This window comes from Lepidochelys kempii, chromosome 1 (genome assembly GCF_965140265.1).
Source record: "Lepidochelys kempii isolate rLepKem1 chromosome 1, rLepKem1.hap2, whole genome shotgun sequence".
NCBI classification, from domain to species: Eukaryota; Metazoa; Chordata; order Testudines; family Cheloniidae; genus Lepidochelys; species Lepidochelys kempii.
In genome coordinates, this window is record NC_133256.1 from 183,569,888 (window position 1) to 183,641,976 (window position 72,089).

At 40.6% G+C, this 72,089-nt stretch overlaps 2 protein-coding genes and 1 long non-coding RNA gene across 4 annotated transcripts; 1 reads left to right on the plus strand and 2 right to left on the minus strand.

Moving 5' to 3' along the window:
* Positions 1-12,308: 12,308 nt before the first annotated feature.
* LOC140905412 (uncharacterized) lies at positions 12,309-18,165 on the minus strand. Its single transcript, XR_012156847.1, has 3 exons — positions 17,762-18,165; positions 15,325-15,455; positions 12,309-12,932 (listed from the first exon to the last, which is right to left on the minus strand). It is a non-coding gene; the product is annotated as an uncharacterized lncRNA (long non-coding RNA).
* A 544-nt stretch (positions 18,166-18,709) lies between these two features.
* On the plus strand, positions 18,710-51,388 carry CHMP2B (charged multivesicular body protein 2B). Of its 2 annotated transcripts, none has more exons than XM_073304167.1 (6): positions 18,710-18,893; positions 24,078-24,169; positions 28,128-28,322; positions 30,849-30,951; positions 32,487-32,593; positions 51,189-51,388. In XM_073304167.1, the coding sequence occupies exons 1-6, from the start codon at positions 18,860-18,862 to the stop codon at positions 51,381-51,383; spliced, it is 726 nt and encodes a 241-aa protein (XP_073160268.1). In that variant the 5' UTR covers positions 18,710-18,859; the 3' UTR covers positions 51,384-51,388. The 2 variants fall into 2 exon arrangements, with proteins under 2 accessions (XP_073160268.1, XP_073160277.1); XM_073304176.1 differs by lacking the exon at positions 51,189-51,388 and adding an exon at positions 32,753-34,551 and having other exon boundaries at positions 18,715-18,893.
* On the minus strand, positions 37,914-52,955 carry POU1F1 (POU class 1 homeobox 1). Its single transcript, XM_073304189.1, has 6 exons — positions 52,772-52,955; positions 50,959-51,072; positions 49,519-49,764; positions 46,380-46,544; positions 41,837-41,897; positions 37,914-38,259 (listed from the first exon to the last, which is right to left on the minus strand). The coding sequence occupies exons 1-6, from the start codon at positions 52,953-52,955 to the stop codon at positions 38,046-38,048; spliced, it is 984 nt and encodes a 327-aa protein (XP_073160290.1). The 3' UTR covers positions 37,914-38,045.
* Positions 52,956-72,089: the final 19,134 nt, after the last annotated feature.

Genomic DNA, 72,089 nt, shown 5'->3' on the forward strand with positions numbered 1-72,089 from the left:
TTGTTTTGTTGGTTTGTTTACTGAAATACTGATATAACCCCTAGTGCAGAAATAGTTATACTGGTATAAAGGTGCCCTTCACTGGAATAGCTTATTCCTCTTGCTGTGCAGGAAAAAGCTATACTGGTATAAATACATTTATACCAATATAACTGTGCCAACACTTTAGAGGTTTTACCACTTTCACTATACTGGTGTAGCTAAAATGATAAACCAAGTATGTGTAGACAAGACCTACATGATTAGGATTATCTATCCCATTGACTTTCAATTGGACGGGTGCTCCTAAATCACTTTGATACTTTTAATAATCCCATCCTTTGCATACCTTCACTAAAACTATTCAATAGCTCTCAACTTGTGGCCAATGTAAAGTCAATGACTCACGGATCTACCCTAGACCCTGATTCTATAATGAGCTCTGCATAGGTCCCCAGTCCCTTCAGAATCTATGGAACCTCATGGTGGAGATCAAGGCCCTACTGGGCACAGAAGGGAATTTTCTGAGAACCAGGCAGAATGGAATTGGGTTGTTGAGAGCAGAGATGATCCAGGGGAAGACTTCTCTTTTACTGAATGGGCTGAAGAATAAAAGAACTGGAGAGGCACTGGACTAGCTCAAAGACACGACAATATTTTAATTTTTTTCATGTGACAACAACATCCCTTATTTCATCCCTAAATTTAAAAAATCAGCCCCATTGTGAAAAGAAACAAGGACAAAAAACATAATAAGAAAAAAAATCTGCAGGCCATATCATCACCAAAACTAATCTATCATGCATTACTGTGATTTCTTAGAGCAAAGAAATTACTCCTTTCTGCATATGAATTGAAATCAAAAGGGATGTCCTACTGAAGGACTAACTCTCCTTAATGCCCTTATTCTCCTTTCATTATGCTATCTATGTCCCATGACAGCAACATTAATTTTACATGGCTGAGTTATGCTACCTACTGTTTCTTGTACAACACTCTCAGTGCCTGAGGCAGGGTTTCCCACTTTGGCTCTTGGGGACAGAAAGACATGCATAAATCCAATGCTGTATACGGAGCAATTAAGCTACAGGTTGTTTAGCTGTAAGCAGTTAACCAGATGTGCCTAATAAATTATTTGATTCTAAGTGGCTCCTATAGGTTTGACTTTTGTTGTAAGCATGCATAAAACTAACCTTCAAGGATTTCTTTTTATGTTTGCATCATTGCTTTGCAATGCATTCCTACAATTCAGTGCTATAACTCTGCTATAACTATACTTAGCATCTATATAGTGTTTTCAATGTTCAAAGCATTGTACAGTTAACTAATTCTCTCAACAGTCCTGTGAGGTAGGTGGGAAAGGATTATTATCCCCATTATACGGGGATGGGAAGGGAACAAAGTGGAAGTGACTTACCCAAGGCTAAAATATCCATTCAGGCTCAGAGTACAACTAAGCATCTCCTGATTCCTAACCCTGTGCTCATTCCACTGGACCACACTACCTTCTTTACCTACATTACACTACCTGCAATAAAAGACAAACAGGAACTTGCTCTGAAAAACATACAGTGAAAGTTCTTTCCCATGATTTCACTTCCATATCAACCTGGGTTGGGTGACTACTGCAAAACAGCCTTCACAAACATCCATTCCAATTCTGAACACCTGGCCTCTTTAATTACATTTATACATTAATATTTGTGCAAACAAGTTTTTCATCACACAAATGTTGGTGAATGAGTGCTCTTCACACAAATACCCATATTCTCAAGTGACCAAGGGTATTCATATGCAAACAAATTTATTTGCCATTTATTGTACTTTTGCTTACAAAAATTCAGTCCTCCAATCAGGAAGAAAGAACAACATCACACGTCCTAAGTGACCATTCACATATCATGCTTCATGAATATCCAGGTGAACACTTCATGAAAAACTCAGAGGCGCAATTCATAAACTGCTCATCAAATGATTATGAATAACAAATAGATGAATGAAAATCAGTTATCTGTGGGCAATTCATGAACAAAAAAGTGCTAAATTCTTTGGATAAATTATTCACAGTGAATGAGTCAACCAGCTCTCTTTCGACAGTTCATTATAGTAATGGAAGCTATTTATAAGTGAGTCAAAAACAGTACACTTGGCTGTGGCCCGTTGTTTCTGTACAAGAGAAAAATCAGAGAATCATCTTGCTTTTTTATCCCCCTTGTCACAGCATTTCATGAACATTAGTGACAAATATCACCACAAGAACTAGCTGTAATCGATACAGCAGTGAGAATGAATTTCAAACCCACCAGTGGTTTCAAAATTTAACTAACATTGCAAATTACACTTGCACTGATTAAGCTATTAATATCAAGAAAACTATTGTGTTAAATGTTCTAAGTCAGCAGAAATATGAATTAAACCCTTAGTTTCAGAATTCTAACATCATCATGCAAAATATGCAGCTATATGGGGCAGTTACTGCCAGCCAACCAATAGTAACTCCCAGGTAGTTGTCTGATCGGAAATTTGCCTAGCCCTACAGGGAAGCATACTGCAGAGAGCTGCTGCTCCCTGGTTCTACTCCCAGTTATACTTCCTGTAATTAGAACTGAGTAAATTTTTTTGGCTGAATAGTTCAAGTCAACCAAATTATTCACACATTTGCCAAATAGTTTCTGTCCAAAAAAAAAAAAATGTGTGTGTGTGTGGGGGGGGCATTCACAAGGGGACTCAGGTACCACTCACAAAATCAGAGGAGGGGGTGGAGCTCCCCCTTAGACCCTATAGCTGGAACACTCACCCGGGATAACCCAGATTTAAGTCCCTACTCTGCCTGATGAGAGCAGTAGCTTGGCGTTGGTCTCCCACACTGTAAGTGAGTGCCCTAATCATTTGGGTATTCTGGAGTGGGGCTCTCTCATTCTCTCCTATTGATGCTGTTCCACTTTATATAAATTAAATATTCACTAGAGCAGGGACTGGAACCCAGGTGTCCCCCCAATCACCAGGCTATAGAGTCATCCTCACTCTCTCTCTGGCTAATATACTGTTTTCCCTCTTCTTTGCATGTTTAGATCCCATTACAATCTGCGGAACTCTTTGCCAGAGAGACTAACAAATTTATAAGAGCATAAGCTTTCGTGAGCTATAGCTCACAAAAGCTTATGCTCTAATAAATTTGTTAGTTTCTAAGGTGCCACAAGTACTCCTTTTCTTTTTACGGATACAGACTAACATGGCTGTACTCTGAAACCTGTCTTTGCCAGAGGACGTTGTGAAGGCCAAGACTATAACAGGGTTCAAAAAAGAACTAGATAAATTCATGGAGGATAGGTCCATCAATGGCTGTTAGCCAGGATGGGGAGGGATGGTGTCCCTAGCTTCTATCTGGCAGACGCTGGGAATGAGCAACAGGGAATGGATCACTTGATAATTACCTGTTCTGTTCATTCCCTCTGGGGCACTTGGCATTGGCCACTGTCGGAAGACAGGATATTGGGCTTGATGGACCTTTGGTCTGGCCCAGTATGGCCGTTCTTATGTTCTTAATTGCCTACACACCACACTACATTGCAGAAGGTAGATGCGGCCTCCTCTGTCTTCTATCTCAGAGTCCCTGAACCAGCAGAGTAGCTAAGCACATGACTACCTTAAAGCATATGAGTATTCCTATTGAAGGTAATAAGATAAGGCATGTGCTTAAGCACCTTGCTGAAATGGAACCCCAAAACTGGTTTCACTTCATGCTAATCCTCAATAATGTAGTGTTAGTATGGCCAAGTTCAACAGCTCCACTACTTGAATTCTTTGACAGAATTAACAGCCCCATATGAATCAAGGACAAAATTGGCATGACTGCATAAGCAAAAAACTGTGAAAGGTAAAGTCACACCAGTGACTTGATCCAAGCTAAAAATAAAGAGCAGCCATTGTTACAATCTATGTAGGATCAAACTTGATGAAGAATCAAGGGTACTGATCTGGTAGTCCAAAGACTGGAATGCATTTCAGTTCAAATCCTGAGCCCAAAAAACTGGACCAGGCACTGGGCAGATTCACAGGCAAAGAATGAAAGGACAAGGAATCTTCTGCTGAAATAGCCCTTATGTCCTCCCCTCCACACCTCGCAGGTACAGATATGCTAGATCAGGGGCAAAATCTCTTTAGATTATTTGCATAGTGTCATACATATACAGTGACTGTGTATGGGCAAGACTAGGTCGTGGGGGAAGCTAAATAGTCTTGAGCCAGTCCACAGTCTCTGAAACGGCAGTGATCAGCTTGAGAAAACCTCTAGGGAGCCCAACACAAAATGAACAGGGGTTTCTTGAAAGCAAATGATATTGTGTCAGGAGGCATTCTTTTCAAGAACAGAATGCTTTGCAGCTGATGGGCCCTCAAAATTCAACCTTGAGGGAAAAGCCAAGATTAAAGTTTGCTTTTATCTAGGTTCATAGTCCCTGAGATCTAATAGATTTGGTACACTGGTTGCAACTTTAGTTTCCCTTGAAGGGTAATCACAGGGTACATGACAGGAAAACAGCTGCATTGTACCCCATAGTGTAAAATGTACCACTCAGCGCCATGTACTACTCTTCTTCTGTGCCTGCACCCCCTATACTAAAGACAGTGAGCATTCTGCTGCAGATTAAGGGCATTGTATTATTAAATATCTTAATCATCCAAAATACTCTGGTCCATATTGTCCCCTGTTGCTGTAGGGGAATGTCATATGCACATTCATATGTCTGCACAGGCAGCTACACCAAGAGGAGATTGGCTCCTAGGGAACACAGGAAGTGATACTGACATCTTCCCTCTGAGTGCCACTAGAAGAAAACAACTTTAAATCAAGCTTGGCTTTACAGAAGCTGTGCCAGAAGAGGATGCCCAGGAGAGGCACTGAATCAGGGCGTCTCTCAGCTGGCATGGCAGCGTGAAGATGGTCCCTTTAGCTGCCCAGCCCACAAAGTAGATGCGGCTGGGTCAATATATAGGCCCACCAACAGAGCTGTGGTTGCCATCAGCTTGTGCTACAGTGCTCTGCTTCTGGCAGACTTCCCACAGCCACTGGACCAAAGCATGGGTTCCTGTGGCATAAATGAATCCAAATTGCTGCATTAAATTAAAATATTTAAATTATTTTTGTTGAGGTGCGATATAATGAAGGATCAGGCACACTGGACTTAGTGTGAACTAGAGAACATACTTTGAATATATTTGAATTTATCTAGTCTTCATTGTTGATATTTCCTTTGAAATTCTTAATATTTCTATTTCATTAATAGAAAAATGTGGGGAACCTGTTCACCATAACATCTAACCCCAAAAGCACTAACAAAGGACACGGCAGACCAGCAGCCTATTACTGCAGTGGTAATCAGTTCAAATATTGTTAACATTGCTAGGGTTGCCAGGCGTCTGGTTTTCAACTGGAATGCCTGGTTAAAAAGGGAACCTGGTGGCTCCAGTCAGCACTACTGACCAGGCCATTAAAAGTCCAGTCGGCACGCAGGGCTAAGGCAGGTTCCCTGCCTGCCCTGGCTCTGCGCAGCTTCCAGAAGCAGTGGCATGTCCCCGCTCTGGCTCCTAGGCGTAGGGGCATCCAGGGGGCTCTATGTGCTTACCCCACACCAAGCTCCAGCTCCGCAGCTCCCATTGGCTGGGAACTGCAGCCAATAGGAGCTGTTGAGACGGCGCCTACAAACTGGGCAGCACACAGAGCTGCCTGGACACGCCCCCGTGTAGGAGCCGGAGGGGGGACATGCTGCTGCTTCCAGGAGTTGCCTAAAGTAAGCATCACCCGAAGCCTGCACCCCAGATCCCCTCCCATCTCCCAACCCCCTGCCCCAGCCCTGATCCACCTCCCACCCTCCGAACCGCTCAGTCCCAGCCTGGAGCACCCTCTTACACCCCAAACCCCTCATCCTCAGCCCCACCCCAGAGCCTGCACCCCCAGCCAGAGCCCTGAACCCCCGCACCCCAACCCCCTGCCCCAACCCTGATCCACTTCCCGCCCTCTGAACCTCTCATTTCTGGCCCCAACCCTGAACCTGCACCCCAAGCCCAGAGCCCGTACCCCCTCACACACCAACCAACCCCCTGCCTCAGCCCGGAGCCCCCTCCCATACTCTGAACCCCTTAGCTCCACCCCCCCAGCCCAGAGCCCCCTCCTGCACACCAAACCCCTCATCCCTGGCCCCACCCCAGAGCCTGCACCCCAAGCCGGAGCCCTCACCTCCTCCCGCATCCCAACCCACTGCCTCAGCCCAGAGCCCTTCCCCTACTCCGAACCCCTTGGCTCCACCCCAGCCCAGAGCCCCCTCCTGCACACCAAACCCCTCATCCTCAGCCCTACCCCAGAGCCTGCACCCCCAGCCAGAGTCCTCACCCCCTCCCACATCCCAACCCACTCCTCAGCTTGGAGCCCCCTCCCATGCCCTGAACTCCTCATTTCTGGCCCCACCCCAGAGCCTTCACCCCCTCCCGCATGCCAATCCCCTGAGCCAGCCCGGTGAAAATGAGCGAGTGATTGGGGGCAGGGAGAGCGAGCAACAGAGGGAGGGGGGGGGATGGAGTGAGCGGGGGTGGGGCCTCCGAGGAGGGGCAAGGCAAGGGTGTTCGGTTTGGGCAAGCAGAAAGTTAGCAACCCTAATTGCATTTTTAGTGAAATGTCTATTGAATTTTATGTATCATCATATAAAAATGTGACCTCTTTTTAAAAAAAGTCTTGTTAAAAAAGGATTGACCATTAAAAGGCCAAGTTAAAGAAGAGTCCTGCATGTGAGAGTTCTGAACTGGATAAAAGAAACTAAAATAGTCCTAGTTGTACCTTGTTTAACTATTTAAATGTCTCCGTTGAGATTTTCAAAGTGAACTAGAGGGTTTACCCACAAAACTCCAATTGAAATTAATGGGAGTTAAGTGGTTAAATCTCCTTGTTGGCTTTGTAACTCTCAGCTTTCATTTTTATGTGGTTGAACTGTTCTTTTTTTGAACGTGATACATGTATTTTACATATGAAATGTTTCTGATAGAAATACAGTGCAGACAACGTGAAACAGTTAAGAAGGAAATAGATAGCGAGCGGCAACTATGCACATTCAGAAGTAATCTGCAATAAATCTGGTGCCTTATTAAGCAGTGAAGATAGTGTTGATCCATGTTAATTTTTTTCAATACTGGTTTAAAACAAAGAACAAAGGGAAGACGGCTTAAAAGGAAACCAAAGGAGATTAAAAATTACTTGCAGCGTTAGTGCTGAAAGTAATAAAACAGGCACATGGGCCTACTACAGTGCACTCTTGCAAAGCATAAAGAACAGAATCAGCTGCAAACTGTTTGATGCTGCCCTCATGGACACAAGGTGATAAAAAGGGAATAAGCCATTTTTATAATACTTTAGGGCCCAACCCAGCATAAAATATATCGGGTTTTCTGGCGGGGCATGTTGTGAGACCTGATTTTTAGTGATTTCTGTGGCTTTATGGGCACTTCTGCAGTACAAAAGCTGAACATATTTTTTGTTGGATTAGGCCTTTAGATAGCTATTTTTACTCTCAAAGGGTATGAAAACTGACAAGTATACAGATTACTTGAGAAATCATTAATCATTAAGACAAAGACCAAGTTAAAAAATTGTTTCAACTTTTCCAAAATCAAGAAACAAAGCTCTTAAAAATCTTATTGTTGTAAGGTCCATATACCAGCTTCAACTAAACTATATCTGAGTGGGTATCAGAATCTTCAGGTTAAAATACAAATTGCGTAGGCAAAATTAATGGTTAACCAATTACTCTGTTTGGGTGTGTGTGTTTAAAATGCAGTTATATAAGAATTCCATTTCAACGTAGTATGAATGAATGTCCATGGTTATCAGTAAAAAAAAAAATAGATTTTTAAATTAGTAGTATCATAATAGCAACTGTGTTTTTTGTGTGTTTGTTTAAGAAAAACGGGTTTTGTAAGTTTTGACTAATTCAGGTAAAAAGAATTAAGTACTAATAAAATTATTTTTACCTAAACTAATCAAAATTTACAAAAACCACTCCCCTATCAAATAGTCATACAAACAAAAAATGACAGTGGCTATGACAATACTAATAAAATCTAACTGTATTAATTATTCCCCCTTCAGCTTTCTGTAGGGGTTCCCCGGAGCTCTATCCTTGGTCCTCTTCTCTTCTCCCTCTACAATTTTGTCTCTGCGTAATCTCATTCACAAACATTCATTAACTCATTCAGCTACCTTTCTTCTCCTTTTGCCAAATTAAAATCTTGTTCTATCTCTCAGATATCTTCTTGTACATGTCAAACCATCAGCTTAAACTTAACATGGCCGAAACAGAATTTGTAATCTTCCCCCCACCCCCAATCCCTCCCTACTCCCTCCTTTCTCAACCACTGTAGACATCACCACCTTCCTTCCTGTCACTCAGGCCTGTAAACTAGCTGTCATTTTTGACTAAGCCCTCTCTCTTGAGCCTCACATCCAGACTGTGTCTAAATCTTACCAATTCTTTCTGTGTAACATCTCTAGACGATGACTTTTCCTCTCTATCTACACTGCTAAAGCTCCCATCCAGGCCGTCATCATATCACATCCAGATTGTTCCCACTGGCTTTCCAAAATCTCTTCTTGTTCATATCCATTCAGAATGTTGCTGCAAAGATCATTTTTCTAGCTCATTACCTTGACCATGTCACCCTTCTCTTTGCAACACTCCACTGGCTCTCCTTTCTCTACAGCATCAAATATAAGCTAGATGGCTCTACCTTAACAGCCCTTCATGGCCTAGCCCCACTCTATCATCTCTCATTCACTCTCATATTGACTCCCACCACCCATCAGCCAATGATGCCAGCCTCCACCACACACTGGTGGAGAAAAGCACGTTTGTGGTTTCTCCCATGCCACCCTTTATGCTTGGGAGGACTCCCCATATACATCCACAAAACTACCTTTTCCTCCTTCAAATCTCTTCTTAAAACTCTTCTGTGCTATGATGCCTAGAAAACATTTGACTATAGTTAGGCAGCAGGTGTGCTGAGACTCCTGCCTACCACTTCCAATGGATCCTCATTGTTTCCTTGTACTCCGCTATGATCCACCTATTATCTCTTGTGTTATACTTAGATAGCAAGCTCCCTGGGGCAAAGAGTATCTTTTTGTTCTGTTTGTACAGTGCTTAGCCCAATGGGGTCCCAGTCCATGAATGGGGCTTCTAGGTACTACCACAACACCAAGAAATATTAACAATAAATAACTAAATAAATAAATAGTATGTTTAACTGTGAATTTCTTGGTTTTATAATGCTTCATCTAGGGATAGTTACAACATCATTATAATGTATTTTACTCAAAATGACTGATATGTGCTCTCATCTGCAACTCTATGTTAATATAGTTATGTGATAAAGCTTAGTCCCTCCCCTCCCCCAGCAGCTTGAAATGTACTATCCTTCCCCTGAAGTATACATGCTGGGGGGACAAGATGTCCGTGATTTATTTCCATCTTCTCTGAGATCCATCCAGCAAGAAAACCAGGGCAAGACACGATTGCTCATAGACAGCTAAACTTGACAGATCCTATTGGGCTCTGCAGTGTTCTACAACCCCTGCCCACTGGCTGGCTATGCCACTCCCATATACACCCAGAATAACCAACACTGTCAAATTAATTTTGGGAGATTTGTGGTGGGATAGGGGCACATGACACTCACCTCCCTGATGCATCTCTGCTGGATGTCCACAGCAACCACGGTCCTGGCCGGGAGCAGCAAGGAGATGCTCAGCGCCACTTGGAAGCCTATCAACATCCCCCTCCCTCACCCAGCCGCAGCAGAGCAGGAGGGAGACAGAAAGAATGGCCAGTGCATAGGCACATCTGGTGCTAGGGGCAGGTGTGTGTGCTAACAAATTCAACAAACAGGACATGTAGCACATCCACTCCTCCATCCCAGCCAAAGAATAGACACCAAAGAAAGGGATTGGAGTTGCTGGGCAGAGCAGGAAAGGAAGCATTGCTATGGTGGGAGATAACATTATTAAATCAGGAGTCTGGAATTTTTGCTTGAAAATGGGAGTCTCCCTGACATACCAGGAGACTTGGTCAGTCTCTTCAAGCCCCCCATTAGTCCTGCCCCTCACATGCTGGTGTATGATGTCACATGCTGAGAGGGGGTGCCCTTGGAATACTTGCATGTGTTAGAACCACTGTGTTGGATCACACTGAAATCCCATGCGGGGGACAGCTGTTGGAAGCAGCGGGCATGTGCTCCCATTGTGGGCAGGATCATTGATGCTCAGCCTAAGCATCACAGAGGAGAAACCTGAAGGCTGGTGGTGGGAGCTGCTGCCATACCTCACAGTGGTTGTAACTCAGGTTTGCTGCTACTCCCCTCCTTCCCTGTGTCCTGTGCTTGCACTCCCACCAGAGCCCAGGCCCCAGGGAGCTTTATTTCCCATGTGTTGGGCTATGCCAGGTGGGGGTCTCACAGGTGCAGTAGAGGGGGACGGTCCCTGACTCTGGCCCTTCCAATGGCCCTTCTCTGAGAGGTAGTAGGACCTAGTCTGAGGAATATAACTAGGGTGACCAGATGTCCCAATTTGATAGGGACAGTCCCGATATTCAGGGCTTTGTCTTATATAGGCCCCTATTATCCCCCACCCTCTGTCCCTATTTTTCACATTTGCTATCTGGTCTCCCTAAATATAACATGAGCCTGGCCTGGCCTGGCCTCTGGGATGGCCCTTTCTCGCCTGTGGTGATGAAGGGACCAGAGTTGGTCACTTAGGAAAAGGATTCAAGTTCCAGTCACACACATCTCTCCCTTTCTTTCCACCATTCAGGCTCCACCAGAGTCAGTGCACATTCTCAAAGTCCTGGGTCCTCTCTCCTATTTCCAGCCCTTGCTCCAGGAAGGGCAGCTGTAGGAGTGATCAGTTAACCCTCCCCAAGGATTGGAGGAGCTCAGGGTCAATGCAGATACCCCATTTCACCCCATCCCCCTTAATATAGCTTTTGTCTTGGAATACATACACATTATACATAGGTTTGGAAGGATAAGATTTTTATTGGTAAATGTCAGCAAATGTCGATTTCACTGTATGCAAACAAACTGACAAAAAATATTTCCATCAAAAATAATTGAAATTTACAGATAGTCAAAATAAGAAAAATGCTGCTTGATAACTTAGATTTTGGTTTAAGAATATTTACTTTATATATTTTGACATTTCATGGTGACAAATTGTGTTTTAACAGTTACAAAGCTTTAACTTTTTGAATCTCAATATCTACTACCATTAAATAATTATTGTCTGACCCCCCCGTAATTTCTCATAACTGAAAATGTAAAGAAAAAAATGCTGAAAAATAAACAATACTATCCATTAAAAAAATAAAAATTAAATTCTGCCAGGCCTAACTATATATTCAATATACGTTTCACACACACAGATACACACAGAAAGAGGGAGAGAGAGTATAAACAATAAGAATTATATGAAACAAAGTTCTCTTTGGACTGTAAAGTTTGAGGTTGAAAGCAGATTATTTGCAAGCAATTTACAGAGGCAATATTCAATCAAAACAACTACTATCAACCATAAAATACAGCATCAGCTATCTACCAGGGGTAATAACTCTTACATATTATTGCTGGGAATTCCTTCAATGCCCAAACCATTTTTAGTTTGCAAGGCTGCTTAATTTGTTTGACATGGTTGGGAAGAATCTGCAGCTCAACCAAAAATATGTAGTTTTACCCCCATTATCTCTGCACATAAAGAGTCGTGGAGCTTCAGGCTAGAATTAACACAAGATAGGCTATTATGATTGTAAGAGCATTTAGCAGCAGTCCCTGTTGACTTTGCAGTTTATAATAATAAATATCCCCCACATAATCTCACTCTCTTTTTTTAAACTTGATGCCTTAAGGAGTTCTTGAAGCTTTGTGATAAAATATAACAGCATTTGCCTATTTAGGTGATACCCTTGATTTACATTTCTCCTTGGGCAAAGTCATTTAAAGACATAGTGTTTGCAAGTAAATGCCTTTAAAAATATAACCCTTGATTTTATAAATGCCCTACAGAAATATGATTTCCTACTGAACCTGGTTGCTGAAGGTAAACTAAATCTCCTTGTTCAGAACAATGGAGTGCTTTAAAAAGGATTTTTCTTCTTTTTACTCTTTTAGAATGGAAGATACTTGTAATCAAATTGAAGGTTACAGAAAGTGCACTTTACAACCTGAGAGTTTCTCTTTCTTATTAATATTAAAAGAGGCGAGTATTAAAATAAACTACTACACAGTGGACTGGGCTGTTAAACTGTTTATAAAGTACTGCACTGTCCACATACCATAAACAATGAGAAAATATTATTTTTTCACGAAGGAAAGCTGTTGGCAGACTTTTGAAACCAAGATCTCATTCCTGCAGAGACTTATACACATGAGTAACTCTATGCAATTGAATAGTCCAATGAGTTCAACAGACCTACTCAAATGCATAAAGATTTGCAGAAGTGAGGCCCAAATGAACAGGGGAGTCATACATTAAAAAAACTAGAAATCACAGAGCATTGTTGACAGACCACATTAACTGAAGTACCTGTATTAAACCATCAAGTTATTTTTCATCTTTGTCTTAAAGACCACTTTTGTACTCACTCGGAATTTCAAGTGAATTTAGTGGGTCTCACACCAGTTTCTAGTGGACACATGTCCACATTACAGAAAACACCATCACAATTGGCTGCGTATAAAGAGAAGACTTCAGTCTCCACAGATGTCAAATCAGTAACTATCACAAGTATTGCATTCACTGAAAACAATTTTTAAAAAATTAAATATGCTTCTTTACCCAAATTTTTATTCCCCTCCATTCTGCACATCTTGCTTTGTTATTGTAAGGCTGCTAATGAATGTTGGACTCATGTCTGTGATTCCTTTTTAGAAAGAAAAAAAGGAGCAATTAAGCATTTATCCCAAATACCGACAGTACGCACATACACACACACATTTAATAAATTCCATTGACTTGCTAATAGATGTCAATAAAACAATCAAATTTCAAGCTCAACAACCTTACCGTGTCTCTTTAAATTACTATAACAATAATTTAAAATACTATTTTTCAGATAAACCAAAATTAGTTTGAAATTCTATGTAATTTCCAAATAAATGAACTCCAGATTATTGGCCCAAATCCCATCTCATGCTGGTTTTACTTTACTCCTGTGTGACATCAGTGGGAGTAAGAAAAGAATCAGGTCCTGTGATCCTAAGTATTTATCTTTCCAATTTAAGTTTACTTTTTAAGAATGGGTTAATGTCTGAGTATTTGGTGCCCCTAACATTTGACTAAATATTTTCTTTCTTTGGTAGCTTTAGTTCCTATGAGCTTTCATCAGCTCTTAGATACTGTAAATTTCTTTTCTGGGAAGCTGTCCAATCTGTAAGATGAGAAGGTGATGAACTGTTCACAACACTATTTGAGTTCTTAGAAGACAGATGGGAGCCAGTTTACTTAATTTTAAGCAAAGTAGGGGAAGCTTTGAAACAATACCAAGCAAGCAGTCAGTATTATGTTAGTGACAAGACTTTGGTATTTTTCCGTTAAATAAATTCAGTGATCTATCTTTAAGGTGAGGTCTCCTAACAGTTCCCCTTCTTTCAAATGTAAATGTTACACTAATTAGTATTAAATTAATTAAATAAAGCTATTAGATGTTGTATCCACGTGCTGCTCTACAGGCCCTGAGCCTGCAAATGACATCACGGCCTTCTTGTGGGGCCCCATTTCACCAAGTTCAAGGTCAACAGGCACTGAATTTGAATGAAGTTAATATGGATTGCATAAGGCCAGGGCAAGAGAAACTTCAGAACCCTGGCTGTTGGTGGCCTCAGCATTGCTTAACTGTGACAGCCCCACACACTATTTCTTGCCTCCTTTACACCCCTTTCCCCTCCACCATCTCCCCTTCACTCCTTTTATCTCTCCTCTTCTGCTCTTGTTAACCCTCTCTTCCCATCCTCCCTAATTTCTCATCCTTTTCTCTCTCTCACAAATCTTCAACTCTCCCTGAGCCTCCCCTGATTTCTCTTCCAACGTGGTGCTGACCCCGCCGTCTTCATCCTGGCACTCAAACATACCTACATTCTCCTCCCCAACTCCTTCCAATCCCCCAAACTTTAGCCCCTCTACATTTATTCCCAGCTCCTCCCCACTTTGGAACACCCACTCCATCTTAAAGTAAATAAATAAATTAAACAATGGTTAAACCTCATCCAGACAGTCACATGGTCCCCAGTTCAGCAAAGCACCTAAGCATGTGCTTAACTTTTTAGCACACGCCTAAGTACATTATTGAGCAAAAGCAGTTAAAAATAAGCACATAAAAATAAGCACATACTTAAGTGTTTTGCTGAACTGGGACCTGACCACATATCACTGTAACACTCTGTCTTCCCTTTCCTTTCTCTCTCCCTCTCCCAACCTGCCACTGTTTGTTATCACCAGTTATGGAGCCCTAAACATCATTAGACTACAATCCCGCAAACGTGCAAGTGCTTAACTGTATTACCACTTGCAGTTAGACTACTCATGGTAGCAAAGTAAGCACATACATAAGTATTTGCAGGCTTAGTGACTTGGGCTGTAAGCTATTTGGGACATGGACCACGTCTTTTTATTTCTTCACTTGACTCTTCAGGCACTGTATAAATAATACATAATAATATATTTATTTCACTCTCTAACCTTTTCTTTCATTCAGCTGCCCCTGATTTTCTGCTTGCTCTTTCTCTATCTCTTCCTTCTCTAGTTTTCTTATGTCTGTGGGCTCAACGGCCAGCAAAGTCTCTGCCTTTCACAGCCACCACCCTCTTTTTATAACAGGCTGATTCACAAGTGTTCCGTCTCAAATTAGCATGTGGATATTGCATCATCTTCCCAAACCAGTTTGTGTGACTTATTTTTACCTTGCACCCAACAATTAAGAATAATAAGCAATCTCTGCTTTCTCTTTTCCTGAAACTCAGATATAGAGCCATCGGGTGAGTTACTGCTCTCTGAGTGGCTTTAAAGGTGACCTTCAATGGGCAAGGAGAGGGTGAAAGTATCCTTTTTTGTCTTTATGATTTATAAAGAAATCTTTAACATGTTTTGGGTTTGGTTTTTTTTTTTTTCCCCTCCTCCTGCTTGTTTTTACATTACAAATTCAGGTCTTGTTTATGGTATAACAAGAAAATAAAAGGTGAGCTACTGAGTGCGGAAATAAATTTTAGTCAGATAGTTTAAAACTTTAGTTTTTATTAATAACTATTTAACTCAAATACCTCACAAAGATGGAAGAAATGTTCTCTTTGTGTGAGAGTCAACACAATTACACCTTCATGTGAGGGCTGAGAAAGCTTCTGATCCAGTTTTGGGGTCTTCAAATAAGTCCTTTAGCATGGATACAATATTCCTAAAAGAAAAAGAAAAACAAACATAAAAACCAAGAATTTAGCATATAATTGTGTGATTTCTTACTATAAAGCATTGAACGAGCAGTTACCCCTTAATGTTAACCACATACTTAAGTGCTTTGTTGAACTGGGGCCTAGATTTACAAAATGGAGGTGGTGTTTTAAACCGATTATTTGTGTTCCTTATATCTAGATTCCATACATGTCAACAAAGCTTGTGACAACATACTACCACATAGGCTTGTGGCATGAATAAATCAGTGGTTACCCATAGATACTTTAAACATTGCAGCCACCTCAAGAATCCTAAAGCCTCTTTCTTCACCTTAGCACAGCAGGACAATAGAACCATTGTGCCGAAGAAATATTTTTTGCCTGCCTTTTTCCTTTAGCTAATTTGTTTAGTTTAAAAATACCCAGTGATAAAGATACACAGCTGCAGAGAACCCAACTGTGTAGACAGATGAATGTCAATAATAAAAAAGGAGAGAAAGTAACTGGTTTGCTGTTGATGTATTGGAGAAATTTAAACACTGAATCCAAACAGGAAATGTGGATTTGAATCCAAGTTATGAGCCCCCCTAATCCTTGAGTGTTCAAAACCTAGGTATTGGTTTTACTCATTATAGTGATGTGAAAATTTGAAATCAAATTCTGTTTTTTCTTTCAGGCCCAATATACTGGTTAGTTATTTTTGTTGTCTCTCATAACCAGCATGCAAATACAAATAAAAACTTAGTGAAAAACTCCTGTATCTCTGCTTCCACTCTAAGTATTGGAAGGATATTAGCAGGGATTGAGCAAGAAAACTGAAATGTGGACGTACACTGGATGATTCATTTTACCCCTCATCGTGTATCCCTAATTGTCCAAGGAGATTATGACATTACACACAATCGAAACCCTAGCCTACTGGAAACTGTTAAAGATACCTTGTAGTGTACTGATAAAAGGCCTGGACATGTGAAGAACAATGAAAACTTGTCAGTTGTAATAAAAAAATTATTTCCAGGAAATTAAACATATTTCATAAAGTAAATAGCATGTCTGCCTTCATCCATGTATATTGTTAGGATGTGATTAAAATGTGAAGTTGCAATAGAAAAATTATTTCCATGCAAGGTTATGCAGGTCTGTTTGATTATGCTATTAGAAAACAGAAAATTAGAAAATGAATTATAAATCTCTTTCAATGCAAGTTTGGATCTAGTGATGGAATTCACTGCAGCATTATGACAATATGTTTCTTGTTTCGAAGGCTATGAAGAAACTACTATTTTTTTTAAAAAAATCAGGAATGAAGGTATATTCATGCTATTATTCAGATCAGTAGCTTAGCAGCCTGTACAGTAGCTCCAAGATCCTTTACTTTTATGTCACATGCTGAGATGCTTGTCCATGATGGACACTAATCCTACATCATGCGCTAGGTTATTAAGAATTATGGATGTGAATTGTCACTGAAAGACAAGAACATTGTTACTAAGTACTCCATACTCATTTATTTTATATCTTGCAGTATGTATGATCCTCAAATAGGAGTTCATCAGAGAAAATTAGTAAATATCTTAAGTGTGGCAATGTCTAGGAACAAGGTAACTAAAATTACCTTGTGTTTGTAAAGATTTCAGACTTTTAAGTTTGTTTGTTTCTTCCATTTATTTAATATTCATATGATGTTACATCTTATTATCTGAGAGTATGATCTATATGCCAACATTGTAGGTAAGGAGTTTATAAATCATACACCTGAAAGCTTTATACATGACAATATCTCAAATTTGCAACTCTTTTTTGAATTGTACACAGCTAAACCCATTGAAAAGGTATACAGATAGAAATCTATAACATGTAAAATGTGAAAATCCACAAAGTCCAAGATTTGTGTTTTCATTATTCAAATACGTCCCAAGACAACCAGGACCATTTCTCAGAGAGAGAGAGAGAGAGAGAGAGAGAGAGAGAAATAATGGAATGTGTTAAAAGAAAATGTAACTCTAAGGTTTAAATGAAGAAGTCAATAAGAAGTGTGATGGTGCCTCAAGACTTCATTTTGCAGCACAATGTCATTACAGTCGAGAAGCACTCTCCCCTTTTTAGTACTGTGAGAGATTTAGACATGGGACCTTTTTCCCAACCCTGAAATGATTTAGGGACCCATGAAGGTCCAGAAAGCTGTTTTTGTGGGTCACAGGATGACTCCATTCAAAAGTTGAGATGATGCTAGAAAATATCGGGATGGGTGGCAACCCTGTGTTAAGGAGAGAGTAGTGCTTGATAATTTTAGTGATAGTTCTAAAATTACCCAGGGGCAAGTCTCCGCCTCTTCAATTCTCCATCCTTCCTTTACTGCACCAGAGTGCTCCAACTGCTTCACCCACCTCTTGCCAGTGGGGCTCCCACATCTTCCATCTTCTTCCTATTTAACAAAGTAAATCAGATTGCTGCCTCTCCCAGGCATAAGTGTCAGCCACCAAGGAGTTTCTACATGAGAGTCCTCCCAACACCCCACATATGTGACTGAAAAAGTTGCACCTCCCTAGCCTCCCTTGATACAGAGGCCATCCTCTGGTTACAGACCCAGCTCGAATGTCTGAGTTCGAGACACACCTCCTTTGTTTGAGCAGGGGACCACTGTTATGGGAACGGCAGGCTGCATTTTTCTCTGGGGTCTGGCTGATCAGACAGAACCTGGTTTGTGTCACTGACTCCTCCTGCGCCCTTGTGCCCATCCTGCCTGGCGCTAGTGCACCCCCCTCCCTAACATTTACACTGGGCTGCTCATCACCCGGGGCTGCTCAGCTGGGATCAGTGCTTCACCCCCCTCTAGTGATCCAGCAGCACCTGCCCTTTCCCAACGTGCCTGGCTGCTGTTTGGCCCCCTAGACCCCTCTGCTCTGCCCCAGCGGGTTTGCAGGCTCTCCTGTCGGCAAGAAGCTTTATTCAGTGTGTGTGTGTGTGTGGGGAGAGTATAAACCGAGGGGTGAAGCCTGGTGGGGGGGGGGTTTGGGGGAGGGCAGGAGGGAAAAGGAGTTAGGAAGGAGAGGGGAGAGGGGGGAGGGCAGGGAGTTGGGGCGAGCTGCGGGGGCAGGGGAAGGGAGGCGAGGGGGAGCGAGGGCGCTGGGGGAGGGGATCGGGAGGAGGGCGCTGGGCGGGCCGAGGAACCAACGGGCGCTGCTGCGGGCGGGCGCGCGGGGGCTCGGGGGCGGGGCGGGGCGCTCCCCCCCCAGGCCTGGAGGCGGAGCCGGAGCCGGCGGGGCGGGTCTCTGCGCCGGGGCCGCGCCCCCCTGCCGGCGGTCACGGGAGAAGCAGGAAGGACGCGCGGCGCCGGGTGCGGCGCGGGGGCTCTGGCGGCTCCGAGTCCGGCTCTCGCTGCCCGCGGCCTGCGCTCGCCGCCGCCGCCATGGCCTCGCTCTTCAAGAAGAAGACGGTGGATGGTGAGCGGGGGCGGGGCGGGTCGGTCTGAGGGGCGCCGGGGTCAGTGTCCGGCTCTCGGGCCCTGTGTCCAGGGTCGGTCCGTCTGGCCGCCTCTCGTTTCCCTCCGGGTCAGGAGGGGGGCCTTGTTGCTGCGGGCCGGAGCTCGCCCCGGGGGCCGCTTCCAGCGGAGCCTCCCTCCGCCCGCGGGCTCCCTGTGTCTGCTCCCGGGGTGGGCGGGTCCCCTGCGCACACCCGTCCCGGGCCGGGGTCACAGGGACTCGGTCCCGGGGGTGTGTGTCGGAGCAGAACGGGGCCGGGCTGGTCGGAAAACAAGGAGGTGCACCTCGAGTGACTCATCTAAAGCCGTGTGTGTGTGTGTGTGTGTGGGAGAGAGTGAGTGTGAGACACACACACACACACACGTACCCTCCCCACGTACTGAAAGCGTCAGGGACCGCTGATAAGTCAGTTACACGGGGAAGGAAGTCTGTAATAAAAGTGGAACTTTTTTTTGCTCGCTGCAGTGTTGGGGGTATGTTTGCATGGTCCCTAAGAACATGGGGTGACTCTTAAAGATGGTGCCTCGAGATAATAGTTAAGTCGAACCTAAAGAGAACCCTGTTTGGGGGAGGAGGGTTGGGGTTTTGTGTGTTGTCTTTTTTAACCAAATATATATTTAGTTGTTCGAAGTGATACAAAAATACTTCTAACTTAAACAATCAGGAGAGCCATGGAAACAAGTTGCTCTGTTCTCTGAGAACACTTTTCTGTTTGTTTGGTGAAGAGAAGAGCAAATAAACATTGCTACAGATTCAGTGGTGTCTAGCTGTGAGCTCTTGGTGTTCTGTAGTTATCAGATCACCATTTACTGTCTGTTGTTTGGTTTCAGAGTAACAGCCGTGTTAGTCTGTATTCGCAAAAAGAACAGGAGTACTTGTGGCACCTTAGAGACTAACCAATTTATTTGAGCATGAGCTTTCGTGAGCTACAGCCACAAGTACTCCTTTTCTTTTTGTCTATTGCTGTAGTTCTTTTAAAGTAGCTGAGAATCTCCTGCGGTAGAAGAAATATAAAAAAAATGAATCTGCTGACTTTTCCCCCGGCTTCTAACTTGTTTAAAATGCTAGTGCCTTTATTATATTTGGGTTCAGTTTCTACCTTGCAAGTTTTCTAACAAAAGGGAATATTTCCTGTAGAGTAAAACATCAATGCTAGTTTCATACATAAATATATTTGCATTACTATTTCTTCTCAGTGTTCTTAAACTCAACTATATATAGTGTAGTTAAATTTTAAATCTCCCCTCCCACCCCACCCCAGCAAAGTCTTCTTTTTAAAGTCTTTTTGACAGAGCTCATGCTTGATGCTTGTCTCTTGAATTGCTTCCATTGTTTCTCTGCTGGGCCAAAATACATTGTTTTTATTTGTCAGGCTTTATTTTCATATATTGGCTGTCTACTCCAGTGTCCATTGTAAAGTGTTTCTTGAAAATGTTACTTGTGGGGTCTTGGGAGCAGTAACATGACTAAAATGGCCCCTTTCAATATCACTTTTCTTTTCCCATAATTACTCCTTAGGCTTAAAACAATTATTGAGCATGAGCTTTTTGTGCAGCGTGTGTTCCTCTCAAGATTCCATTAAAATATTTTGTTGGAACCTATTACTGCTGAAATAATTTCAGACTTAGATGGCTTGCAGTGTCTTCGCACATCTGGGAAGGAAGAATCTGAATTGCTACTCTTCTTTTTCCAGACAGATTGATGTATGCTTTAAAATGAAGACTATGGCTGCCGTTTCTGCTTATTATTCATGCTTTAGTCATCTGACAGTAATTGAGCCTGTCTAGATTGCATTTCACTTGTTACCCAAGTAAATGAGGAAAATAGAAGCATACAAGTATTAGGCTGCTTTTGTGGAATACAAAACCATGATGTAGTCTTAATTATGGGAACATTATTTCCTTTTCAGACTGTTTTAAACAGACTTTTTTAATAGATGGAGGTTGCCCTGTCTTTACAATATAAACCTGAAAAGGGTTCCTGATTTCTCATCACAGCACAACTTTCAATAACTTATTCATCTTTTATTTTGTTACATTTAAAGGTTTGAGTTTGAAACAACAAATTTTATATTTATTATGGGGTTAAATCAGATTAACAGTCTTGTAAAGGGGCATCATTTTTTAATCTGTTTTCAAATCCAAACTTGTTTGCATGTCTTACAGTGCTAAAATCAGTTAAGCATATAAATCTAATTCTTATAAAATAGACTAGAAGAAGCCTTCTAACCACACCAAAAATCAACTGCCATTGGTAGTTACCTCATTCTAGTAATACACTGTAGTATGTTAGGTATGCAAATTTAACTCGTGTGACTCTCGGTTCATATTCAAGCACTTTTTTTTCTCTGTTAGGAAACCCAATAGCATTAAACTCCAGCACCTGCTGACTTTTTTACTCTTTAGAATTCTGCAAAATTAGAGCAATATGGGAGGCTGCTTTGAGTATGCAGCCTATACCTAGGAGAGCTATTTGTCCCTCCAACAGTGGAAAAGGAGTTCTGCTTTAGGAATAAATCCCTCTGTAGATTTTAATATTCACTGTAAGACCTATGCAGTCTAACAAATGAAGACAAATCTTTAATGGAAGCTGAAATGACGGGTTCTATATCATACATTGCTTTTAATATTTACACTTTATCAAGTAAATTCCATAAGGCTTCTACATAAACAATAGTATGAAGAAAGTGGTCTCTTGCACCAAGTGAAAGCAATTTGCATTATCCTGTAAGGAAGATAGTTAAGGTACTGTCTCTGCCCTCAGATGTCATTTTCTGTTCTTTGTAGGGGCAGTATACAAAAGTCATCAATAGAGCATTGTTCATATTTGTTTCCTAAATGTCTCATATTAAGTGTGATGTTTTGTTATAATGCTAACCTTTGATTTCTGTATGCCCATGCTAAAATTTCATGATCTGGGCTTAGGGAGCTTGTATATGACGATGAAGTAGTTCCATGACGAATCACATTTTGATAATCTGTTGGCAGATGGAATCATAAGACCCAAACTAGTGAGGTACTCATTGTGGAGTACCTGCAGCACCTCACAGGATTGGGCTTTTAATGATGAGTGGGTAAGATTGACTGAAGTATGTTGTTTGTCTAACTTTGAATGTGTAAAAATAGGCTTTTATTTTGTTGTGTGTGGCACTTTACTACTGAAAGTGCCCATCCTACTGGAAGGTGCTCAGGTACTATGGCAAGAGGATGGTATAAAAATCTGTATAGATATTTAATACTACCGTGGCACACCTATTGTTGATTAGGGGTAAAACATTCTAGTTTTTGTGGTAGTTGATATGACAAAAGGGGCTTTTGTGGATGGATGTTAGTTTCTGATATTCTAAGGAGATTGTTGACAGAGTATTGAAAAAGTAGTTTTTGTAGTTCAGTGCTAAATTTCTATACTTGCAGATATGAGGGGTGTTTACTAAGTTTAACCTTTATCCCAAATTCCTTGTTTTTGTTAAAAGTAACTATATGCTTGTAAAGATTCTTAAATTACTGATATGTACTCAAAATCAACTTCAACTTAAAGGTAGTCTAGTTTAAATACATTAAGAAAAAAAATCCTAGCAAGACAAGGGAAATGGGGCACTTCTCCATTTTCCCTTTGTATTACATTTAGATACGCAGAAGGGGATCTTAACAGGCACTCAGCATTAGGGCTCACCTGAGTCAGTTGACCAGATCCTAGAAGGCCTGTATGTCTCCCAAGTATAAGTGTCAGGTAGTCAGAGAAACCCTAAGGGGTGCTTAGTGGGCTTTCTCAAACCTCAGCCCCCATTGGTGCCACAGTTGCAGACATACTCACCTGTTAAATTCCTTTAATTTTTCTTTTCAAGTAATGTTTAGAATTAAAGCTGCTGGCTTGACAGTTTTGGGAATGGAATTCCTTTCTCCTCAAAACAGGTACAGAATGTGTAATAGCAGTGCAAGCTGCTGCATTCCATCACTGTATATCAATCTTCCTATGCCCAGATCACCTACTAAGGGGTGAGACTAGTAAGAGGTAATTCAGTGATCAGTCATTCCTTGTCCATCCCCAGCTTCTCTAAGGCTGCTTATGTGTATAATGTCCAAAACTAGGCATTGGATTGCAAGACCACTAACTTTTCCCCAAATGGACCACTGAACAGCTGGGAGCAAAGCTATATTTTTTGGGTGTGTTCTTAAACACTGTTCCTTTTCTGTCTGTCCTAATGGCTGGGGAAAATGTTAGCTAAATTTTAAGTTAAGCTTTGGTTAAGTTATAGGCACATCTTTTAAGTACTGCTATATATTTTTTTAGGTCGGATTACTACCTTATGGAATTGCTGCTCTCAAAGAGGGTGTCAGGAATGGATAAAAGACTTGACCAGTTTTCAGGCAATTCTGTGTCCCATCCCTTGTGTCTTGACTTTTAGTTGAATAAGTGCAGCTATGGGGAAGGGCAGGATTTTGGAGTGGTCTCTATGCACCTCAGTGAGGAAGGAGGTAAACAGAGCCAAGGGATTCACATCTATGGAAGCTGCTGCCATTTCTCCCTACTCTATAGAGAAGGTGCAATGGGAACCAATGCTATTGCTCTATTGAAGCAGCTCTGGAACAGTCCCATGGTTATTCGGGAGAAGGGAGGATTCCTTCCCCCAACCCTATCATCACAGACCTCACGGACCTCTCCACTGAATATTTTGGCTACGGTGGCTGAGATAAGGAGGACTTGGCTCATATTGCTGTGAAATAGGAGTTAGAGATATGCTTTTCTGCATGGGGAAGTTGTTCTTGACACTTCCTGCATGATTAAAAGAGACATGTTTATGGAATATAGAAGTCTCTTGTGCCAAATGCTTCTCTCAGTTACACTGGTACAAACTCCATTGAAGCCGCTTAGGTTTCATTGGTATAAAAGGAGAACTTGGCCTATAGTGTTGAAATTTAAGATAGTATTTCAGACATGTAAATTTATATTCTAACATCATTGCATATATTTGATATTTATAGTCCTAGTAAGAGATGCATGTGTTACTCTTATGATAAAAAATCAAATTAATGAAGGGAAGTTTTCTATCATCCAATAAATTGCAGATTTTCATTACATGTTTCAATACTGTTAAGCATTCAGTCTGAAGAATTATTTTACCAACTATAAATATTTCCTTTCCAGATGTAATAAAGGAACAGAATCGAGAGTTAAGAGGTACACAGAGGACTATAACCAGAGATCGAGCAGCCCTCGAGAAACAGGAAAAACAGCTGGTAAGTAGAACAGAGAATTTTAGTTTACCTTTTTAAAACACACAAGTAAGTGTTTGTTTGAAATTTTAAATAAATGGCAAGAGAATGTCTCACACCTAAATGATAGTCTTCAAAATCTTGCTGACTTTCCCCACTATCTACATTAGTTACCTTATAGTGGGGTGGGTTTTTTTACAGTGCTGGGAGACCTCTCTCCCAGTGCTGGTGCTGCGACTACATAGCCATGTTAAAGCGCTGCCACAGCAGTGCTTTAATGTTGCTAGTGAAGACATACCCTTAGTCTTCCTGAATCTCTAATAAGTGCAGAGTCAGAAGCTGTGCTGTTTTTCATTATATAACCTGATTCTTTTTTGTCCAACAGCATGGGTAAATTTGGGCCAATGTTTCGTAACCTGTTTTAAAATATTAAAATATTGGCAGCAAGGGAATATACTGTTGACTCAGTAGCCCAGCATTAGTGCTTTGCATTCCAACATGAGTTGTTGGGACTTCTATCCCAGACATGACCCTTCCATTATAGATAGCAAGGGCCATGAGCTTTGGAGGCAATGCTCTAAGTTCTTGGGTTAGAAAGCAGTGAGAAGCATTAGTATATGTCATTGATGCTTATTTAAATGAACATCAGTGGTGAGGGTTTCAGAGGGAATATTAGGGCTTATCTTCAGTAACAGTTCATCTCAAAACACAACATGACTTAACAGCAACTGTAGACAAAGACAAGTCTAACATTGTCACCTGGATGTAGTTATTCCTATGGTCTTCATAGAATTTCCCTACAACCAGCTGACTTTATTAAACATAACTGTGATAACTCCCTCATTGAACGCTTGATCGTTAGAACATGTCCTTTAGTTTTATGTCACCTCATACCTATACTGGTGGAGGTATACGTCAAATTACATGCCTTGATAGATGACACACAAACTGTGTGGAAAAATTCTGTGACAGTTCACTCCCCGGTTTAGTGGTTAATAAGACATTGCCTCATATGGTGGCAGGTCTTGTGGATATCAGTTTTGGCATGAGAAAAATTAGAGAGCCTGAAAGATGACTATTCTTGGAAATTTTATCCTTTTGCTAGGGCTTTAAGATATGTCTGATAGATTGTGTAAGTGGTTAAGCTACCATTATTTCTTTTAGTGCCTTGATTTCTGTAAAGAAATTCACCTTGAAGCTTTGAATGCACTCTTGTCAGTAACTTGCTCCAGAAATATATTGTGTATTTTTTTCTCTTGTGAAGGAAGAGGTGAAGAGAACAAGTCTTTGAAAGACTCAGTCTTCTGTTGTTACCCTTGCTGCTCAGACTCTAAGAAATCTGAATTTTCAAAGCCTGGTACGCTTGTCATTTGAAAAGAGCAGGAAATTGTCAATGAATCAGAACATTGTCCTGTAACAATGGTCTTTTGCTGCTACTTATATAGAGAGGCAAAACAAATATTTTTTAAAATAGATGTTGCTCTGTGATAGCATTGTTACAGTTATTTACTGTTTTTATATTTGTCTTTACTTGGCTAGCGTGGACAGTTTTGATGTCTGATCAGTAATGTATCCTGCTTACTATACTGTTGACTTGCTGAATTTTGAGTAGGAGAAAGATGTGACTGTCTTAAAATTTCTTCATAAATACCAGGACTATGGATTAATCTTGTCTTTTACTTTCACAATTAGTGTTAATTATGAATACATCAGCCATATAGCAACTTGATTCCCTGGCACAGATTCAGTTTGTAATTGATAGTTTAGTAATACTTGGCATTTACAGTTTATAATGTTTCATCTTGAAAGTGTGCTTTTCATACTATAATGAGATCTGCGGGCTACAAGAACTACTGTATTTAACTGGGAAAACTGGTGCTTGCTAACATTTGCTATTATAACATTTGGAAATCTGTGTCCAAAATATGCATTCCCAAGTCACTCTCATCTTAACCACATAATATTGGAGTTATATTTAAAAAGCACGATAGTTTCAGTGATATTTTGAGCACCCTGTAAAGTGCCCACATATCCTACATGTAGGCTACCAAAACAGGATTGCCATTCCATTTCATACCCACAATACTTTTCTATTGATCTCATGTACTTCACTTACACACCTGTATTTTCTCTGGTAAAATTGCATCTCTTACCAAATCTCTCATGAAGTTTAATTTCCTCAAAAATGAGGGATTTTTACGAAGCAGTTTCTGCCAAGCTAATGTACCAGTCTCAAAATATTATGTTCCTACGATAGTTCTGTATTTATAGTTTTCTTACACATGAGGGTATCTCTTATGGTCACAGGATGTTGTCTCTACCATAGTGGTAAAACCAAAGCAATTAGTCAGTTAACATTTGCTTTTGGAGCATCTCCTGCAATTTTGTGTATCTTGCTGTTGGTTCCTCAGTGTCTACATGCTGTAGTCTGGTGGCCACTATTTACTATCACAGAGCAACTGGCTATGCTTCATAGCAGCCTTTTAAACATCTGTTGCATTCAGGGGAGGGTAAAGCACCTCTCTTTTCCCACCAACAGCTGCAGTGCTGTTATTACACACAGTTTTACTTATTGCCTATTCCCGGAGAAAATGTTGTCACAATTGGACATATGAATTGTATATGTTCAGTCAGTAACATTATGGCAAATTAAAGAGAGAAGCCCTATTTTTTTTCTCTTCAATAAAATGCTTGGTATGAGGATTTTATGATAGTGATCAATTTTATCATTATGTTCTGTGAAGAGCTGTTAAGTCAGAGGTGCAAAACTTTCCTTGCCTCCATTAAATTAATTAGTCTTGTATTCCCTCCCCATATTGGTTATAGAGTTATCTGGGCATAGGTTTTGCCTAGACTAGGATTTAGGGTGTGATATTAGCTTGTGGCAGTGTAGACAAGGCACACTGCATTTATTATGCACTAAGATAATTGAGTTAAATCCTGAGGGGTGAGGGAAAGCTTGGACTTCAACTGTTTCACAGGTTACTTCATGTAATCTGCCTTCGAAGAAAATAAAACTCCATAATCTTTGAGGAGAGGTGCTGAAGGGTAAAATTTTTCTCAAAGTTACCTGTCCAGGTATGCTCTGTTGCTTAAGTGGCCACTAGGTTGCAGCGGGTGAATGCAAGAGGAGGGTCTAAGAGTATGTCTCCAGTGCAGTTAAACACCTGTAGCTGACCTATGTCAGCTGGCTCAGGCTCAGACTACAGGGCTGTAGATGTTGGGGCTCAGGCTGAAGCCTGGACTCTGAGATCCTCTCCCCTTGTGGGGTCCCAGAGCTCTGGCTCCAGCCTGAACATCCACACCGCAGTTAAACAGCTCCATAGTCCAAGTCAACTAACATGGGCCAGCCTCATGTGTTTCGATGGAGTGGAGACATACCTTTAGACTCTCCCACCTCACAGCATCCCAGAGCCCAGGCTACAGCCCAAGCCTGCAAGTCTACACAACAATGAAACCGCCCTACAGCTCCACGAGCTCAAGTTTGCTTCATGGGGCAGCCGTGGGTTCCTCTTTGCTGTGTAGATATAGCCTGAAAGACCTATAGAAGGAGGAGGTGAGTTAGCAGTGGTGTTGATCACCATTAGTTCTTAATGTGTATATTTATCAGCCTGTAAACTAAAGGATCTCTCATAAAAATACACTTTAACTCTCTATGACTCCATGTCAGAATGCACAAGTAATATCTACCTCTATGTAAAAAACGGTATGTCAGAGAAGTGCACATTCCCACAGTATAACACACGTTATTCTTTTAGTAATAGAGTATTGTCATCTATTAATTTTTTTTCTTGCTATAGACTTCTGCTAGAAAGGGAAATATTCTTGTATCATTTGTCAATTCCTTCATTCTCAAAGAAGAGGTTTGTGAACATGTGGTTAATTTATCCAATCTAGCATTTATTAAAAAATGTTTAGTTGTATAACTTTATAGAATTCTTGTTCACTTAATGTGAATCTAAAAACTACTTTCTAAAACTAGGAACTGGAAATAAAGAAAATGGCAAAGACTGGTAACAAAGAAGCCTGCAAGGTTCTAGCAAAACAGCTGGTGCAGCTGCGAAAACAGAAAACTCGAACCTATGCTGTTAGTTCCAAAGTTACCTCCATGTCAACTCAAACGAAAGTGATGAATTCCCAGATGAAGATGGCAGGAGCTATGTCAACCACAGCAAAAGTAAGCAGTTAAATCAATATAAATATCTAAATGTAATTCATGCTTGCAAAAGTCTTGACGAGTTCAATGTTATCTTGTAAAAATTAGCTGGAGATAAATGTATTGTGTAATACTACATTTAGCAGTGATGATGCTTACAGGACGAGTACTAATTTGTGTTTTGAAAAACACTAAATTAGCCATTCATATCTTGCTGGTCAGTATCTGCTATTTAAACTAACAGGCTCTCACACAGTTGACTTATAATATCTTTGTCAGGTTTCAGAGTAGCAGCCGTGTTAGTCTGTATCTGCATATGCATCCGATGAAGTGAGCTGTAGCTCACGAAAGCTTATGCTCAAATACATTTGTTAGTCTCTAAGGTGCCACAAGTACTCCTTTTTCTTTTTACGAATATCTTTGTCGTAGGCCAGAAAGCTGTTCAGTGTTAGTGTCTGGTTAATGATTAAAATGGATTCTGTAAGTCTTGATACAGAGGATAATTACAGTAGGCTAACAAACAGCTTTTCATTATGCAACGTCTTGCCTGTAAATTTTGTCTGTCATGTAACTGCTTCTAGTGGATAAAGCCAAAGTAGGGAAGACTGATTCTAGAAATCAAGGCAGTATGTCACCTAGCTTTATAACTTGTGTGAAAATGAGGCATCACTTTCTGGCTGACACTTCTAAAGGGCTCAGTGAGCTAGAATTCTGCTTCACCCTCATCCTCCACACACCAGGGAAATTGTGTTAAATTGTTTTGCTTCTTGTCTCATAAAACTAATGCACTGTAATTTGATTTGATGCAGGAAGTAGCTGCTAGGAAGACTTTGCTCTTAAAGGGCCACTATGAACAAAGTGTTTTTAAAAAATAAAGTAAAAAAAAAAACAACCCAGTTCAACCCTCCAAAGCTGTGGCTGTGCAGTAGGTCTTTTTTCCTCCAAGAGATGGTACAGCTGACTCCATGATCAAGTTAAACAAGACAGTTTATGCTAGCATGCACCTCTTCTCTTTCCTGTGACCTCCTTGCCCATCATTCTTACAACAGCTTCACATAAGTGAGGAAGTTAATCTTGCTTTTTAGAACTATCGCATCCCTCCCTAGCTGAGCGTTCTTCTCTCTGGGCTCTTTATCCCTGGAATATTTTGGATTAAACTTCTTAAAGCAAACATAGTGGTATAATCGCAGTGGTGGAACAAAATCAGCAGAAATGTCAATAGATACAGATCTTAACGGATTTGGAAAAAAAATGAAGCAGGTTTGTCAGTGGGCTATGCAACGTTATGGGGATTGAAGGAGAATTAAGTTATTTTGACCACCTAATGGTCAACTTTTTCAGTTAATGCAGTAAAAAATACAGAACTAAAAACACTGACTTAATTTTGGAGCCATAGTGTTCTCTAACCCATACCAGGATCTACAGTCATACAACATTCAATTAAAATCAGATGCAACTCACTGTCTAGCTGCCTCAACAAATGAGATGAGTAAGCAGTTTTTCAGTATCTTGTCCATAAATGTATCTGTAAATAGGACACTTAGTGTTACTATCTGTCTATAAAATTAAAGCACACACTACTATGATTGGAGAATATTCCCCCCCCCCCCCCCGAAAAAATGTATTTATGTCCACTGACAACCCTTGAATTGGAAAAGGAGAACAAAAAGCTTTTTCTCAATTTAAACAAAATTAGAAATGAAAGCAGACATTTCCCTTAGGCTTCAGTTTTAAGTTTCTAATATATCACTGATATCAATTATTAATGTATCCTTTTAAACTAGTTTTCCATATGTTCCTAAAGTGTATGTAGCACTTTCTACAAAGAGGCTACTTCCTTTATTTTTTGCACATATCACAATTTAGTGTTTGACATGGAAGCTGCTTTGAGGAGGCAAAATACCATAGCTTTATATTAATGAATCAAAAAGGAAGTAATACTGGGTGAATGTGTTTTTTACACACCTGTGGTAATCAGTGCCATGAAGTTTGGTAAAATATTATGTTTAAGGTTTAGTAGTATGTGGCAGAGGTTCTCTAAGTGATACCAAGTGTTCAACCTGTACTATTAACTTTTGAACACCCTGGCATTTGCCATTATCAGAAACGTCATACTTGCTACTGCTTTATCCTAGATGGAGAAACGTCATAATGACTTCATGCCCGCTTCCTACTGCTGGTTGATGAGAATGTTCTTAACTTGCTTTAAACATTGCCATTTCCATCTGTCTGATAACAATTAGTTGCCTAATTATGGAACTTTTCTCCTCCTGCAAGCCAGAAAAGTGACAAATTAAGAAAAAAGTCTAGCTTGTTGTTGTTCTGCACTAGTCAGAGTAGTAGATTTTATTAATTACTAGACAAGGGACCAACTGAGGATTCCATATGCACCCAGAGCTCCCACTAAAGTGGGAGTCTACATATGCAAAGCATGCAGAACCTGGCCCCAGGTTTGTTAGACTAGAAATCACTTAACTTTGCCTAACATATTCAGTATACTACACAAATTTGTGCAATTTTATGATTAATATTCTCTAATATTGTTAGACAATGCAGTCTGTTAACAAGAAAATGGACCCTCAAAAGACATTACAAACTATGCAGAACTTCCAGAAGGAAAACATGAAGATGGAAATGACTGAGGAAATGAGTAAGTTATGTGTTCTAGTAAATAACTTCAGCAAGCATTGACACTATCAGTCCATTAAAACAGGTAGGCACACCTTAATGCCACTTCTGAGTATTACTAATAATACATGAGATTACTATCAATAAGCAATGATTAAAGGGAAAATATTTCACGTTCGGCATGGTTACTTCGGGTATTTGACAGTACTGCATGTATAGTTGTATGAAAGACCTGTAAAAATGAGAGGCACTGAGTGGGAGAGTTGTTGAACAGGTGTAATTACCACTACTATTTGAATTGACTAAATCAAGGGAATATCCTGTTAACCTAACAATTAGAAATTCAGACCCTGGGGAATAAGACATGGCATTCTGTTTTTCACGGATAGTAGAAACTTCACATGAGCAAGTGGCATGGAGAGTTGCTGCTCTTGTGCAAGGAAAGAGAAGCAGTAGCACAAGCTCTTCTGCTTTTTGAGAAGGGGTGAAAGACTAAAGTGCAACAGTAATATGTAGTTAAGTATATTTGCTCTTGTTTACAAAGAAGCATATGTACTGGGTATGGGAATTCTAGAAATGAAGAAGGCTTTAGTGTTGGCGTACAGATAAGCAACTCTATCATCTAGTCTGGAGTTATGTCTGAGCTTTTGGATTAAATTTAAAGTTTTGGGCTTGCCTGTAGATGTTTGTGTACCCTGATCTGTAAATGAGAATAGTTGAAGGCCTCTCACTTGCAGCAGTCAGGGTTATGTAGAACTTGTAAAATGTTTTGAGGGGCAGGAGTCCTTAGAACTATCCTTCCAGCAACTGACTTGTACATATAAAACAATAATGGACAGAATAGTGGTACAGAGCAGCCAAACACAGCCTGGAATCCTATCTGTCCACTGGGTACGAGGAGCCACCCTCTTCTCTGTTTTACCACAATGGCTTATTAGCTTGTTGGTAATTTGTAAGCGTCAGTGATGCCACACTGGTCTTGCTACTGGCTACTGTTAACACAGCATTCTTCTCATCCTAAAATCTGCCACTGCATTGCCTCTGCTGGGGGAAACTAGCAGAATTTTAAAAATTATACTATGGTGCTAGGCATCAATGCACCAACCCCTTAGTTGGATTTCTGCAATTGGGGGGCAGGGAGAGAAATGAGGTCTTTAAGGGGGATGTGGAGGGTTTTTTTAATTGGTTTGCTTTTTAAATGTAACAAAGAATTCTGAAACTAAATCCTTTCTGAAAAATAGTGAAATCAAACCTCTGTGTGAAGTGCTGGCATGTGACTGCATAGTGCAATTGTTAGCACTACTTCAGGGGCAAGATTTTAAAGTGCAGAGGTAGGCAGAGGACTCCTGGGTTGCCAGCATGTGGTGCTAAGTGATGCAGTGCTGTTCTGCAAATGCACACAGTGTACGTTCCTTTCTTTTGCCATCTCACGTAGTGACGCTACTGCTGCATGCTAGGATTGTAGAAGAACAGTGGGTTTTAGTTAGTCTCCCATTTATTCTGTGAACAGTAATCTTTCTGTACTAATGTAGCTCTGGTTTTTATTTTCCTTCCTAGTTAATGATACCCTGGATGATATCTTTGAGGGCTCTGATGAAGAAGAGGAAAGCCAGGATATTGTGAACCAAGTGCTTGATGAAATTGGAATTGAAATCTCAGGAAAGGTATGGAGAAATGTTCTTTAGGGTGGGTCAAATACCTTCCTCTATTTTTTTTTTTAAATGTCATCCTAACAGCTTTCATTTTGTAGTTCTGTGCTAGAAGTCAAATTGTCACAGTGTGTATTGGTTTTACTCAGCGAAGTTTGTGTGTTCCTTTAATAGATGGCCAAAGCACCATCTGCTGCCAGAGGCTTACCATCTGCATCAGCATCAAAAACTACCACCATTTCAGATGAAGAGATTGAACGGCAGCTTAAAGCTTTGGGAGTAGATTAGCCTGATGACAATACACAGCCTGCCTTTTAACAATTATTCAACTACAGACAGATGTAAAATGTACACTTTTTCAACACAACTGATGTACTTTGGTTTTAAGGAGAACTGAAGTCTTCAGAAACAAGATGATTCACACCAAAAAAGGCTTATTTCTTGCCGAGAACCATTATTAGTGGCACTGAATTCCTGAAATTGTTTGAAAAACTACTTTATCAGATGACATGAATAGATAACTTGCATGTGGGATTTTTTGAACACCGGCTTGAGATCTAAGGTAAACAGGTACATCCATTTACACCAAGTCTGAAGTTGGGCTGTGTTGCATTCAAGATTTATCCCCACAGTTTAGTTGTTTGAGCAGCACTGGCTTTTTTTAATTTACAAAATGTCAGCTGGCAAGCAGACTTGGAAAAATAACAATTATAATATAAGATCTTCATTTGTTTAGCTTTTTTTGAAATTGTCATCCTGTGATTGTTGACAGCATTTCTCTGGATAATATTTGGAGTGTTTATAAAAGCACTACACATGGAAAGTTCTTAGAATATTTTATGATCTTGTCTTTACGCTTGCTTTCAGTTTGAAAAGGGATAACCTTTTTCTTTTGGTGAGTGAGAACCTTGATACTCTAGTAAGCGTAGGCAATTATAGCTTTGTTTTTCAGGTGTCTTTAGTAAATTTGACTTGATTCATTCTTAGACAATTGTACTACTTACTGAAGGGTATGGGTGCAATCCAGCTCTTATTAACTTCAGTGGAAGAGGCTTGAACTAAATATTTTTAGTGAATATTTTGCATGAAAGGCACTGACTAAACTGTATTGTACTGTAACATAGCTAACTTCAACAGAATTGTTGTGCCTTTGTGTATATAAAACCTTGCTATATGCGCCTGATTTTTCAAAATTGTATTAATTGTTGAAGGGTAGAGTAACTACTGTTAACGCTGTTATTGCCAGGTACAAAATATTCTGAGAAGTGCTATCTACACTTGATAGCAGTCCATGCTGAAGTTCGTATCTAAAGGACTTCAGCACTTGTAAAAGGAATCCTGCCTGAAATCTCACTGTATATATTTTACAGTACTTATCCCGTAACAGTACTTACCCCTAAAAGATACTGCATTGTTTACTAAGGTACATGTGATTGCTTCCTGGCAGGTGAAATCTAAATCTTATCAGAATGACTTGGCTGCCTTATACCTATGATTACTCCTTTTAGGTTAAAAAAAAGAAAATGCTGGGTATTACACGTTGTATAGTAGAAGGTTAAGGTTAGACACAAGTGATTTGGATAACAGTATAATAGGAACAGGCTCTGATTCTAAGGTTTTCCACGGTCTTTGATCTGTATCATCATCGGGTCCATAGATTAGCACTGACTTTAAGCCATTAATCAAAGAGCGCTTAGTCTCTAAGTGGGAAAGCAAGCCCTGAGTGGAATTGCTATTGTCACATCTGCCAGTGCAGGACTGAGCAGGGAAATAAAGGTTATAATCATCGGTTTGTGAGCCCAGGTCTAGGAGTAGAAATACAGAATGCTGTTTTCACTAGAAAACATGGGGCCAAACCATGCATCTGCAATGTGCAAGTGTACATACTACACACACACACCCCTGACATTTAGGGTGAATTTTCTTTGACCATTTATTTTGTAAAAATCTAATAAAAGCTTTTATTCCCCCAATGGCTGTCCTGATGGTGGGGTCTTACATGTAAGTTATCTAGTAATGGATGTTATAATCTTTTGTGATGTCACTTAGGAGGGATATTAGTTGTGAATTCCATCAGTTTTGGAAAAAATTAATTGTTGCTGTTGCTAGTGGGGTTGGGGAGGTTTCTGTACGCACTGAACCTTAGCACTGGCTTGTTGGGCTAAAAACAAAAAAAGTAGCTGAAAACTGCTGACCCTGCTCTAGTCCTGCTCCCCTCTTCACTGTTTCACCTTCCCCCTCCCCCTCCCACAACCCAGCCCTGCCCGATTTATTTTCACTGCAATCAGAGCAAAGAGTATGGCTGTAAATATTAAACTGTGCACTTAATTACAATGGAAATGTCAGTGAAAATAGGCCTTTGGCAAAGCAAAAACCAGTATTTCTTGCTTTGGGCTTGATATTGCTATGTGCCCCATATGTCATCAATCATTCGTCTACAATGCTCCTTCACTGTTTAAAACAATCTCTCAAATTATTGAATTAATTCAAAGCTCAGTTGCTTTTATCATTAGTCAGACAAAGTGGGTGAGGTAATATCTTTTATTGGTAGTGGCACCCTACTGCAGCTTAGTGGAGAACTTCTGTCCCACCACAAAGTTTAATATAAACTGTTAAAAGGCATCACCTTAGCCTTACAAAGGGAAATATTAGGAGCCAGAAATACTTATGACCTGCAAAAGGGGGGGCTGGTGAGAGATGCAGCCTGAAGAAGTCAAATGCATATGGCTACCTAAAGACAGCAGCTGCTTGTCCCCCAGGTTTAAAGGATCAGGTATCAGAAGAGCATTTTCGGAAGAATGCGTGGAAGCGGGTGAAACCAGATAAGAGTGATCAGTAGCCCCTAGAGATAGGAAGATGGTGGTGGGTGTTTCAACCCTCAGGGCCAGGGATCTAGGTGTAGGACATCTTATGGCTGTCAATCTGGTGGTCTGAAGTATTGTTTTGGTGTTTCTGTAACCCAGATGTTTTCGGACAAGTTGCTTGCTGTAGTTAACCATTCACTCTTCCGTTATGTGAGAATGGCACAGGTTTCATTTGTTTTGCCATGTTTCTTAAAGTGTCCTTTACCCATAAACACTCTTGAAGGACAAGAGCATCAGCGTAGTGACTGACTGACTGATGCATTCACTGTAACTACTGTAGCATGCAAAAAAGAATATGTAGCAGCAGAGTGCAGCAGCTACGGTAAAATCAAAATACTATCACAACCAAACAAATGTGAACAGTTACATTTTGTATTAGAGGTTACTTGAACAATGCTTTATTTTTGGCAAAGAGTAGGGTTAGTTTTTCATAATCCCTTTTAAACAGGCAAATAATTTAGAAAATAAACTCTAAAACTGTCATATTGCAAGTTTAACTACATATGCATAATACACCACAAGAAACTTCAAACAAAGAAACAAAAGTAACCAAGGAATAAAATTACAAGTCATCACCTTCATTTCTCTACTTTTCCAATGATTTTACAACAGGCATTTCTGTCAGTACAGCATCTGTGGGTGGTGGTGAAGGCTGAGACTTAATCCCAGAAAGTGCACTCTTGCTTTGTAAAGTAGTGACTGATCTGTGTTAGTATTGTGACAGTCTGGGGGTTAGAATAGTTCAAGTCCTGTATGAAACATGCATTAGCAAGGGGGAGAGGGATATTCTCTCCCTCTCCCCCCCCTTCAGTTTTAATTTAGAATCCTCTCCTAAAGAGAAAAAGAAAAGCACTAATGCAGTTCATTCATGAGGATATATTTTCTTAATACAGGAGACTATATTCCTTAGTTTAACATGCCTAGGGCCCCTTCCTGGCTGTGCTTATGTATTATTTAAAGCACACCAACATAGATATGTTCTATGTGATACACTTAATGACCTCAAATATTATAACCTCTTTCTGGATCTATTATCTAGTAGTTTTCTAAATCACCATCATGCCTGCTTCACGTAAAACTAATTTTTTATTTACCATTACCACTAATGTGCATTCCTCTAATTTTAGTCCTGGGAAAAAGCTTGAAATATGTACACATTAATTAGTATCGTTGTAACAAATAATGGGAGCAATGTTGCTGCAGTGATCACTGGACCACCCGTCCCTTGAGTGATGAAGTCACATTATTCCAACTCCCCTTAATCCCTGGCTTCCTGGGCGTGGAGCTATGAAATCATTTAGTCATCTCTGCAGGACAGGACAAGAGAGAGGACTAGAAATAATTATTTGTGCCTGTTCTTTTCTAAACCTCATCCTCCCCAGGGGAAAATGAGTTTATACTTGAGTTTTGATTTAACTAGGTTTAAAGCATTTAGAAAGTCAGCAAGACTTTCTGTAGCCTTTGGCGATCAGTGTAAAGGGAATGTCATTTCTGCTCAGCACCTGTCTAAACGGATTGGCTGTGTATTGAGAAATGTTACACATTAGCAAAGGTGGCAGTATCTCAAGGGTCTTAAAGCTCATTGTACCAGGGCTAAGGCAGCAGCCAGAATGCCTCTGTAATGTTTCCATCCTAGAAATCTGCCAAGCTGCTACATTTGATGCTCTCTATGGGAGGGCAGTTATTCAGTCCTTGCTTAATAGAACTTAGCCCACCTTCATGAGTTTGTATTACCAGCTAGACTCCACAAGAGGGAAGATGTAGAGGCCGCTTTAAAGAAGAAAGGCTGTTTGCATTAAGCAGTTTTTTAAGACTGGCAACTGTCTCAATTACCCGGTCACCTTCCTCAGACTTCAATGATGCTGAAGTTTAGCAGGAGGACGAACCACTGATCTCACAGCCTCATCCCTCGGCTCTATAAATGTTTGGTGCTGTGAAGGGGCACTTCTGTGGTCCCAACAGCTGTAGCTTTTCTAGGTTTGTGAAGATCATTGCTGTTGGGTGAGTGAGGGGCACATCACACAAGTTCTTTCACATGCTACAGTTCCAATAAGTAACTTCTTTGTATTTAACACAAGATTTCATTCCAGATCTTTTGGGTAAAGTTCACATTAACTAGTGAAAAGAAAAGGAGTACTTGTGGCACCTTAGAGACTAACCAATTTATTTGAGCATGAGCTTTCGTGAGCTACAGCTCACTTCATCGGATGCTCACAAAAGCTCATGCTCAAATAAATTGGTTAGTCTCTAAGGTGCCACAAATACTCCTTTTCTTTTTGCGAATACAGACTAACACAGCTGTTACTCTGAAACCTGTCATTAACTAGTGAGTGTATTGTGGATGCAAGAAAGGCATGGTATATGAATAGTACTTACTGTGAAATTTTTAACAATCAATTTAATGCAGATTGAATAGTTGACAGCTAAGCAACAGTCTCCCCTACACAAATACATATAGTAACAATGTTTCCAATCTTTTACATTAAAATCAAGCCCACTGAAGATATGTTACAGTTAAAATTAACTTATAGAGGAAACAAATGACAATACTTTAAAAAAAAAATCTTAAAGACCCAGAAATCCTCAACTATGCACAGGAAACTTTACCGGCACTCATGATGCTCCTTCATAATGGAACTAAAGGTGTTCTGGTGTAAACTTGTCTTCACTCTCTTTTCCCTTTGTCTTCGGTTGCAAAACCAAACTCTCACAACTTCCTTCTCGAGGTTAAGCCCCTCAGCCATCCTCATAATCTCTTGAGAAGAAGGCTTACTTTGTTCCCCAAAGTTTCTCTCTAGAGCTTCTTTAGCAGAAATGCTGGAAGAAGGGATAAATAAAAATGCCACTGTTAGTGACTTTGGACAGACTTGGGTCATGGCTGCTATTTTAGGCTAAGCTGCAATGATATGAACATTAAAAATATTGCACTAAAAAGGCAAGAAACTGCTTTGCTTTCCCTCTCAGTAAAAACACTGAGTTTAAAGGGTATTATGGTTCCATGTTGCCATGGGCTGCAAAAATCTGATAGTATCTTTATGTTCAATCCACACTGAAAATAATAAGGACTTTATTATAATTTTAGAGGTAATCCATTAAATGTAGTTCATGCATTTATATAGCCCATGGCAACCCAAGAATCATCACATGCTCCCCAAAAGTCAGTTTTAGCCTATTTGCATTGCAGTAGAACCCAAAAATGTGCTGCAGTTCAGCTGGTACAGGCAGCATAAAAGTTAAGAGCTATTTTCCTCCCATATTCAGACACAGAGGCTGAATATAGGTGAATTTTTTGTGTGCTGTTTATTCTCCAAAAAGAATAAGTGCCTGAAATGTGCTTGTACAAAAGCAATTAGGATGAAAAGCTTGATCTTGTCACACCTAGTTTTAGCATTAGCGGTATCATTCCTTTTTGTCCACAAGAGGTCACTGTACACTTTATTCTAGATATGAAGCATGTTTATTTCTGCTAGTGTGGTTCAAGACCCTGCAGCAGAAATTCTAGTACGGATGAACAACTTTGCATGTAACTTTAGATTGCCCTTAGTGTAATTTCATTAGTAATGCATTTTCTTTTTTATGTTGGGTTATTGATGCTAGCTAGCTGAAAGCTGAGTGTTCCATAGATGCACAGCTGTAGTAATAAGTATTTAAATAAAGTTTTCACTGGGTCAAACAGCTGAAAATAAAATATAATTTCTCACATCCATATTATGGATAGTTTGATCAGGTCCTACAAAGCTCCTACACTGGAGTAGGCTAACTCACTCACTGTTTTTCATCTCCAGATTCTAGTTTATCCTCAAGAAATCTACCTAAAACTTCAATGGGAGTGAAGTGCAGAGGTACTACTCTCCTCTAGCTCATTCTTAAAGAGGTTCCCAAGCTGGGGTCCCAGGCTCCGCAAGGGATCAGTGAACATTTTCTTTCTTACCGAGTGCGTCCCCCTTTCCTTGCACTGTGTGCGCATGTGTACAAAACTGATCATTTATAGTGTGTAAGGAACCAGTTAGTTTTATTGGCTTGCAAATTAGAGGTGTTTCATGGATGCCAGCATAGCACTGATACACCAGGAGTGTAATAGTAGAATTGGAGATGATATGTCTCCTGTGAAGAGGTGTCTCTCATTGGGACTATTCCCCAATTAGAAAAAGGGTCTTTGACTCCAAACACCACTGATCTCTGAAGATTATTCCAGATGGCCACTCTCCCCATAACATAGAAATCTAGAGTCATGCTGGTTTTAACAAAAATTTGTGCAGGCCTCATTGCACAGATCAGCAGCAGTGCTGTGAAGACTGACTGCTCTTTGCAATGACACTGGGATTGTATACATGCTAATACAGGCATTGGGACAGATCTGTGCACAGGAGCCATTCCTCGGTGTTATCCAGGTCATCATAGTTTGGAATGACCTAGCAGAGAATGTGGGGGGGGACCCAGCACAGTTCTCATCATGTTTAGCTAATAATTGGATCAAAATTCATATTTTTATTGATGTCATTATCCCATCTGGTTTTGCTTATTTATGTATGTAAATACTTTTGTTAATGACCTATATTAATAACAAGAGGGCCCATGCCCACTCTGCTTCCAAAGGCAGAGGGGGCTGAACTCCATAGATGTGGGCCACCAAAGGTGCAAAAACAGAGAAAGTCAGCTCCAAGGGACATTGTCCCCACATTCTACCCTAAACCACACACCTCATACAGGGAACACGTGCTACATTCCCTCAACATCCGCCAAGCGCTGGTCTTTTGTCTGCACCGCACTTGCACCTTCCGCGCTTCATCCTGTCTCTTCCTCACCATTGCAGAACGCTGCTGGGGCCGCACCCTCTCTTCACAATGCCTCTCCCTCTGTATTATGGACTGCTACGCTCTCTCTCATGTCTCCCCCCCCCCCACCTCCCATCAGGGAGCCTACTCCATGCATGCTTAAACTGTCATGTCGGCCTTCCATACAGATGTTGCATGGCAGGACATTTGTTGGGAGGCCACTTGGTCCTCTGTCCACACTTACTGCCCACTATGCCCTCGCACCTGCTGCAGTGACAGATGTGGTAGTCGACCAAGCTGTCCTTCAGCCTGTAACTTCGGGTGAGCCCTCATGCCCGCCTCTGCACTGAGCACAGCTTGCTACTCTCCCATGTTTGGAATCCACATATGGACCATCACTCAAAGAAAAGGTTATTTACTGTAACTGGAGGTTCTTTAAGATATGGGCTCCCCATCTGGATTCCAGTAGCTGCCCTCTGCTCCAGGCTCCGTTGCTTACTGGTGCGAGGGAACTGGAGCAGTGTCAATCCACACAGCCTCTTAAAGCCTCGGACGTGCCACGCGGTTGATGCACAAAGCACGTGCGGGTCAACGGACACAACTCTGAACAGTTCTGGTGCACGGCAGGCATGCGCACCCACATTTGGAATCCAGAGAGGGACCACATATCTCAAAGAACCTCCAGTTACAGTAAGTAACCTCTTCTGCCAACACGAGCTCTAGTCAAACCCTTCCTCTCATTCACAGCCTCTCAGCCCAAGAAGCCATGGAATGCACTTCAAAACTCTATGACAAACACCTGTTGGAATATGATCTACAGTCTAAAAACATTTTCAGTGATTAATGTATACAGAAATTCTATAATGTATTCAATGCATGTGTGTGTGTGTATTTATATACATACACACAAAATTCTCTGTTGAATGCTGTGGAAATTTTGTTTAGTGAAGTGACATTTTTGATGCCTTTTGAATGCTAAAATAGCAACATCCAGCAACTTTTCAGGGTTTCTCTGACAACTTCCTGCTATGTGGAGTTGGCAACTCTGCACTCCCCTTCCCTCTTTCCTTACAGCCTCTGAAAGACCCTCTGTAGAAGCTCCACAGGATCCAGATCCCTGGCCAAGGGAGGGGTAGATGCTCTTTGCAGCAAGCTTTCCCCCCAAGCCACCAGGACTAATCACCACAAGTTATAGCAGAAGTAATGCAATTTCTCCTGTATCATCAAACCTCCCACAAAGGAAGTTCAGAGGCTGTATAAGGAGCCAGTGGGGTACAGAAGTTTATTACTGAGTTGGATGTCATAAAGGATGGGATTACCAGGGGTCATAAATGGGTATGTTTTTTTACAAACAAAAAGTGTGTGAGGGGGAGGTTTGTTGAAAAAATTAAAAGGCTGAAGGTTTTGGTGCAGCTCCTTAGTTGGTTGATAAATGGGATGAAATTTTTTGTGAAAATTTTCACACAAAATTTGTCCCTGTTTTTCAAAATTGGATTTATTTTTCAACCAGCTCTAGATAGAGCTTCTAAGGAAAAGTATTACTTAGATTTCAAACCTAAGAAGGATATGAGGAAAAAAAAAGGACTTCCAATACATAATTTGCTGAAGTATTGTATTACCTTATGGTGGTTCTGCGCTTTCTTTTCCGCTCATTCACGCCAACTTTTTCATTGTATAAAGCTATATTAAAAAAGGGGGAGTTACCTTCCAAGATTAAAACAAATACAATAATTTCTAGAAACCATTGTTACCAGTCATGTTTTAATACCATGAACACATGCCAGATATGGTTGCTGAATGATCTGCTTGAAACATTTCTCTGTGGAAAGAACAAGGAGTACTTTTAGCACCTTAGAGACTAACAAATTTATTTGAGCATAAGTTTTCATGGTCTAAAGCCCACTTCATCAGATACATGCAGTGAAAAATACAGTAGGAAGATATGTATACACAAACACACACACACACACAGAGAGAACAAGAAAAAGTGGGGGTTGCCATACCATCTCTTAAGGAGAACAATCGATTAAGGTGGGCTATTATCAGCAGAAGAAAAAAAAACTTTTGTAGTGATAATCAGACAACACTGATGACATCATCATCTGCTGGACCCATGGAAAAGAAGCCATTGAGGAATTCCACCATGATTTCAACAATTTCCATCCCACCTTCAACCTCAGCCTGGACCAGACCACACAAGAGATCCACTTCCTGGACACAACAGTGCTAATAAGCGATGGTCATATAAACACCACCCTATACCGGAAACCTATTGACCGCTATACTTACCAAATGCGTCCAGCTTTCATCCAGACCATACCACACAATCCACTGTCTACAGCAAAGCTCTAAGATACAACCACATTTGCTCCAATCCCTCAGACAGAGACAAACACCTACAAGATCTCTATCAAGCATTCTTACAACTACAATACCCACCTGCAGAAGTGAAGAAACAGATTGACAGAGCCAGAAGAGTTCCCAGAAGTTACCTACTACAGGATAGGCCCAACAAAGAAAGTAACAGAACGTCACTAGCCATCACCTTCAGCCCCCAACTAAAACCTCTCCAGCGCATCATCAAAGATCTACAACCTATCCTGAAGGACGACCCACCACTCTCACAGATCTTGGGAGACAGACCAGTCCTTGCTTACAGACAGCCCCCCAACCTGAAGCAAATACTCACCAGCAACCACACACCACACAACAAAAACACTAACCCAGGAATCTATCCTTGCAACAAAGCCTGTTGCCAACTCTGTTCACATATGTATTCAAGGGACACCATCATAGGACCTAATCACATTATCAGAGGCTCATTCACCTGCACATCTACCAATGTGATATATGCCATCATGTGCCAGCAATGCCCCTCTGCCATGTACATTGGCCAAACCGGACAGTCTCTACGCAAAAGAATAAATGGACACAAATCAAACGTCAAGAATTATAACATTCAAAAACCAGTCGGAGAACACTTCAACCTCCCGGGACGCTAAATTACAGACCTAAAAGTCGCAATTCTTCAACAAAAAAACTTCAAAAACAGACTCCAACGAGAAACAGCAGAACTGGAATTAATCTGCAAACTGGACACCATTGAATTAGGCTTGAATAAAGACTAGGAGTGGATGAGTCATTACACTAACTAAAATATTTCCCCATGCTAATTTTCCCCCTACTGTTACTCACACCTTCTTGTCAACTGTTTGAAATGGGCCATCCTGATTATCACTACTAAAGTTTTTTCTTCTTCTTCTTCTCCTGCTGATAATATAACGAGACCAATTGATTAAGGTGAGCTAAGAGTTGGTATGGCAACCCCCATTTTTTCATGTTCTCTGTATATACCTTCCTATTGTATTTTCAGCTGCATGCATCTGATGAAGTGGGCTTTAGCCCACGAAAGCTTAATGCTCAAATAAATTTGTTAGTCTCTAAGGTGCCACCAGTACTCCTTGTTCTTTCTGCTGATACAGACTAGCACAGCTACTACTCTGAAACATTTCTCTTTGGGACATCTGGCTGAATGTTGTAATTGCACTCTTCAGGAATAAGTAAAGGTTTATGTTGTGAACAGCGCTGAAGGAACCTATCTACATTGGTTCAAAGCAGATTCATTTTTTGAGCGTGTCAAAATCACTCTGTACATCAAAATATTTCTGGTCCAACCGCAGGTACTGTTTCTTGTTACAAACTCATAGACATGGTTTGGATTTGATCAGAGATTGTTGTTTTGATTTGGGTTTTTTTGCAGTTTTGTGCCAGTGGGTTTAATGGTCATAGTGGGACATGTTGACATAATTTGTTCCAAGAGATGCAGCTCATTTTCAAAATGCACTGGAGAAACACTGAGTCTGTTGGCCTGGATATCCACATACAGGGCAAAAGAATTTGTACCCATTATGAGCATGTTCCACGCAGCCCTTGCTGGCTCATGACTGCAGGCTGAGCTCACACAAGGGCTGATTTTGGGTGCATCTGAGACTGCATCATTGGCTTCCTCAACCATGGGATGCTGTTCCAGGAAGGAGGATTACTGGGAAGAGATGGGGTCCACCTGACCAAGAAGGGTCAGAGGATCTTCGTGTACTGATTCACCAACCGAGAGAGGGCTTTAAACTAGATTCAAAGGGGCAGTTGACAAATCCCCACAGTTAAACAGGAAAAAGGCAGATGTTGTGCAGGACATGGGAAATTACTGTAGGGTCAAAGGAGCAACAAGAGGGAAATTAATGGGGGAATTTGCTCAACGTATTAGATGCCTATACACAAATGGAAGGAGTATGGGGAATAAACAGGAACAACTGAAAGGATTAGTACATAAGCCAAATGATGACAATTGGTATCACAGAGACTGATAGGCTAAATCTCATGACTGGAATATTTGCTATAGAGGGGTATAGCTTGTTCAGGAAGGACAGTTTGCGAAAAAGGAGGTGGTGTGGCATTGTACACCAAAAATATATACACATTTATCTGAGGTTCAGAAGTAGATGAGAGGCAGACCATTTGAAAGTCTCTGGGAAAGAAATGGGGAATAAAATAAGGGTGACATGATGATATGGAGTCTATTATAGACCATCAAATTAAGAAGAGGAGGTGAAGGATGCTTTTCTAGAACAAACAGGCTACAAAAAGGGCAGCTGCCCCGGGGCCCAGCGATTTAAAAGGACCCGGAGCCCCAGGCAGCACGGGCTGGGGAGCGCTGAAGGGCTGGCTGGGGGAGGCTGACTCCCTAGCCCTGCCCCTTCCGCCTGAGGCTCCGCCCTGTTATTTGTGGTTGGGAGGAGGAAAAAGCAGGAGTGCACCGAACAGATAAAAATGTAGGGGTTAAATAGCAATGGTAAAAGCTACTATAACAATGGAAGTATCTTCTTACTTACACCATTTCTCTTCCCTTAATGATCAGTAAAGTCATTTTGACAGTGATAGAACATACATGATCTGATTTAATACAATCTAGTGTGTATTAGGTCCTCTGTCGGTGGCACTCCAGCACATATTCCATGCCTCTGAAAGGGCAACCTTTGATTGTGAGATTAGAAAGGATCAGCCATTTTGGGGCTCGGATGAGAAATTCTGTCAAAGCTGAGTTGGATCTTCAATAGGAAGGAGTCAGCTATACTGTATATGAAAGAATCACATGCTCACCTGTTTTGGTCTTCAGAGGAATCCTACAGGGGAGAGAGGCTTTGGATCTGGATCTGCTTTCTTTTAACGTCCCGGCATACCATCTGCTGACGTGCAGAACCTCAGCTACATAGTAGCTCAGATTGTTGTTTAAGGCCAAGGAACATACACTGCCAGGAGCTTTTCTCTCTCCTCATCCTGAGCCAGTTATGTGCTGGGCAGGTCTTCCAATGTAATTTACAACAGCTAACCTATTCTAAATCATGTCCTAAGTCATGCCTCTGCCACAGAATCCCAGGGGCTCATCCAGCAGCTGGGGTTTTCAGGGCATAGGGAAGATGGCAAAGAGCAGATGTTAAAACTCCCATGGTATCCCCCCCTTCTACTTTTATAGGGGGCATGGTGTTGGGTAGTCACATTCCTTTTCCCATTGCCACATCCCTTACACCTGTAATAGGGAGCAAGTTGGTGTAGGAGTTTCAACACCAGCGCTCTACCATTGGAAGATCTTCTTGTACCAGGTTTCAGAGGAACAGCCGTGTTAGTCTGTATTCGCAAAAAGAAAAGGAGGACTTGTGGCACCTTAGAGACTAACCAATTTATTTGAGCATGAGCTTTGTACACTTGGTACACTTGTACCAGTGATTCTTCCACAGCCAGCTATGCTGTCTTTCGGACTAGAATTCAATGGCAGTGCATCAAAAACCAGCTGCCTTGTACCTCAAGAGCTGGGCTAGTTTGCATGAATGGGCTTGAGGGAAATGAGGGACATATAAGAGAGCCACATCTCTCTAATTTGTGCCTGCCATACGTTTCTGGCAGGTTTGCTTCCCTCTACCCATGACACAGGCATCAGTCCTACTGAATTTAATGCATGTACTGATCCTACAATATTTATATTCATCTTCCCCACCTGAATAAACAAAAAGCTGGACCAGTGGAAGTTATATACTACTAACCATCTTATACATTAAAGAGCTTCTTGTAGGGGTAAGACTAAATTCTAGAGGCGTTATAAATATCTACCTCCTATTTGTTCTGCTTCTTCCAGCCACTTGGATAATATCAATTTCAGTTTGCAGGCATTCTTGAAACTTAGCTGCAAATTTTCAAATCGGCAAATGGTTGTTTGACTGAACTCAGAGCCATGCACAGCAGCCAGGGCTTCTCCAACATTTGTTTGTGTGTAGCCTGTCAAAAAGCAATAAAGAAAAAAAAACTTGAGTAACCTAACCTGGTTTATTTACAGAAAGATACATTCCACCTTGGTCACTGCCCCCAAAACACACTTTTTGGTAAGTTGCCTTAAGTGTTTTCTTTGATTGTTTCGATCTGACATCAGTCTTACTCTGGTGTATCTCTCTTGTCTTCAGTGGAGATCACAAGTGTAAAACAGGTGAGATGAGCATCCGTTCCCATGTCTATCATGAGACACATGCAATTTGACCAGTATGATAATGTAGGCAGGAAGCAACAGCAAATGATCATGCAGTAATTCTGCACACAGAATTAAAAGTTTATTTTAACATTAGGGGTCTGATTTAAACCCAGAAAAGAACAACAATTCAGGGTTCAGACTTTAAAATCTAAGAATATACTCTGATTTTTACTCACACCATTGTAACTGCTGTGACTGCTGCTTCTCACAGTAATCATTATCCTCCTGTTTAATCTCATTTACCCTCAGTTTGTTGTGTCCACCTGCTGATTCTCCTCATATACTTGGATTGTAAACTCTATGGGGGAGGGTCTGTCTTTTCATTATGTATCTGTCCAGTGCCTAGCACAATGAGGCCCTGAGCCATGAGCAGAGGCTCTAGGCACTACCATTATACAAAGAAGAATGTAAACAACAAAATAAAACACAATTTCCAATCCCATTTCCAGGGTTGGGCCTCTCTCTCACAGGCCTGGGCCACACTTGAAAAATTAGATCGACCCAGCTACATTGCTCAGGGCTTGAGAAAAATGTCATTCAGTGAGCACCATAGTTAGGTCGGCCTAATCCTCACTGTAGACACAGCTAAGTCTTCTTCTATCTCCTCCCCATAATGGGCATAATCCTCAAGGTGTTGAGTGTCTTCCCCTCCTATTGACGTTAGTAGGTAGTGAGGATCCTAAGCACCTCACAGTATCAAACCCTCTGTTATTAATGTTAACATTTTGCCCTAGCAGGGCACTGTCTACTTGACTTTAGGCTGTTGGTACATCCCGTTTTTATTAATGGCATTAAGACCAATCCTGCAGTCTCTGTTCAGCCACATCTGTTTAAGTCAATAGGCGTTTTGAGTGTGCAGGAATTCAGGATCAAGCCACTGTAAATAATTACTACTGAAGTATTCGTGGGCATAGGTAATCTTGCCCTTTCTGTGACTGACCATTAAATAGTCATGATATACAGCAAAACAGCACAGGTTGTAAACACTCTTTCAGACACCATACCCTTGCTCTAGCTCTCATTTCTGTATGGAAAATGGATAGTAATATCCCTGTAGCTTTAGAGATAATACAGATGGCTGTTACAGCCATATAAATTACATGCTTTTACAGAGCTGTGTTTTACAGTGGAGTCATGCCATATTCTGTAATGATACAATCTATTGTTATAGGAGAAAATTAAAAATGACCACTCGTAATTCACAAAGTGAATTTAGTATCCATGAAGGGGCTGGATTTGCAGTGTTTGACACATACAACTTCGTTTTTTTCAGTGCAGCACAGACAGGACCAAGCTTCCTCACACTGCCCCACCAGTGTGCTTCCATCTTGTCATGGAGGGAAATCTCTAGGGGTGATAGGGATAATCCAGCGCCAGTGCCCATTTAATCTTTGTACGGTGCTGAGGCTGCCAGTGAGTATGATATGGACATCTCTCCACCAGAAATCAAGCTGAGATCATCCACACATTTCATATCATCCCCAAGTAGTTCTCAGATGGTAACAAAATGGTCACCACAATACTCAGCAGTGGTTAAAATGAACCTAAAACTGGAGGGGGAGCTCCTCAGTTTTGGTTGTTGTATGTTGTACATTGAGATCATTTAGTGAAAAGAAATTGCATCATCATGCATGATGGGACATGGCCCGGCGACAAGGGAATACGTGAATCTGAGAGAAGTCTAGGTTCCCAAAGAGCCAAACAGAAGTGCATATATGTGTGAGAGATAGGGCATGGACCTGTGGCCAATGGGAGCTGCGGGAGCGGTGCCTGCAGGCAAGAGCAGTGTGCAGAGCCACCGGGCGTACTTCTGCCTAGGAGCTGGACCTGCTGGCTGTTTCTGAGGCATGCATAGCACGGAGTCAAGACAGACAGGAAGCCTGCCTTGCCCCCCCCACTGCGCCGGTGACCAGGAGCCACCTGAGGTAAGCCCACACCCCAGCCCTGAGCCCCCACAAAACCTGGGGTACAATTTTAAAGGAAGGGTTGAAGACTAGAGCTGGTTGGAAATTTTCCATCTAAAATGAAAATGGCTTTTTGACTAAATAGAAATGTATTGCTACAACAGCTGCTTTCTTTTTTAAAACACGGGTTTTATGAAAAAAAATTAAATGTATGTTTTGCTGTTTTGGGCAACCAAAAGCTTGGTGAAAATGAATAAAATTTCACTTTCATCAATTTTTCACAGGATAAAAATCATTTCCTGTCCAACTCCATTGAAATCATTTAAAAATGTGTCATTTTGTGTCTAAATCATACCTTAAATCAGCCTTACAACTTGTACAACTGCCGTGGTGAATAATTTTTGACAGGCAAAGTATCCTTAGGTTTTTCACTATCATAGTAACAAGTAGATTTTGTACCCAGTTTGGCAAATTTCCATGACAATCCTGAAAGGCTGAATTAAATGCAACTTTACAGTATGATTTATGTGATTGATCACACTTTCCCCTAGAATACAGCTAGTCCAGATACCAATAATCTGCTCTCAAAGGCAGACAGAAGTAGTAGATAGAGCAGAAAGTTTTAAAATCACTTACTGTTCTTGCAAAAAGTTGCAAAAAGCTTGAGGCAATTAGTTCTAAACAAGTCTTCTAGGTATGGAGAAAGCTTGGTAAACGTGAGGCAGGTTTTAAATTATAAAGCATATCAGATGGACTAGAATATAAAACATACAGAAATAATTGAGCTTTCATTTGGATTTTCAGGCTAGTACAAAGCACATACCTAGCTTAATTCTCCTCAGTTTGAACTCATTGGCAAACTTTTCCAGTTCCCTGATTTCAGGGGAATCCATGTCTATTGGCTCTTCAACAGACTTGGTTTTTCTGCGGAATTCCTGCTTGAAGTCAGTGGCTGTGGGATCATCTCCAAGGATAGACTGGTGCATGGGAGTGAAGCCATGCCCCAGAGCACAGGAACTGGCACTGAGAGCATGTTCAGGAAATTTATAAAGGCAAGGGGTCAGGCCACCTGCATGAAGGCAAAAAGCACAATTTGATATAATCATTCTCCAGCATTGCGTAAGAAACCTTTGTGTCAACTATCAACTGTTAAGCTTTGTAATATTACATACTAGAGAGAGGAAGGATTGTCCAGTGGTTAAGGCATCAGCCTGGCACTTAGGAGACCAGGGCTCAATTCCCTGAACTGTCATACTTTGCCTCAGTTCCTTATCTGTGAAATGTGAATAATAGTACTATATGCTATGAAGTGTTCAAATACTATGAGAATGAGGGCCATACAAGTACCTTAGATAGACTTATATTGGGACAGGTCCTCAACTGGTGTAAATTTGCATTGCTTTCATTGAAGTAAATGGACCTATGTCAGTTTACACTAGCTGAGGATCTGGCCCATAGTCTTTGTTTGTTTTCTGGTACCAACAATACTACTTTATAAACTACATGTGATATGCAGATTCGGTACTATATACAACCAATTTCAATGGAAATTTCCTTGAGTAAAGAGTACAGGATGAAGCCCAAAGAATGATAAGATCGTCACATTATAATTTTAGAGAGGAAAGTAATTGCACAAGTATGAACTACTTTATGCTAAATTTTATTCACTATTGGACAATACAGCACCATTTAATCAAGAGCAGGTGCCCTTTGTGCTGGGCACTGAACAAACAGAGAGACTCCCTGAGCTGAACAGACAAAATTTGATATCTTCCATTGTTGCTTGCATTGTTGTTGTAGCAGTGTCTGTCTCAGAATTTTAGAGAGACAAGGTAGGTGAGGTATATCTTTTATTGAGCAACAAAAGTCAGTCCGATAAAAGATATCGCCCACCTTGTCTCTCTGACGTGACAAGGCAGACAAAGCATGGGAGGGAGAAAAGAAAAATTCTTACCCCCATTTTAGAGCTGGGGGATCAAGAGAGTAATTGACTTGCCCAGTCATGCAGTCTGTAGCCTAGTCTGGAAGTGAACCCACATCTCCAGCCCAGCATCTAAACCACAAGACCATCCTTCCTTTCTCTTCCTTCTCTTTTGTTCTTCTTGTCTTGTTCACTGCTTAGATACATCCTCCAGAGGGCTGGGAATACAATGGAGGTTCTAACCCTATTGATATATAAAGTCACATGCAGTATGACTGCGAAAAAGGAGAGGGAGCTGTTAAATGTCAGAAGGGCAAAAGTCTAAACAAGAGAAGGCCTTGCCTTGCAGAGTGCTGACTCCATTCACCACGTTGGGATGGGGCATGCTGCAGGTCTGTAAAATGCGACTCTGGGAGAGACTTGCTGATAACATCTCTGGGGTTGCAGGCTTGATGCCTAAAAGGAAGTGGGAAAAAAGGAGAGACTGCAGTAACATGGAATTCTTTTGGTGTAGAAATAGGTTGATATTTCTGAATGGAAATCCTCCTCATCTAATGATTCTTCTTCTGTAGACTTCCCATAGAGATCTAAACAAGAATTTCTGTACCAGAGACACAAGAAGAGACACAGAAGCAGGAGCATTTGGCCATGTGAAGAAAGAGTCTTACTTGCTGTCCCAGAAAAGTCTGCATGAGGAAACATTCACCTGTGCTGATTCATTTTTACATTTTCCCTCCTTCTCAATTGAAATAAAATGCTGTGTTTGATTTTGGATTAGTTTTGAGCCATAGTTATTTCCTGGCAAGTCTCTTCCCCTGGCATTACTACATTATTTTCCTGGTTGACACTTCACTTGAACACCTTTATATTGAACAATTTCTCTTCTCTCTTCAGTGTGGTATCTAGAGAACTGCATTGGGTGCTAAGACATCTTTACAAGTTATGTCATAAAGTCTATGGATCCTCTGTGTGAAAACAGTTCATATTGCTCCATGAGATTTGGAAAAGCATAAACTGAATTAAGTGATTTCTCTTTGGCCTTCACATACATTTCCTTTCACTCTGAAGGACTGAGATTCCTACATGTCAGCTACAGTATTTCTGTGAAAAGAAACCACCCCTGATGTGTTTACTCTGGTTGAAAGCAAGTTGTTATTACTCAACATAAGTTCCTATTTCAAAGCTTGCCAGGCTATTATTAATCATAAAGCCTGCAACAGTCTCTGCAAGACTAATGCTTCTTATACCTACTAAACCATGTCAGGCCCCGGATATTTCCCTTGATGTTTTATAACAAGGTATAGTGGTGTCCCAGATACACTAGCCACACTATCACATAACAGTGTGATTTTAATTGTGAGTATAAGGAACAATCCTGATCGCCCATAGCTACCAGCTGTTAAGGTGTGACCTCACACTTTTTGTTTGTATCAGGAGTGACTGGGAGGGAAGAACAACATGGGGGAGGAGGGAATCCAGACAATGCACTTTTCATTTTTTCTTCCCTACCTGCTCCAAGTCAGCTTCAGGGAAAGGAGTGGGGACTCTGGATTGAGAAACAGAATGTTCACCAGCCAAAATCTGAGTCACAATTAATGGAATGTTTGATACCTTGTCACAAGTTTTATGAGTACCAAAAATGGCACTCCATTTATTTTTGTTTCTTTAATTGATCTCGCCCTGGGTGGATTATTCTGAAGCAGCTACGTCCTGTGCTGAATTTACCTCCCTGAATTCAATACAAATTCCATAATCAGTTATAATTTTTATTATTTGTACTGCATAGGGCCCCTGAGGCCCCAAGTAAGATTGGGGCCCCAGTGCACTGGGGCCATATACAGAAATGGCAGAAAGAGCCCCAAAGAGCTTCCAATCTAAGTGCACAAGACAGACAATGGGTGAGAGAAAGGAAGCATTATCCCAGTGTCACAGACAAGGAAGTGAGGCAGAGAAAGTAAGTGATTTGCTCAGGATCCCCAGATAGAGGCTGAGAGAGAGCATGAAACTGAACCCAGTTCTCCTGAGTCCCAGTCCAGTGCCTTAACCATGAGGCCATCCTACCTCTCATTAACCTCCATTCCCTCAACCCCTCTGAAGGAAAATCCCCTCAAACAATCATGCCAATAACTAACCTGTTAGAGTGAATATCTCTTACCTGCCATCACCCCATAGGTAGACTGTTGGTTTCCATAATGACAGGAAGGGACTGAATAATGAAGACCTGTAGATGCGTTTCCCAAAGTTGCCATGGAGAAGTGCACGTGGGAACATTTAGGAGTATGGACCAAAGACAAAACAGACGGGACTGGTAAGAAAATGTATGAGGATTCAAGATACATCCTTTCAGTCCAGAGGTAGAGAATATCTGTACTTTGTTTCTGCCTGCATGCTAACCATTCTATGCTGCTTTTTAACTCTCAAGGTAATTCTGTAGGAAACAGCCTATAGTAGGTGCTCATGCCTCATCAGAAAACTGGCTAGCTCGCTTTTAGCCAAGAGCAATGATTTATCTTGCCCGGTTTTTAAATTTATTATCTCAAGTGTAATAATTTAGGTATCCTGACAAGCTCTCCTCTTTACATGTGTATGAAGATCAGGCCCCCAATACTGTTCCATCTATTTTTACTTTAATCTTTTCTAAGTTCTTGAAAAGTCCATCAGCCCCTAAAATGAAAACCTAAAAGAAGCATATATAACCAAGAGGACAATTTTCTATGTAGAGTAAAGCCTACATTTGTGCATGCAGTGATTTGGGGCACTCACCTGGAGACACCTTAAAAGGGTCTGATTTTCAGAAGTGCTGAGCACCCACCCTCTGAAAACCAGGGCCCTTTAAGGTGTCTTCAGATGGTCCTTCAAAAGTAGAGACATTCAAAACTTTGAAAATTTAGGCAACATTTTGCAATAGCAGTAGCAATAGACCCACATGCACTTTGTCTCCATAGTTTGCACAGGTGTCTGGCAGGCAGTGGGATGGCTGGCAGAAGTTTGAAGAAGAGAACAAGGAAATAGATTCCATTGTTTGCTTGGCTACACTATTATGTATCAGGCATCTCCGGAAACCAGGTAAGGGTTTAAGAAGCAGCATGACCCACAATAATAAAATTATTAGCTGTGTAGGGCAGCATTTTACACTGACAAAATATTCTGTAAAGTTTTCTGTATCCTCAAATGTTGAGCTATTGCTGGTCAATTCTGTAAATAAAAATATTAATAATTTTGGCTGACTCTAATGAAGAGATTGAAGGTTCATATCTCTGCTCTGTAATGTCTAGCATCAGTATCCCCAAAATCTACTATGCATTTCTGTATGCATGCAAAGCAGGAAGTCTGGTTTTTGAAGATGTTGTATATTAAAGATGCGTGGAGATGTGCTAAATCCCACAGAATGAGAATATATTGTCTCCCTCTAATGGCTGATCCATGAAAGAAGTTTATGAGTCTGTTGTTGCTTCCAAATAATGGATTTAGCCCTCTCCCTCAAACAATAAAGAGGCCATGCTTTTGACCCTTTCAGAAATTCACCTTGCTTCCAAATGACCCCAACAACACTGAATCCCACATCAGGGCTCGTTCAGGAACTTAGGACAACTCAAACTGAGTATTCCTAACTGTAATTTCAATATTGGCAATTCAGTGGGATGGCAATTCAGTGGGCTAAGTTAACTGAGTTTGTGGGAGTTGTTCATGTCTTCTTGGACCTGTGTCCACATCACAGAAAACCTAGTCACAAATAGGCTCCTGTGTTGGCAGCCGCAGCAGAGAGACCAAGGAAAGATAGACATGAGAACTGCACGACTTGGTTACTATTCATGGCTAATCCTTCTACATCAAAGCTGAAGCATGTTGTTAGAACAGTCTGGAGAAATTTGCATTTCTTTCACCCTTGCTCTGGGACTAAAAGGAAAAACAGATACAAACAAGTGGATATTTTTAAAGTACTGGATTGTATATGAATTGTCGCTAAGACTACAGAACTATGTTGGTGTCTTTGATTCTTTTGAGCTGTATAAATGCACAGAAGGATTTCTGCAGTATGGCAAAACTGTTAACGTAATGATCTATGACATTTTAATAGTTTACAACACTGCTGTTATCGTGGTCATCAAAGTTCAGATATTTAGAACTACACTTTTATAGTTTACATTCACGTTTTGCACTAGTATAACAATATCAGTTGTGGGAGGAGGCAGCCTGATTTTTACCACCAATATAGTTATACCGGTACAGCGGCTACTGTTGACACAGTTATACTGGTATAGGGGACCTTAGATAGGTATTGCTTATTCTCCTTTCCGTACTATACTGGTAAAGCACATTCATATCAGCATACCTGCATCCACACTAGGGACTGTACTGCTTTAAACTACACAGTATAGATAAAGCTGTACAATGTTTGTGCTTAGACAAAAAGTCTTAGTTAAAGACTTATTTTGAATTACTTGTTTACTGTTGAATTTTGCCAATCTGCAATTTGCTAATCCACACATCCCATGATTTTCAGACATAAAAGACTGACATTTCCAACTTCCTGGCAATATTTTAATAGCAGATGCAGGAGTGAAGTCTTACATCGCTAAGATATTTTTTTAAATAAAATCTACTCCAGAACATATCTTTAATAATATATATAGCATACAGATAACATGTACTTGTCTAAAGTTTATGATGAGGTATCTTTGCTTTTGTGTGTGTGTGTTCACTTACTTGCCAGTTAGCAAAATTAATTCATATGCAACGGCGCTACAAGGCCCAGACGCATTGTGAGGGATTTTGTCATTTTAAAAAAAGAATTAAATAATGATTGTGTAAAAATCCTTATACATTTCTTTCTTTGCACAAGTTCTTTACACTGACTCACCATAGCACTGTGTATTACAGTTCTTGTCATCTGTACTAAAAACTTAGAACCTTTCCCCTAATACAAATAAATGTTCTCTCTATTACTGCTTTCTTTGTGTTGTAGCTGTGTTGGGTCCAGGATATTAGAGAAACCAGGTGGGTGAGGTAATATCTTTTATTGGACCAACCTGTGTTGGTGAAAGAGACAAGCTTTCAAGTTACAAAGAGTTCTTCTTCATTTCCCCCTTTCCCAGACCTGAAGAGCTCTGTGTAGCTCAAAAGCTTGTCTTTTTCACCAAAATAAGTTGGTCCGCTAAAAGAGATTTCTTCACCCACTTTTTCTTTCTTCTAGGACTGTACACTGGCATTCTTGGGTAATAATACAATAAAATAGAATGTGATTCTGCATTTCTTATTAGGCAAAATTTCCATTGACTTCAGTGGGATTTGTGCTTTATGAAGGACTGCAGAACTGGGCCTATGATTATTAAACACCACAGCATAGACTTAGTAAAAGGATGTGGTGATATTTTCAGCCAACATGTGTTCATTTAATTCTTTACTTTGGAGCATGTGGGAAATGAAACAATTCAGAAAGTGCTACCATAAAATGGATATAGAAATTTGTTCTCTTTTCCCTAATTTAAGTTCTCTTATGTTTTTCTAACAAGCACTATGAAACATTTTGAACCCCCTATTTAATACATGCAATCATATTGTCATCAATACTCTCAATTTTCTGTGTAGTGTACTGTACTTAAGTGGTTCATTTTCCTTCCAACTGAAAGATGTTACTTCCAGTATGCTTAACAAGAGATCATCGTTTTATTGAAGACATCTAGTAAAATTCTCTCCTCCATGCAACTCAATTTAAGTCAGTGGGTTAGCTGAAATTAATATTCAGTTCTCTCTATTTATGAAAGTTTATTTTCATTCATTCAAAAAAACAGAAATGCCAATGAGATAAAACTCCAGTTCTGTACATTTTCAGGTAGCAAGCACATTTTCTGTGGAAACATTTTGATTTTTGTTCAGTTTTAACATACTAAAATTCCTAGTCAGATAAAGGTACCACATTCCAAAATACAGAAGGATGGGTCCGATGCACTTAAGTAACTTTGGCGCTTTTGAAAATCTCACCCAAATCCCATTGTCTTTACTCAGCATTTATTAAAATGTTAATTTTCCCATTAATGGGTATTTTCCCCAGCTATTGCCATCAGCATCTGCCTCATTTTAAGTATATCACCCATTTGAAATCATACATTTATATATTTATAAACTGCAGTTTCATAGGCAAAATATAATTTGGTTTATTTCAGGAGACGTGTGTCACTGAAGACTATTTTGTGTTACAAAAGTTTGATAGTATTTGTAGCCAGTACCTCACTGTGCTGGTCAAATACCTCAACCTAATCCCATAACAAATTTAGAGATAGCTACAAACTTGGCTAAAATGCAGACATTTTAGTCGCTCTAGATGTATTCATTTTTACATAGCCTTGTGAAAACTTTCCTGCTTTAAGGTAGTCCCCAGTCACTGCAGAGCTGATATGAAATAGCTCTGCCTGTGTTTCCCTATCTCTGTGTTAAGTTTGGCAACATTTACAGAAAGAGGGAAAAGCATTTAAAAAGAAAGTAAGCAAGAGTGTAATTGTTCTAGTAAAAAAGTACCTGTAGACACGACATTGGTAGCATGGTTGGAGACGGGCAAGCATTCTGCAGCGCTATGATGCATTATCAGAGGCAGAGCGGGAGAAGAGTCAGAATTCAAGGGGACGAAGGTGTCAGCTGAAGTAAATGCTTGGCAACTCATTCCCACAAAAGGAGAAAAGACAAAGAAACACCTTCCCCTATTTTCTAACAAAATATATCCTTATTGATTAACAGCAGTCAAACTCTATTCCAGTTCTCTTAACTTGCATATATACATAAACAAGGGCTCCAGAGCACAGGGAGGTCGTGTGCAGGTATTTATACCACTAGGAAATCCCTTTATCCATGTTAATGTTCTTTTCCCAGCAGTATTGCTATATCAGCCTAGAGCCTCCTTCCTTCCCACCCAAACATAATAGATGCCCAATTAATGCGGGGAGAAGAGGGAAACCAGAGACTTGATTTGACAGATACTTTAAATCAGGCCTTTTGTGAAAGAACAGTAATCAGGGGAAAAAAAGGTGTCTCCAAAGTTTGTAGAGGTAAGGCAATATGGTTAATACTGAATATTGGTATGGTTAATACTGAATAGCTTTCCATAGCTAACACCTGCTCCAAAAACCTCACCCAGGAATTGTTTTGATGGCTACTTGGCAGAGAAATCAAATGAAAGTCTATGAAAGAATGTATAGAGAAATTAATCTAAATTAATCTAATGCCAAGAACTTGCACGAATGTCAGTTGACTTGTCACATTTGCCTAATTCAGTGCTATACATGATAGAATGAATATATCTAGAGGCTCTGAACTTTACATAAGTAAGCATAAACTACTAAATGTTTATCTAAGGTAATTTATGTCTGCTCTTGAAAAGCTGTGTACATAATATTTTAAGATTCTGAAAGAAAACAACAAATACTCGAAATTTAAGCGCTCATACATTTATTATTATTATTGTTATTATTTATTTGTACTATCATAGCGCCTATAAGCCCTTGTTAAGGACATGGACCCCATTGTGCTAGGCTCTGTACAAACACAGAACATAAAGATGACCCTTGCCCCAGCTATTGCCTTTGCAATCTAAGGGCATGACTACACTTGCAGACGTAGAGCACTTTGAGTTAAACCAGCCTTTGTAGAGTGCAGTAAGGAAAGCGCTGCAATCTGTCCACACTGACAGCTACAAGCGCACTGGTGTAGCCACATTAGCAGCTCTTGTAATATCCACAGAGAGCAGTGCATTGTGGTAGCTATCCCAGCATGCAAGTGGCTGCAATGTGCTTTTCAAATGGGGGGGGTGGAGTGTGACAGGGAGTTGTGTGTATGTGGGGGGAGAGAGAGTGGGTTTTGGGGGGGCTGACAGCATGTCAGCATGCTGCCTTGTAAGTTCAGACAGCAGCAAACACCCCCCCCCGCCTCTCTCTCACACCCAGCATTCCACAGTAATGGTTGCTTTGTCTTGGAGCAGATAAGCAGCCGGCTGTCAGAAACAGAGCTTTCAAAGGGCATATCCACATTCCTGCAGCAATTCCAAAACAATGAGAAGAGTGGCCACTTGACTTAAGGGGATTATGAGACTTTTCGGAGGTTGATCAGAGCGCAGTAATGCAACACCTCGTTCACACTGATGCCGGGGCGTTTCAGCCAAGACACAGCAAGCGTTAATCTTCTTGCCGAGGTGGAGTACCAGGAGCGCTCTAGCCCTGGAGTCAGAGTGCTCTACGTGCCTTGCCAGTGCGGATGGGTAGTGAGCTAGCTTGCAAGTGTGGCCGAGCCCTAAGTGTTTCATTAGCATGAAACTGGGATGGCCACATTACTCAGGAGTAGTAAATCCTCCAGGGATTCTGCAGACCATCCCAGAAAAAGTGTGGAGAAAATCCTTATACCATACCACACAATCCAATATTCTGTAAATACCACATTTTTATAGACAACACACTGAAGTCAATGCAGCTATGCAGAGCGCCCTAATCCAATAGTACAGGGCTCAGAGATGCATGAAAATGTCTTTAAAATAATCATTTAAAGTAGCTTTGTGGCATCTTAAAATGCCATGTCTTTAAAGACTGTTCTCTTAAGCTCCTCTAGGGCTAGAATAAGCAAGTGTTGGGTCCCACTGGGAAGCTAGTAATCACCTCTATATTTCTGAAGAGATTATATCTAACTCTGACATTAGGAAGTTTTTACTTTTTTAAAACACATGGATAATCTTTGTTTGCTGAACTTAAAAAAAATTAGATATGGGTGGGTCAGATCTTTCTTTTTGGATATTTCATATTGTTTTTATGTGTGTTATGTCCATTTGCCACGATATATTTGTAAGATTGATATTAAGCCAAAGAGCCATCTCCTGAATACTTGATATCACCCCTAAAAGTGCCTCTTTCAGGGGAGGAGTACTAGTGGCACCTTAGAGACTAACCAATTTATTTGAGCATAAGCTTTCGTGAGCTATGCTTTGAGCTTATGCTCAGATAAATGTGTTAGTCTCTAAGGTGCCACAAGTACTCCTTTTCTTTTTGCGGATACAGACTAATATGGCTGCTACTCTGAAACCATTCAGGGGAGTAGCTGTAGTGATGCCATTAAGGATTAGAGTATGTACCAGTTCAGAGGAAGGCCATGTGGACTAAAACCCCAAAGTTTTCCAAACAATTTTATGTCTGGAGGTATCCATAGTTCACATTTTTTGTCTTCAGTGCTAAAGCATTTCAAAAGGATTATAGCATAAAGAATTATTACTAATGGGATTCAGCTAAGGTACAGATCCATGCTCATAACTTCTTAAGCATAAATCTAAGCTTAAGCATTACAGCAAATAGTAAAATTTTAAGGACAAGCGTTGCAGAATGGTAGGACACATTGAAATTAAATGTACTGCCATCTAAGTTTATTCATTCTGGACTTGGTCCAATTTACAATTAGTCAGTGGAGAATCGCCCATTGTCTGAAAAGTGATGGATCAGGAATTTATGCATTTTATTTCACTGCTTTTTTTTAAAAAAGAAATGTCCATGATCCACATAGACACAGGATCAGAGCATGGTGTGGTAGGAAGCTGAGACAGAAGCTAATTTACATCCCACGGACATGGCCTTAATGCTTAAAGTGGTGTTAACTGCATCAGGGGCATCGGTCATATGAAAAGTAGTTTTGACTGACTTTTTACTGCTCAGCAGTGGATGTGTAATATCCTGGCTCATCAAAACTGTTACCACTGGAGTTAATGAGGCTCTAAAACAATGTATTGAATAATGGAGAATTTATAAAATATACTTTGATTTTGTAATCATCTAGCCGCAATTCTGCTGCTTCTGTTCTCACTGACAGAAGCATTCATTTCAATATTTTATTCACTAAGCAGAAATTTGTTCCATGAACAGAAAAGCCTGAACGTTTGGGCTCTGTAGAGATGGAGTGCAAAGAGATGGGGGAGGTCAAATCCACTAATCCTGACCCAAGTCTTCAATGGCTGTGACTATAGCACATGGGGTGGAACAGCAACCACAACCACTCTATTCCAGTGGCCCTTCATCTGGCCCATAGAGTCATAGATATATAGGACTGGAAGGGATGTCAGCGGGTCATTTAGTCCAGTCCCCTGCACTGAGGCAGGAGTAAGTATTATCTAGACCATCCGTGACAGATGTTTGTCTAACCTGGTCTTAAAAACCTCCAATGGCAGAGATTCCACAACCTCCTTCAGTAATTTGTTCCAGTGCTTAACTATCCTTACAGTTAGGAAGTTTTTCCTAATGTCTAACCTGCAATTTAAGACCATTACTTCTTGTCTTGTCTCAGGGGATAAGAAGAACAATTTATCACCCTCCTCTTTATAACCACATGCCTGAAGACTATTATCTTCCCCCCCCCCTCACCCCACAGTCTTTTCTTCTCCAGACTAAACAAACCCAGTGCTTTCAATCTTTCCTCATAAGACATGTTTTCTTGATCTTTAATAATTTTTGTTGCTCTCCTCTGGACTTTCTTCAATTTGTCCACATCTTTCTCCAAGTGTAGTGCTCAGAACTGGACTCCCGTTGAGGTCTATTCAGTCTTGAATTATTTCTCATGTCTTGCTTACAACACTCCTGCTAATACTTCTGAGAATGATCACTTTTTTTGCAACAATATTACATTGTTGACTCATATTTAGTTTGTGATCCACTATAATCCCCAGATCCTTTTCTGCACTACCCCTTCCTAGGCAATCGTTTCCTATTTTGTATTTGTGCAACTGATTATTCCTTCTTCAGTGTAGTATTTTGCATTTCTTCTTATTAAATTTCATCCTGTTTATTTCAGGCCATTTCTTCAGTTCGTCAAGATCATTTTGAATTTAATCCTGTCCTCCAAAGTTCTTGCAATCTCTCCCAGCTTGGTATCGTCCACAAACTTAATAAGTGTACTCTCCCTGACATTATCCAAATCATTCATGAAGATAGTGAATACAACCAGACCTGTGACAGATACCTGAAGGACCTCTCTAGATATACCCTTTCAGTTCCATTAAGAACCACTGATAACTACTCTCTCAGTAAGGGTTTCCAACCAGTTGTGCACCCACCTTATAGTAGGTTCATCTAAACTATGTTTTCCTAGTTTCCTTATAAGAAGGTCATGTGAGACAGTATCAAAAGCCTTACTATAGTTGAGATATATCACATCTACTGTTTTTCCCCTACCACAAGATTGATTAATCTGTCAAAGGAAGATACTAGATTGGTCTGATATGGTTTGTTCTTGACACATCCACACTGACTGTTAATCACCTTATTATCTTCTAAGTGCTTACAAACTGATTGTTTATTTGCTTCATTATCTTTCCAGATACTGAAGTTAAGATGACTGGTCTATAATTCCCCGAGTTATTCGTATTCCCCTTTTTATAGATAGGTACTATATTTGCCTTTTTCTAATCCTCTGGGATCTCTCCTGTCCTCCACAAGTTCTCAAAGTTAATTGCTAATGGCTCAGGGATCATTTCAGCCAAATCCTTAAATATTCTAGGATGAATTTCCTCAGGCCCTGCTGACTTGAAGACATTTCACTTGTCTAAGTAATTCTTAACTAGTTTTTTCCATATTTTAGCCTCAGATCCTACCCCATTTTGTGGGGGAAGGATAGCTCCGTGGTTTGAGCATTGGCCTGCTAAACCCAGGGTTGTGAGCTCAATTCTTGAGCAGGCCATTTAGGGATCTGGGGCAAAAATTGGGGATTGGTCCTGCTTTGAGCAGGAGGTTGGACTAGATGACCTCCTTAGGTCCCTTCCAACCCTGATATTCTATGATTCTACACTGATGGTCCCTATGTTAGTTGATCAATTACTGCTAATTTTTTTTTTTTTTGGTAAAAGCTGAAACAAAAAAAGGCATTTGGGAAAAGGACCTAGGGGTTACAGTGGACAAGAAGCTAGATATGTATGGACAAGAAGTGGACGAGAAACTGGATATGTGGTTAGTCTCTAAGGTGCCACTAGTACTGCTTTTCTTTTTGCGAATACAGACTAACATGGCTGTTACTCTGAAATCTTTCAGGGGAGTAGCTGTAGTGATGCCATTAAGAATTAGAGTATGTACCAGTTCAGAGGAAGGCCATGTGAACTAAAACCCCAAAGTTTTCCAAACAATTTTATGTCTGGAGTCAGCAGTGTGCCCTTGTTGCCAAGAAGGCCAATGGCATTTTGGGATGTATAAATAGGGGCATTGCCAGCAGATCAAGGGACGTGATCGTTCCCCTCTATTTGACATTGGTGAGGCCTCATCTGGAGTACTGTGTCCAGTTTTGGGCCTCACACTACAAGAAGGATGTGGAAAAATTGGAAAGCGTCCAGCAGAGGGCAACAAAAATTATGAGGGGACTGAAACATATGATTTATGAGGAGAGGCTGAGGGAACTGGGATTGTTTAGTCTGCGGAACAGAAGAATGAGGGGGGATTTGACAGCTGCTTTCAACTACCTGAAAGGGGGTTCCAAAGAGGATGGATCTAGACTGTTCTCAGTGGTAGCGGATGACAGAATGAGGAGTAATGGTCTCAAGTTACAGTGGGGGGAGGTTGAGGTTGGATATTAGGAAAAACTTTTTCACTAGGAGGGTGGTGAAAACACTGGAATGCGTTACCTAGGGAGGTGGTGGAATCTCCTTCCTTCGAAGTTTTTAAGGTCAGGCTTGACAAAGCCCTGGCTGGGATGATTTAGTTGGGGATTGGTCCTGCTTTGAGCAGGGGGCTGGACTAGATGACCTCCTGAGGTCCCTTCCAACCCTGATATTCTATGATTCTATGATTTAATAGTTTGGCCATTGCTGTGTTTTCTGTGATTGACTTTCCCTCCTCATTGAGTAATGGGCCTACTCTGTCCTTGGTCTTTCTCTTGCTTCTAATGTATTTTAAAAAAACGTTCATGTTACCATTTATGTCTGTAGCTAGTTTAATCTCGTTTTGTGCTTTAGCCTTTCTAATTTTGTACCTATATTCTTGTGTTTTTATTATATATATATCCTTTATAATTTGATGTAGTTTCTACTTTTCGTATGACTCATTTTTGAGTTTCAGGTCATTGAAGCATGGTCTGTAGCTAAACTTCCTATCTTTCTCATGCATTAGGAAAGCTTGCTCTTGTGCCTTAATAATGTCTGTTTAAAAACTGACAACTCTCCTGAATTCTTTTTCCCTTAGACTTGCTTCCCATGGGATCTTACCTAACACTTCTCAGAGTTTGCTAAAGTCTGCTGTCTTGAAGCCATTTGTCTTTATTCTGCTGTTTTCCCTCCTACCATTCCTTAGAATCATGAACTATCATTTCATGATCACTTTCACCAAAGATGGCTTCCACCCTCAAATTCTCAACCAGTTCCTCCCTGTTTGTCAGAATCAAATTTAGAACAGTGTCTCCCCCTAGTCTTGAATAAACAGTTGTATCCAGTGCATTCCAAGGATGGGCATGCGAATTTTCTCCACCTTCTTGAATAAACAGTTGTGTTCAGTGCATTCCAAGAACTTGTTGGATAATTTGAGCCCTGTTGTATTATTTTCATAGCAGATGTGGGTAGTTGTAGCTCCCCATTACCACTAAGGCCTGTGCTTTGGATAATTTTGTTAGTTTTTTTAAAAAACAAAACAAAACCAACAAAACTCATCCACCCTTTCTTCCTGGTTAAAATGTCTATGGTAGACCCCTACCATGCTATCATCCTTGTTTTTTATCCAGCCCACAAAGAGACTTACTCTACCAGCCCTTTAGAGGTGACCAGGCCTGTGAAGTACAGAGGATGCATGTGCATCCCTAGGTGGCTACTCAGCCAGCAAACCCCAAGCAGAGTCCCTATGCAGGGCTTGATGCTTCTTAAGTGGAGAGCCTTGTTCTGTCTCTCTGTACCATATGTGAATTTCATTCTTATAGATCTTATTTTCAGAGCTGCTAAGCAGCCACAAATGCAACTTATGTCAGTGGGAGCTGCAAGTATTCAGCACCACTGAAAAATCAAGCATGTAGCAGATTTCACTGTACCTTGAAGGAACAACATTAAGGAGATCATGATAATTACTCAAGACTGATGATCTGAACATTACTAACACCAGATGCTCTACAGATGCTGTTTCTACAGTCTCCACTCTACAGCTGTGCAATAATACTTTCTGCTATTTATGAATAGCTGCAGAAAATGTAACTCTGCAAACTCAGTGAGTTACACGAGGGACATACCTGACTTATGTACTTAATCCCACTCTTGGAAAACCTGTGTTTTTCCATTTATTTCCTCCAACCTCTTCAAGGTCATAAATTTAACATTTGTATTTGTAATATACTCCATGTGGGAGAAGAAAAAGTAACATCATTAATACAGGACTGTGATTTAATTTCACAAGAGGTAGAAGTGGTGAAAAACCTTTGAGAGAAGTAGTTCTCAGCAAAATACAGATTCACTGGAATACGTTTTAAAAGAGTGTTTGTGGCAGAAATAATATCTGCAGGTGATCATTTAGAATAATATACCTGTCTTAAATAAATACATCTTGGATGAGAATACAAACCAGATGATCCAAAATAGGTGTCTAAAATTATGCTTCCATATCTGCATATGGATAAGTGGCCTGACGGTCAAAATTTCTGAGCAACCAGCGGCTCCAATTTACTTCAATGGAACTCTTTATAACTCAGTTGAAATCACTGAGATACACATTTCTATTTACAGTATATTAATGAAACCATGAGATCCATAATATCTTTACTATAAGTAAACAGCAGCATCTTTTTTAGTATATTATACTTAGGTATGGGATAAGGGTACACTTCTTACTAGGTGTGTGACATACAGATTAACTACCTGTCAGTATATACCATAGATGGTCACAGCTACTGTAGCATACACAAATGAAGAGGAGAAAGGGATTAAGAGCTTTTAAAGGAAGACACTTTCCCATGGACCAACACAATGTGGTTTGCCTTTTAAAACATATAGGAGGCTTATTAGGTCTTGCTGCCAAAGTCTGGTTCACTGAGGTTTGAATAAAAACAAGCATAATTGCATTAAAGCTGACAATAGCCTTAAATCCAGATTCAAAAAAAGTAGAGCTACTTGAAAAAGGCTAAAGAGAAAATGTAAAATAATTTGTTTCCTTGAAGCACCTGTCCGTGTACTAGATTATCTCTGCTGAAAAACAGCCACTGAATGTACATCACGGACAAGAGCCATCATCCGAACAGAAAACATGGTGTTCCCACGGTTCTCAAAGAACAACTTAGTGACAGGTATGGGGTGAGCAACTAGTTCCCCACACTAGTGCCTCGGAATTCTGAATAATAGTAAATATTATAAAATATGTTTGAGATGATAGGTAGGATTTTCAAAAGAGCCTAAATGACTTAGGAGTGATTTGATTTATATAATGTGCTCTTAAAGCACTAAAGTGCTTTTCAAAATTTCACCCATTCTCCTTAAAGCATAAATATAGAGACCCTGATTCACCAGTTTTGTGCCAGTGTAACTCCACTGAAATGCAGTGGTGAATTAGTCACAAAAGGTATTATCGGGCCTAACCAGTAGACCTATGCCTGGGATGAATTGTGCGCCCTATATCTAAAAATTACAATTAAATACTCTGCACCATTAAAGAGAATAAATAATAATTAGATGCTAGTACCTTGCTATCTATGAAGCCCCACTGGAATCAGTGGGACTACTTGTGTACTAAGTTTACTCAGCATGAGAACGGAGGGTTGGCCATAGCTGGCCTCTGGTAGTTTAAGTAAAAAATGAATTATATAAACAAAAATTATATTATTTATTATTTGTAGAACTGGTCAAAAGTGTTCAAATGGATAGTTTTTCTGTTGTAAAATGCTGTTTCATCTAACTCAAAGCTTTCCTTGGGACCATGTTGATTTTGATGAAATTTTGTTTGTTTTTTAAATCAAAACAAAGCATTTCAATAAAGTCAAAGCAGCCCATCTCAACATTTCCATAATAAAACATTTTTATTATTTGTTTTGAATTTTATTTTAGATGATAAAAAAATCTTAAAACACAAAAAAATCAAAATTAAGATGAAACATTTTGATTGACCCAAAATGATTTTTTCCCCTGGACAAAATTCCATTTCACAGGAATTTTCAAGATTCAACATTCATTCTGATTCAGAATGGAAGAAAATTTTGTAATCACAGAATTTCCCATGAAAGAAAAATTCTAGTTCCCACACAGCACTATTTATTTACATTGCAGTAGTAGCTAGAACACTTCAACCAGGAATTGAGGCTTACTGGTTGCTGTACATACATATAAATGAAAAGATAATCCCCATTAATTGATTTACTTGGATTTCATAAACTATAATAAGAGGGTACCTATCCAGGGCTCTGGACACCCTTTATAATCTTTTATAAACATACTAAATAAGTAGACTATTCAATTCATCCAGATCATTTTAGGCCAAATGTTCCAAGAAGTTGCAATCTGTAGCCTTACTAGCGTTGTTTAAAGTATAGGCAGGTTTTAAAGAACAAATGTGCAAATAAAAGCTTTGATCCCAGCTTAGTTCACATTAATAAGATTTACAATGGTAAATGACACAAGATCAAAGTAAAAATGAGATTTGCAAGTTTTTTATTAAGTGTGAACCTTCTCTGGTTGCATCTATTCTTATAAACCTAATACTTCAAATAACGGTTTGTAAAAGCAAATTCCCTTCTTTTGACTAGAAGATCACAGAATTTGTAAGGTTCTGTACTTCACACCAAAAAAAAAAAAATATTACATATGTTCATCTAAGATAAGACTATTTAAAATGACAGTGCCAAGAAAATCTGTAAAGCAAATTTGTTTCCTAAATCTGGACTCTCCTATAAACTCAAAACATTCAGGGCCAGATTTTGATATTCTAACTCACACTGAGTAATATCTGTGAATAGTCACATTGTTTTTGATGGGCTTTCTCACTGAATAAGACACTACTCAGTGTGAGGAAGACTGACAAAATTTTGTCCTAAATCAGAATTTCTAATTTGATAAAATGGCTAGTGATGAGAATTCAATTGCTTCCGCATTCATAGTGCTGAATGATGAAATATTGCTTTTTCCTTCCAATATCAGTGCAAGTAAAGATAATGATGCTGCTAAAAAAAAATCAAGACCTAATGGAAATAATCATATGAGGTCCTGGAAAATCCTTGTCTTCATCTATATTCATACCTGAACTTTCCTCATACACATTGCATTGATGAATATTAGTATATTAGACAGAAAAACATCATCTGTTCAGCATGGTTGGTAGTTTTGAGTTTCATTATCAAACAAAACATCTTGCAACCAAAGTGATTTCATCAGCATATTCAAACCAGAGACCAGCTTAGTCTGAAGGTCATTTAAAAATCTTTGAAACATGAGACAAAGTTTTAAGTTTTTAATCTCAAATAACATTTAAATGTATTATTCTTTAGGAAAGTCTTCCATAACTCATACTAAAAAATTAAATCCATAAAGCTCGATTAATCATTCCCAAATGATGTTAAATGTGAAAAAGTATACCGTATGATAGGAAGAATAATATGAAGAGCTCCTTTCAGAGGATATCACAGTGCTTTTCAAAGGTATCATCATCAGTTTATGGATGAGGAAACTGAAATATGGAGTGGTTAAGTGGCTTACCCAAGTAACCCAAAAAGTCAGTGGTAGAAATGGGAATAGTACTTAGGTGTGTCTACAGACACCCAGATTCTTGCTCAAAGCACAAAACTATGCAACTTTCTGCATGCATCCCTGTATCATAGAAGGACACAGACTGAAATACTGAGTGGACATTAATAAACAGACAACACTACCTACACTTTCTGGGGGACCATATGGGCCAGCGGAGTCTGTCTGCTGTTCAGAATCAGAATTGACTACTTAAAAGTTGGAGCAATATAATATCAATACAACTTGGCAGGAAGGAGGTGGTTGTTCTCTCCATGTAAAATATGCAAAATTGAGAGAAGTTTTTTAAAAAGGCAGTGAGAAGAGAAAAAAAGATATTGTGAACTCCCCGCCCCCCTTTAAAAAAATACCTGGGGGGGGGGGAATAAAGCCGCAACTACCGACATGCAAAATGCACAACTATCTTCAAAATGGCCATTGACTCAGCATTTTCACGTGTAGTCTGTGTGAGCATGTGGGAACTGGTTAAATGTGAAAGTGTTCAAATATGCTCCTTCCTCCCCAAACCAACCATTTCAATGTCTCTGACTGGAATGAATGCCTTTTTAGGCATCATTACTCCAGAGATTATTCTTTTAAAACCTCCTAACACATACTGTGTTTTTGAAAGCCACGCTGGGAGGCAGGCACAAGAGAACTTTGAAACTTTCTTCCCCACCCCACCACTCTTTAAAACCACAATGGCAAATTTTAACCTGCCAACAGGCATAGATACCACGTGGAATGAAGGCTTCCAACAGTACTGGAAGGTGTTTGGCCTGTGGGAGAGGGATGTTTTTAAAAAGGCAGCACTGTGACATTTCCCATGAGTTAACCTACAGTGGGTCGGTCACCATTAACATCTGGGGCCCGTATGCTTCTCCCTGAAAGAATAACCAAATAGAGGAGAAGAAACTCCTCAGTTTAAGCTCACATTATTTCTCAGGAATTCTCCTTCAAGGTGGGATTTGCTCCCCTGAAAGAGCAGTCAAGGGTTCTCAGCCCCTGAACCCACAGGTCCTGGCGCATCCTTTTTAGGCAAGGAGGATCCATGCAGATGATTCCTTTATCCTCTGTCCTTCTGTATGGCTCCACAAGTCCCACCAACCCTTGGACTGCAACAGGAGCTGTACTTGTAGGGTGTCCCCATGACAGCATTACTTCCAGAACATGTACCATTGTGGATGGGGACTTCCAGAGCACAGAGTGCAACATGCATAGCCTCAGGCTATACTAACGTGTACTGTGTCTTCTCCAGCAGTTTGGAGGAAGGACCTAGAGGAAACAGCTCCCTATCCTTGCACTCACAAATCCCTCACAGAAGGGCAGCATGTCACAAAAGTGGAATTCCCGCCTTCCCCAGGTGCAGACTCCCCTCCACAGTGACGGGGGGGGGGACCTTGGGGTGCTTGACAACTATTTCCTGCAGCAGTTACATTTACATCATAAATACTGCAGTAAATACCCCCTCTCTCTCCCCTCCCCATCACTATAATGCCAAGGAATATGAATAACTTTCATCTTAAAAAGCCATCATTACATCAGGAGATTCTGGTTTCCTTATATAAGAAGAATACTTTAAGAGGGGTGTTCTGTACAGTTGATGATATGGAGGGCTAGACATGGATTACAACATGTTCTGGAGATGAAGGCATAAGGAGCTACTCAACCACTTACTCTCTCTCTGGAAGAGGGAGACAGAACATGGATGTGTAGAGGTGGGGAATAGATAGAAACTTGGCTCTGCTTCCCTGCCCTAGTCACTGGCCAGGGAATAGGCCAACAGCACATTACTACTCCCTGGCAGTGAGGAGGAAGCAGGGGAGGAATTGTGGCTCAGAAGAGTGTCTCTGAGTTAATGCTCCCTGGGTCCACTCCAAAGATGGTGCAGCGTACACACCACTCCTTGCTCAGGGCTGTCCCTAAAGCCAAATGAAATCCATAAAACATAACATTATAAGCACACCAGTGGATGTGAGGAACATCATAATAGGCCAGAAGAGTGAAGCTTAAGTACTCTGAGAGGTCATCTGAGCCATGATATGTACTCATAGCTGTAACTGCAAAGTAACAAAACAGTTGAAGTAAATTATAAGCTGAGCCACATGTACTGACTTTTTCATGCCACAGCACCTTACAAGCCATGGGTCATATCCTCACATCTGACTATACAGGGTACAAAAGCCACAGCAGACCACAAACTGACTGTGTGAACCACACTACCACACTCTTGGGTGGTTAGACCGAATGTGTGAGGAGATTTCTCCCTCTCTGACACTTCTTGCAATCAATTTGCAAACCTCTAGAACAGTGGTTCTCAAAGTTGGTCCACCGCTTGTTCAGGGAAAGCCCCTGGTGCACTAGGCCGGTTTGTTTACCTGCCACGTCCGCAGGTTCGGCCGATGGCAGCTCCCACTGGCCGCAGTTCACTGCTCCAGGCCAATGGGGGCTGCGGGAAGGGAGGCCAGCACATCCCTCGGCCTGCGCCGCTTCCTGCAGCCCCCATTGACCTTGAGTAGCAAACCGCTGCCAGTGGGAGCCGCGATCGGCCAAACCTGCGGACGTGGCAGGTAAACAAACCGGCCCAGCCCACCAGGGGCTTTCCCTGAACAAGTGGTGGACCAGCTTTGAGAACCACTGATCTAGAAGATAATAAGGTGATAAGTAACAGTCAGGATGGATTTGTTGATAGGTTTCTTTGTCAGCGTAACAAGCCTTGTGGATGATAGGGGAAGCGGTAGACGTGGTATATCTATGACCTTCTCATAAATAAACTAGGGAAATGCAACCTAGATGGAGCTACTATAAGGTAAGTGTAAAACTGGTTGGAAAACCATTCCCAGAGAGTTGTTGTCAGTGCTTCACAGTCATGCTGGAAGGGCACAACGAGTGGAGTCCAACAGAGATCAGTTCTGAGTCCGGTTCTGTTCAATATCTTCATCAATTATTTAGATAATGGCATACAGAGTACACTTATAAAGAGGACAATACCAAGCTCGGAGGTGCTTCTAGTGCTTTGCAGGATAGGATTAAAATTCAAAATGATTTGGACAAACTGGAGAAATGGTCTGAAGTAAATAGGATGAAATTCAATAAGAGCTAATGCAAAGTACTCCACTTATGAAGGAACAATCAGTTGCACACATACAAAATGGGAAATGACTGCCTAGGAAGGGACCTGGGGGTCATCGTGGATCATAAGCTAAATATGAATCAACTGTGTAACACTGTTGCAAAAAAAGATGAACATCCTTCTGGGATGTATTAGCAAGAGTGTTGTAAGCAAAACACAAGAAATAATTCTTTGCTCTACTCTGTGCTGATTAGGCCTCAGCTGGAGTATTGTGTCCATTTCTGGGAGCCACATTTCAGGAAAGATGTGGAGAAATTGGAGAAAGTCTAGAGAAGAGTGACAAAAATGATTAAAGGTCTAGAAAACATGACCTATGAGGGAAGATTGAAAAAATTGGGTTTGTTTAGTCTGGAAAAGAGAAGACTGATAGGGGACATGATAACAGTTTTCAAGTACGTAAAAGGTTGTTACAAGGAGAAGGGAGGAAAATTGTTCTTCCTAACCTCTGAGGATAGGACAAGAAGCAGTTGGCTTAACTTGCAGCCAGGGAGGACATTAGGAAAAACTTCTTAACTGTCTGGGTGGTTGAGCACTGGAATAAATTGCCTAGGGAGGTTGTGGAATCTCCTTCATTGGAGATTTTTAAGAGCAGGTTAGACAAACACCTGTCAGGAATGGTCTAGATAATACTTAATCCTACCATGAGCGCAAGGGACTGGACTAGAT

Excerpts from the sequence above, each read along its gene's own strand:
- CHMP2B (XM_073304167.1), top strand. The coding sequence starts at position 18,860 with ATGGCCTCGCTCTTCAAGAAGAAGACGGTGGATG. Across the intron at positions 24,170-28,127 it reads AGAAACAGGAAAAACAGCTG|GAACTGGAAATAAAGAAAAT; the intron begins GTAAGTAGAACA and ends TTCTAAAACTAG. Across the intron at positions 30,952-32,486 it reads GGAAATGACTGAGGAAATGA|TTAATGATACCCTGGATGAT; the intron begins GTAAGTTATGTG and ends TTTCCTTCCTAG.
- POU1F1 (XM_073304189.1), bottom strand. The coding sequence starts at position 52,955 with ATGTATCTTGAATCCTCATACATTTTCTTACCAGTCCCGTCTGTTTTG. Across the intron at positions 49,765-50,958 it reads TGGAGTCAGCACTCTGCAAG|GTGGCCTGACCCCTTGCCTT; the intron begins GCAAGGCCTTCT and ends GCCTTCATGCAG. Across the intron at positions 41,898-46,379 it reads AGAAGCAGAACAAATAGGAG|CTTTATACAATGAAAAAGTT; the intron begins GTAGATATTTAT and ends TTTTTAATATAG.